The 72089-nt window shown below is 47.4% G+C and overlaps 2 protein-coding genes across 2 annotated transcripts; one reads left to right on the forward strand and one right to left on the reverse strand.

Annotated features, from left to right (window-relative positions):
- Positions 1–2921: 2921 nt before the first annotated feature.
- On the forward strand, positions 2922–21559 carry LOC144889286 (uncharacterized). The gene is made up of 3 exons (XM_078769365.1): positions 2922–3701; positions 5001–5105; positions 19552–21559. Exons 1-3 carry the CDS (start codon positions 3518–3520, stop codon positions 21069–21071), a joined length of 1809 nt encoding a protein of 602 aa, XP_078625491.1. The 5' UTR covers positions 2922–3517; the 3' UTR covers positions 21072–21559.
- Positions 21560–49568: 28009 nt separating this feature from the next.
- On the reverse strand, positions 49569–50462 carry LOC144889285 (uncharacterized). The gene is made up of 2 exons (XM_078769364.1): positions 50359–50462; positions 49569–50139 (listed from the first exon to the last, which is right to left on the reverse strand). Exon 2 carries the CDS (start codon positions 50115–50117, stop codon positions 49569–49571), a length of 549 nt encoding a protein of 182 aa, XP_078625490.1. The 5' UTR covers positions 50118–50139; positions 50359–50462.
- Between the last annotated feature and the right edge of the window lie 21627 nt (positions 50463–72089).

Raw genomic sequence — 72089 nt, forward strand, 5'->3', positions numbered from 1 at the left:
GAGATCTCATTGATGGTAACCGTGTTAAAGAAGACTTTGGAATGATGTCGCTTGATCTTGAAAAGGCATTTGACAGTATCGACCATAAGTTTATGCATCATGTGTTACAGGCATGCGGCCTCGGAGCAAACTTTCGTTCCTACATTTCCTTGCTATACACGGATGTATTTAGTTTAATTAAGATTAATAATGTGCTGGCTCCCCCCATCAAGGTTCGGAGAGGGGTCCGGCAAGGGTGCCCAGTCTCTGGTTTATTGTTTGCTCTTTCTTTAGAGCCTCTTCTCAATCTACTGAGAAAGAAGATTTCTGGAATAGCACTCACTCCCATGAGTGCACCGCTAACCCTATGTGCTTATGCGGATGACGTCTGCATCTTTGTAAAAGATAAGGATGATATCGATATCGTTGTTGAGTGCCTGTCAAAGTTTCACGCTGCCTCCTCTTTAAAAATCAATTGGAACAAGAGCAAGACGTTATGGATACCCTCCCTTTATCGCAACCTTCTTCAGCCTGTACCACAGCCGCCCCCATCCCTCCCCGCAGGGTTGCTGTGGGGAAGTGAGGGAATTAAGTACTTGGGCATATTCCTTGGTTCCCCACAGTATGCTCAAAGAAATTGGGACGGGGTAATTGAGCAAGTGGGAGAAAGATTGAACCGATGGAAAAGGGTTTTACCTCACTTGTCCTTCAAGGGCCGTGTGCTAGTGATCAACAACTTAGTTGCCGCAATGTTGTGGCATAGGTTCATCTGCCTGCAACCGCCGGAGGCCCTACTCAAAGCACTCCAGGGCAAACTGGTGGACTTCTTCTGGGGAGGCTACCACTGGCTACGACCCGATGTGATATGTCGCCCCTCGGCTGAGGGTGGCCACAACCTCGTCGACATCAAAGCCCGCCTAATGGCCTTCCGGCTGCGGTCCATTCAACGTCTCCTCTACATGGAACATCTGCCAGGCCGGCTCCCTGCACGCCTTGTACTGCAGCGAGCGGGTAGGCTCGGGTACGGGTTTGAACTCTTTCAAATGAACCTCCAGCATGTCGACATATCGGTTCTCCCTGCTTTTTACCAAAGCCTCTTAAATGCCTGGCAGAGCCTTTCTGTGAGTCGTCAGGCGGACACATATGTAACGAAAATGCTGGCACACGAGCCTTTGTTCTATAACCCTCTCTTTCCCGACATTCCAAAGAGTCGAGATTTTTGCCAACACTTTATAGCAGCTGGTATTGTGAAGGTGCGGCATCTCCGACATGACTCAGGGTATGGTTGGAAATCCGTAAGTGAAATCGCCGACCTGACAGGGATTTGGTCCCATAGGATGATTGCAAAAATTTTGAGGAAAATGATTCAGTTGGGACGGCAACTTGGCCTAACTTGGACTCGAGGTACAGAAGAAGATCCAAATGAGCCGACAGTGCCTAAATTAATTGTTGAACCCATTCAAAACGATTTGCCCCCTGTTAGCGATGGGTCAAAGCTTTTCCAGACAATGGACAGCAAGGGCATCTACAAGATGTGCCTCAAGCTGTTAAATGGGAACCCGTCGCTAAATGGAGTTACCCGATGGAAAGGATTGTTACCCGGAGGACCCCCCTCCGAACCTATCTGGGAAGCCATGTACAGTGAGCCCACATCCAAAAGAACAGGTGATCTCCAGTGGCGTTTGGCCCACTGGATTGTTCCCTCCAACATGTTTATTAGACATTTTTCTCCTGTATCTGTTTGTTGTCCCTTCTGTGCAGTCAATGAAGATTTGTTTCATGCATTCATAGACTGTGTACGATTATTTCCTTTGTTTCATTGGTTGAATTATATTGCACACAAAATGCATATTACTTTTTCTTTGAGAAATTTCATCTTTTGTTTTGCCCCTAAACAAGATCCTGTATCTAAACTGTTTAGTTTCCTAATAGCAACTGCGAAACTTGCTGTTTATTTAACAAGAAAAGATAAACTATCTGGCAAACCGACAGAGCACTGCAATATCATGTTGTCTTTTAATGCATTGGTCTCAGCAAGATTGAAACTTGAGTTTACCTTTTCCAACGTGACCGGAAATCTTCAAAACTTTATTGATACTTGGTGTGTCGGTGGTTTTTGTGGAGTTGAAGAAAACGAATTGAAAATACTGTTATGAGATACTGATTATGTTTCTTATTTGATGATCATTTGGTGGTTCTTCTTTTTGTTGGCAGTATTGATTTGATTGTAAAACACGTATATTGTTACTTTTTTATATTTTTATAATAAAAAGACTCAAAAGTCAAAGTCTCTCCCTCTCTCTCTCCCTCCCTCTCTCTCTCCCCCTCTCTCTCCCCCTCTCTCTCCCCCTCTCTCTCCCCCTCTCTCTCCCCCTCTCTATCTCCCTCTCTATCTCCCCCTCTCTCTCCCTCTCTCTCCCTCTCTCCGAAAGTACCGGCTGGCAACCTTTTCCCCCTCACATTTTGAATTTTGGGATTTGGAGATTCTTCGATTCTTCTTGCCCTTTCCTGTGCAAATATGCTCATTGAATTTCCAAAGAAACTTCACTTTCCTGCAGTGTTCAAACTATCTAATGATAGAAATCGCTCTTCTTTTAAATCTTTAATACAGGTGATTCAGTTCTACTTGCCAGAGTGATGAACATGAACTGAATTCCCATGGATGTGTTCCAGAGGAATGTTGTTGTTCCATCTGATTTTATTAAAAGTGATTTCTTATTTATGACCTGAAAGTTATTGATGTGGGGAAACTGTCTGCATATCAGCATACCTGTGGCATGGATTACATCCGAGCCCAAATACTCCTTCATACACATGCCCTGTGCTCGTGTGTAAGGCCTTCTCACCATTGAATGTCTTCATCCTAAAATTGCTGAACAGGCCCAGATTTAACATAAATATCTAAACTTTTGAATGTTTTATATGTGGCCAAATCGGCATTCACATCAACATCTTATTATAATAGAGCAAACATATGTGTTTATGTATGTCGCTATGTTTATATGCGACGGAAAGGTCTTCTTCTTCTTCAAAAAAAATTACCACCCTCTTAATTAACCCTCTTAATTGCGTTTAGACTGCTGAGACCCCTCAGACCTTTGACGACCCTTTAATGCCCCCAAGACCCTTCAGACCCCCAAAACACCCTGAATACCCAAAACACCTCAAAGACCCAAAATACCCTTAAAGGCCCATTGGATCCAAAACACCATGTAGACCCAAAAGACACCAAAATGGTCAAAGATGTCTACCCCTCGGAAATGACGTGTGGTGAGGAGCGCAGAGTGCACCGAGTCACTCCAGTGTAATACAATTGCAGTATTATCTTAAGACATGCAGTTTCGTTTCATGGCGAGTCAAAGGGTGTGCGCTCGTGTGTGGTGAAAGTTTAAATTACTGTAACTGATTTAAAGAAAAGATAAGGCCTCAAGTACAGAGGTACTTCACATATTGGCACTTTGTCAGATCAAGATACTCAGAGTGGCGTAAACATCAGGAAGAGTGGTATGTTTCCCTCCTCTCTGAAGGTTCACCCACCATGTACGCTCAAGTTGGCTGTGAGAAGGATTCCTGTCATGTGCAGCCGGGATCGGAACAGCAGACTGTGCTCGTGTGTGGAATGAAGGTTGAGGAGCCGGAAGGATTTCCCGTGATTCTGCAGATAAAAATCGAGGATGTGAACTCCTTTGGTCTGGAGGAGGAGCAAAGCGAGCAGCCGAATGGTGAGTCGTGTGATTGACATCACTTCTGATGAGATATGCGTTTGTTTAGTGCGCTATTTTTTGTATACTTGATGGAGGCTCGTGAAAGATTGAGAGCAGAATGGAAGGGAATAAAATGGAAAGAGGAAACAGCAGCAGAGTATAAGTGAGCGTGAGATGAAGGGGAGGGGAGAGAAGGACACATGGGGGTGAATAAGTGGCACAGAAGTTGAAGGAAACACAGGAAGAAGAGCAAGGGCAAAGTGCGGATGATGAAACCAATCAACAAACAAACCAAAATAGGTGAGGTGAGATGGAGTGAGGTGAAAGAGGAAGAGAAAAGATGTGAAAGAGAAAAGATGTGAAAGAGGAAGAGGTGAAAATAGGTGAGAGGTTGGGGGAGATCACAATGACCTGGAAAAAGGGAATGCTCTGCAATGGGGTCACTTTGAGGTGAAAAAGATCATGGTTGGATGGAGGGTGATCTGAGATTGTGATGAACAGCTTTGTTGAAGACTGTGGGATGGTGCAAACATTGATGAATTCAATGCATGTGATAATGGATGGCAGTTTATTATACATGTCGAGATTTGAACTCAGACAAGGTATCTCAAAGACGTGTGTGCATAACTCTGAGGTATCTTGCCAGTCCAGTCCTTCAATACAATTCGTCATCAACACGTGATTTTTCCAAGCCACTCCTGAGCTTTGCTCCACTTTCTCACTCTTTTGATCCTTTCTCTTGTCATATGTTCACTCTCTTTATCTCTCCTTATCATATGTTTCCTATGATATTGACACTCTCCTTATCATATGTTCATATGTCATGGCTTTGGCCTATTCATTCCATTCTCTGCATTTGTCAATATGTTAACCTGCCACACTCTGCCATTTTGTTTTCCATGAGGATTCTTTCGAGACAAAAAAAATAAAAATCAACCAGTCACATGTTGGATCACAATTGTTTGTAATTTGAGAATAAACGCAGTTTAGTGGAGAAAACCTTCTCCATTTTCCCTTTTCTCCATTTTTCTCGCCTTCTCTGTTTTGTTGGTTGTGATGTTGGGTGGTGGTGAAATTCCACTGAAGATGTGGTCAGGTTGGAAGCATCTCAACATCGAGGCAGTTTATACAGAATGTAATGCTTTGATATCATAAATGTTTTATTTTCTGTTCAAGAAAGATTTAACGTAAAAAAAAATTTTTTAGATGATTTCTATTGATTTTAATGCAATATATTTTTATCTATTTTAAGAGTGTGAAAACAGCCATGCATGTGACACGAGACTGCCTGCATTTAATAAATCTTACTTTTTTCAGCATTATTTGTGGAAGTGAAAACTGAGCACGACATTGATGTTCACCTGGACCGACCCGAACCCATTGGTGCCGAAGCTCCTTTCCTCAAGAACCATTCCCATGAAGGTTTCTGTCAATGTCCATACATTTTGATTTGAACAGTTTGATGATGAACTCTGGTGTGAAAGAAAAAAATACACGACGTTATTATTTAATTGCTTTAAGAAACTAGATGGTATTCATGAAATACTTACCCTGCGCAGTCAACTTGTTGTGAGGCAATTGTTCTGTTTTGTTTTTTTCTTTGATCCAATATGGCTGCCAGACCACATGAGCAATGACATCATAAATTTATATTCTCTAATATAATTGTTGCATATATCATGCTCAATAAATTTCAAACTGATCAGACTGATTGTTGCCCCTATCGAATTATGATGTCATAATTACGGCACCAATGACGTCATCGTTATCAATACAATACAACAACAACATGCATTTTAAGGCCATGTTCCCTGCTAGAGCGGGGGTTAGCCTTGCGGTCCCCATGACAATCTTCTCCATTTTGCCCTATTTTCTGCATCTCTCCTTGTTAACCCCCTTGCCCGCATTTCTTCTTCCACCATCTTTAGCCAAGTCTTTCTCGGTCTTCCCCGTCCTCTACTTCCTTCTACATTAACTTCCATCACTCTTCTCAGCCAGTCACTTTCATCCTTCCTCAATACATGACCAAACCATCTCAACCTGTTCCTCTTCACAGCATCAATCACAGGCAATATTCCCATCATCTTTCGCAATTCATCATTTGTCTTCCTCTCTCTCAACGATACTCCGCACATCCATCGAACCATTCGCATTTCCACCCTTTCCAGCCTTCGTTGCTGCTCTACGTTCATTACCCATGTCTCGCTCCCATAAATCATAACACTTCTCACACATGCAGCATACACCTTTCCCTTCAGCTTCAGCGACACTCTCCTCCTCATCAGCACGCCACTCAGTTCCCGAAACTTCTTCCATGCACATCTCACTCGAGCAACCGTTGCCGAGTCTGATCCACCTTCTCCATTCAGCATGTCTCCGAGGTAGCAAAATGTTTTCACACCTTCCAGCTTCACGCCGTCTCCAAGATCCAACTCAACATTTCCTCCATCTGCAGCTCCCTCTGTGCACACCTTACATTTGAATGTAGCTGCCACACTGGTTAATGACCCTCTCAGACCACTACATTTTTGATGAACCCACTCAGCACACATTGTACATTGAATGGAGTTCACTCCGACACCCTTCCTACACACAGCACACGGCCACTTCCCAGTTGTTTCCACCTCACCACATGCTTTACCACTTGCCATCACCTTTGTCTTTCCGATATTCACCTTCAGACCTTTTGTCTCCATACATTCCTTCCACTTGTTCATATTTTCCTTCAGTCCATCCATACTTTCCGCAATCAACACCAGATCATCTGCATACAACAACTCCCACGGTAAACCCTCCTTTACGGTCTGAGCCAGCACCTCCATCACAGCTACAAATAGTAGTGGACTTAGTACCGACCCCTGATGCACTCCCACCTTCACCTCAAACTCACCACTGTTCCCGTCCTTCGTCCTTACAGCTGTGCGTGCTCTTTTGTACATTGCCATCACTACTCTGATCAACCATTCCTCCACTCCTAACTTCCTCAATGCCCATGTCAATACTTTGCGTGGAACCCTATCGAATGCTTTCTCCAGATCAATAAACCCAAAAAACAACTTCTTCCTCTTATCCATGTACTTCTCCTGCAACTGCCTCACAATGAAAAGCGCATCTGTCGTTCCTCTTCCTGGCATAAATCCAAACTGCATTTCGTCGATCTTCACTTTCTTCCTTATCCTCCTCTCCAACACCCTTTCCAATACCTTCATTCCATGCTCCAATAACTTTATCGCTCGGTACGAGCCACACTCCAGAGGGTCACCTTTCCCCTTGTATAGAGGGACGAGGGTACTCAGTTCCCAAACCACTGGAATGCGGCCTTCTTTCACCACCAAATTACAGATCTCTGTCATTCTCTTCACACCCCAACTTCCTGCTGCCTTCAACATATCTCCCACAACTCCTGTCGGCCCTCCCGCTTTTCCACTCTTCATTGCTTTTATCGCTTCCTCAACTTCCTTCTCGGTTATCTTCTCTGCCGGTCCTAAAACTGGGTTACTCTCTATGTTGCCATCCCATTCATTCTCTGTATTCAACAGCATTTCCATATATCTTTTCCATCTTCCTTTAATTCCATCCATCTCCATTCCATCCAATTCCATCCATCTTCCATCTCCATTCCTCTTCCCTCAGATCGGCAGTCTGCAGCCTCCTCACTCTCTGAAGACTTGGACAAAATCACAGACTGGTCAAACAAGTGGAACATGTCTTTCAATCCTGACAAATCTCACACTCTTACTATGTCTCTCCGAAAAGATCGACTGGACAACCCTCCCATCTACTTTCTCAACAATCCTCTCCAAGAAGTTCTGTCGCTGAAGCTTTTGGGTCTCACTATCTGCCATGATCTTTCTTGGGAAAACCACATTTCAAAGCTGGCCTCCAAAGCCAGTCGCCGACTGGGCATCCTCCGTCGTGCGAAGTCCTTCCTCGGCACACCTGAGCTCCTCACCACATACAAGGCTTTCATCCGCAGCTCAATGGAATACTGTTCTCCCCTATGGGCCGGTGCTCCTGCCTCACACCTAGCTCGGCTTCACGCTGTTGAAACCAAAGCTTTCAGAATTATTGGAATCTCCCGCGATGAAGCTATCCCTGAGGGCCTTTCACTCACTCACCGCAGGCAGGTAGGTGGTCTTTCTGTCTTCTACCGACTCCTCCCTGGCCTTGCACCCCCAGCTCTCTCTGTGCTCTGTCCCCCAAATATTCCCACAGGTCGCACAAGATCTGCCTGCAACCCTCTTCTGGTTAAACTGCCAAAATCAAGACTCTCTGCTCAACTTCACTCCTTCATGCCTCTTTTCTCCCGCCTCTGGAACAAACTCCCTCACTCTCTTCAATCCCACTCCTCCCTCCAGGTCTTTAAAACAGCTGTTCACCACCATCTCTTATCTTCCCCCATCCAAAACCGTGATCTTTTCTACCCCAGCCAATTTCACCCCAAATCCACTTTTTTGAAATACCAACTTCTTTCCTGGAAGTCCTTGGTGTCCTTGTGTTTATACTTCTCCCAACCCCCCCCCCCCCCCCCTTCCCACGCCACCTCCCCCCAAGCCCTCTCCTTCCCACACATTCCTGATGTCCCTGCTCTCAAATATTGTGTTTATGTGCTTCCCCTTCTCTCCCCATCTTGTCTACCGCTCCCCTTTTTATATACAGACTTGGCATTTAATATGGAATTTTTTTTGTGGGGGTGAACTTACTTTTCAAGATGTCTTAGAACCAAAAGTTCATTGGAATTATGTTGAAATTATTCTAGATTTTGTTAATGTGACCTTTAAAAGAAACAAAAACCACATTTGACATTTCGAAACAAATAAATTGATCCTTGAAAGTGATGTTAACTGATATCGAACTCAATTCATGGACAGTACTGTGTTAAACTTCTGTACGTTTTCCAGAAGTATTCTTTATTTTGCACATTAGGCAAAAAAAATTTAAACAAAAGTTAAATTACGACTGGGATTACGGACAGTAAAATTACAGTTCAGTTCTTCGTGTAACCCCCACGAGCATTCAAGAGAGCACGTACACGTTGAGGCATGCTGTTCACGAGATTTGCCAAGGTTTGGACAGGAATCGCTTGCCATGCAGTGACAATAGCCTGCTGCAATTCATGCACAGAGGTCGGCTGCTGGTCCAAGTGGTCGATTTGACGCGTTAATTCTGCCCACAAGTTCTCTATCGGATTCATATCCGGGGACATGGCAGGCCACTCCATATGCTCTACACCACGGTCAGCAAGAAAGTGTTGGATCATGCGAACACGATGAGGCCGTGCATTGTCATCTTGGAAGACAAAGTTTCCTCGAAAGGCTGCACGAGCAAATGGAAGCAATGTTTCTTCCAGAATGGCCCTGTACTTGAACTGGTTCAGCTTTCCATTCAGATTTCGTGTCGTGTCTTGAGGCCTTGTACAGTGTACACTCTACAACCTTGAGGCTTTGTTTTTCTCTCAGCGGTCCGTCGTTTGTGATCCAATAACTTTCGTTCTCTGTATTCCCAGTCTTTTCACCCATAGCCTACTTTCTTGTGTAAATCTCAACTCAAAAAAAAAAAAAAAAAAACATTTCCTTCTCTGTTCTCATTCGTTTATTCATTCTTATTCGTTCGTTCGTTCTTCGACCACGTGTTTCTCCCCCATTTCCCCAGATAATTTTCACAGTTATTAACCTTCAATGTTTACACTTTCCCCTCAAGTTATGTATTCCGTCATATTTTATAACACCTTTTTCTTCTTCTTCTTTAAAAGGCTGCTTTCGACTTGCTCACCAAATCAATTCATCCCCAAAAAAATATCCATCTCCTATAGTGCCTTTTTTCTACATTCCCTAAACTCTCCTGCACTCCATCCTCCATCCAGCGTCCTTAAACGTATTTTTAACTCGAAGGTCACAAGAAACTCATTTTGCAATAAATGTTCGTTTCCCATAAATCGTACACTTTCTAAAATCCAATCTCACCCCTCCCCTCCAAATCTTCCCCATAACCCCTCCCCTCCAAATCTTCCCCATCACCCCTCCCCTCCAAATCTTCCCCATCACCCATCCCTTTCAAATCTCCCCCCTTGCCCCCTCCCTCCTAAACTACCCCCTCACCCCTCCCCGCCAAGACGCCCCCTCGCCCCTCCCCTCCTAGACTCCTGCCTCACCCCTCCCCTCCAAATCTCCCCCATATCCCATCCCTTTACTTTCAAATCCCTCCCCTTGTCCCTTCCCTCCCAAACTCCCCCCTCACCCCTCCCCTTCAAATCTCCCCACCCTCATTGCTTCTCAATTTCCCCCCTCTCACTCCCCCTCCTCAAAGCGTCCTCCCCGCTTCTTCCCCCTTCCAACTCTCACCTCCATCTCCCCCAACCTTCTGCCTCGCTCTTCCCCCTCCTCAAATAACACCTCATTGTGCCTCACCCAATCACCATCAAACCTTTTGTCCGCCCCATCCTTCCCTTTCTCCGAGCTATTCTGAAATCTCTGACACACCTTCAACAGCTCTCCCTACCTCTTCCACCTCTTCCACATCTTACCCTATCCCTCCTTCCCCCTGTTCTGTATCTGATGCTCCCCCTTCATCTTCATTAATGGTATGGACCTCAAACATCCGGGGCCTTCGTTCAAACTTAACTGATCTCTCCATACAGGTTGCTTCTGTCAAACCAGACGTGATCTGCTTAACAGAAACTTTCCTCCTTTATGATGTCTCTGATTCCTTAGTATCTCTCCCGGGCTACTCCCTCCTCCGGTATGATAGACCTGAGCCTCGTCCTGGAGGCGGGGTTGCTATCTTTATCAAAAACTCTCTTCCTCACTCGCCCTGCACTGCACTCTCTCCACCTCACCCCCAGGAATACCTCTGGCTACGGCTTCCCCTTCGCTCCCACCTCTTGTTCATGTGTGTGTTGTACCGTCCACCAAACAGTGATGACTCCATTTCCATCTCGCTGTCTGATAATATGGACCAACTTCTATCTACTCATCCCAACTCTCTCTTCCTCATATGTGGTGATTTCAACTGTCATCATGCCAGTTGGCTGGGTGTGGGACGTGGGTACCTCTCTCACCAGCCATGGCTCCTCAGCAAAGACTTCTGCGACTCACTGGGACTGACACAATCTGTCAATTTCCCGACCCGGATCTCAGTCAACGGAACATCTTCTCTTCTGGACTTGGTTATGACTAACTTCCCTGAAAATGTCTGCTGCTCTTCTTCTGCTCCAATCGGATCATCTGATCATGTCCTTGTTAAAGTGGACATCTCTCTGACCATCCTCAGGGAGCCTGCTCAGCGTCGACGAGTCTGGCATTTCACTCAGGCCAACTGGCATGGTCTTCAAGCAGCCATCAATCATCTGGACTGGTCTCCCATCTCTACCACCTCTGACATCAACTCATCCTGGGAATTCTTCCAAAGTAAATTGCTCTCTCTCATGCACAGATTTATCCCATCTCGTCTTCAGTTGTCATACCCTTCCTCCCGTCCATGGTACACGGAATCTTGTGGTGAGGCTGTTGCCCAGAAACAACTTGCCTTCGTCTCCTGGAAAGCAAATCCAACGGAAGGAAATCTCATTTCCTTTCACAAAGCCCGAAACAAGTGTGTGTCCACCCTCAGGAGAGCCAGGAAACAATATCTCTCCGTTCTCAAGACCGAACTCTCTTATCTGTCTCCCTCTTCCAAATCCTGGTGGCGTCTGGTCAAATCCGTTTCTGGTGTTTGTTCCCCCTCCATCCCCTCCCTTACCTCAAACGGCTACACAGCTGACTCCGCACGTGAAAAAGCTGAATGCCTCAACTCTGTGTTTGCCTCTAAATCTTGTGCCCCAAACCCATCCCTCTCTGTACCCACCATACCCAGTCGTACCCTGCTGCTCCTGGACTCCGTGTCCTTTCCTCCTGACAAGGTGGAAAAGTTCTGTCAACCCTCGACTCTGATTCTGCAACTGGACCCGACGGCATCAGCCCACGGGTCCTAAAATCCTGCTCTGCTGCTCTATCTCACCCTCTCTCTGTTCTCTTCACCCTCTCTTTTGCTCAAGGTCAACTGCCATCTGCTTGGAAATCAGCCAACATCACCGCTTTGCACAAAAAAGGTGCAAAAACAGATCCTAGCAACTGCAGACCAATCAGCCTTCTCCCAATTATCAGCAAAGTCATGGAATCCATCATTGCTTCGGATATGAAATCTTTCCTCTTCTCCAATGGCTTGATCTCTGATCATCAATTTGGTTTCAGACCAGGTCACTCTACTCTGGACATGCTGCTTCTGCTGTCTCAACAATGGATGGAGGTCCTCAATGCCAAACAGGAAATTAGAGCTGTCTCCCTCGACATATCACGTGCCTTCGACACGGTCTGGCACCCCGCTCTGCTCACCAAACTCTCCTCCTTTGGTATCCATGGAAATCTCCACGCATGGCTGGCGGACTTCCTCTCTAGTCGTCGTCAACGTGTGGCCCTGAATGGGTTTCTCTCATCTCCTCCTCCTGTTCAGGCTGGAGTTACCCAAGGCAGTGTTCTGGGCCCCGTGCTTTTTCTGGTCTTCATCAATGATCTCTCTGACTCTCTTGAAAATCCTCTCTATCTCTTTGCTGATGACTCCACTCTCTGCCGCTCCGTGCCTCTTCCCTCAGATCGGCAGTCTGCAGCCTCCTCACTCTCTGAAGACTTGGAGAAAATCACAGAATGGTCAAACAAGTGGAACATGTCTTTCAATCCTGACAAATCTCACACTCTTACTATGTCTCTCCGAAAAGATCGACTGGACAACCCTCCCATCTACTTTCTCAACAATCCTCTCCAAGAAGTTCTGTCGCTCAAGCTTTTGGGTCTCACTATCTGCCATGATCTTTCTTGGGAAAACCACATTTCCAAGCTGGCCTCCAAAGCCAGTCGGCATCCTCCGTCGTGCGAAGTCCTTCCTCGGCACACCTGAGCTCCTCACCACATACAAGGCTTTCATCCGCAGCTCAATGGAATACTGTTCTCCCCTATGGGCCGGTGCTCCTGCCTCACACCTAGCTCGGCTTCACGCTGTTGAAACCAAAGCTTTCAGAATTATTGGAATCTCCCGCGATGAAGCTATCTCTGAGGGCCTTTCACTCACTCACCGCAGGCAGGTAGGTGGTCTTTCTGTCTTCTACCGACTCCTCTCCGGCCTTGCACCCCCAGCTCTCTCTGTGCTCTGTCCCCCAAATATTCCTACAGGTCGCACAAGATCTGCCAGCAACCCTCTGATGGTTAAACTGCCGACATCTCGGCTCTCTGCTCACCTTCACTCTTTCATTCCTCTTTTCTCCCGCCTCTGGAACAAACTCCCTCACTCCCTTCAATCCCACTCCTCCCTCCAGGTCTTTAAAACAGCTGTTCACCACCATCTCTTATCTTCCCCCATCCAAAACCTTGATCTTTTCTACCCCCGCTAATTCACCCCAGATCCACCTTGTTTGAAATTCCAACTTCTTTCCTGGAAGTCCTGGCAGTGTCCATATGTTTTATACCTCTCCCACCGCCCCCTTCCCATGCCCCCCCCCCCCCCAAAGCCCTCGCCCTCTCTCAGATCTCTCCATGTCTCCATGTCTCTCGGTCCCTGCTCTCAAATGTTGTGTTTGTGTCCTTCCCCCTCTCTCCCCATCTTGTCTACCGCTCCCGATGTTGTATGTTTTATGTGTCGGTTTGTCTTTCTGTGTGATTAATGTTCGCTCTTTCACGAGCCTCGATCTTGTATAAAAAAAAAAAGAAAAAAGAAAAAAGAACAACCAGGTCAGCTTTGCCCCCTGCATGAAAAGCAGCCCAAACGGTCACCCCACCACCTCCAGCTTGAACTTTTGGCACTATACAATCTTTGTTGTAGGCTTCATGCACTTGTCTGTGCACTCGGACGCGGCCATCTTGACGATAGACCAGAAATCTAGACTCGTCACTGAAGATCACGTGATTCCAGTGTCCTGGCTGCCATTGACGGTGCTCTCTGGCCCACTGCAATCGGCGCTGGCCGTGTTGTCTGGTCAGGCGTGGCTTTCTCAGGGGACGCCTGGCACGATAGCCTGCTTGAACCAGTCGTTGGTTGACTAGCCTTCTGGATACAGGCACATTTGTCAGTTGCTGCCACTCAGCCCTAAGCCGATTAGCTGACTTGGTACAGCCATTGCGGACTAACCGGTGCAGCTGGCGATCATCCCTCCTTGTGGTTCTGCGGGGACGTCCTGGCCTCAGTATTGGAGTAGGGACACCCCGCTGAGCATTTCGTTTCAGGATCTTTGATACCTGACCTTGAGTGATGCCATACTGTCGAGCAATAGCACGCTGTTTCATGCCGTAATTTCGTAAAGCCACCACTCAATGACAAACAGCATTGTCGAGTTGACGGACCATCTCCAGAGGAAGCGGCAATAACTTTTGGAGACGTGCAGCAGTTGTTTTCCATTAATACAGAACGCAACAACCCTTGTATACCCGACTGTGAGGCCAATCATCAAATGCACCTGTCCGTACATTTTGCCATGCCACCTGTGATATAATCCTGTTGTTGACTTCTTGCTGCGACAGACAATCAGTGACATGGTTCTTTTAACAAAGAAATCACCAAAGTGTAAAAGAAACTCACCAGATTGATATACTGTGTTAAGAAAGTAAACCCAAGTCAAGAAAAAAAAATATTCCATATTAAATGCCAAGTCTGTACTTTGTTTGTTTGTCTGTTTGATTTGTTTGTGTGATAAATGTTAGCTCTTTCACGAGCCTCGATTATGTATCCAAAAAAAAATTAAAAATCAGTTGCCAACAGGACATGTCAGGGCGAATCGAGCCGTCTGAAATGGTATATCCCAAGAGATTTATAGTTTTAGCAGAGAACGTGCATTTGTCAGCATTGAGTGAGTTTGTACTTGCGAGCTACTTCCATGAATCGTTTCAAGCTATTGTTGTGCTCGTTCTGTGTTCGTCCACATACTGTGACCTTATCCACGTAAACAAAGGTGTCTGAGATTCTCTTGAGATGCTATCTCATTGATGGCTCGTTGGTAGCACACGACTCCGTTTGTTACCTTTAAGGACATACGATGAAACTGATAGTCGCTGACCAGACTCAAATGCCGTGTACAGCTTATCAGACTCTCGGATCGAAATTTGATGACAGGCACTGCGCAAATCCAATGCACTGAATACTTGATATTTAGCCACTTCTGCCATCTCGTCCATACGTGGCAATGGGTACGCGTCTCGTTGCGTAAAACGATTAATACTTTGGGAATAGTTTATCACCATCCGTTTCATGTGATTAGCACTGGTCGTCACCAATACCTGGGCCCGCCATGGCGATTTGCTCAGTTCAATGATACCTTCAGTGAGAAGTTTCCTGGTCTCCATCGCAACAAACTTCGCATGCTCCTGGGTAAGTCATCTTGACTTCACAGCGATCGGTTTACAATCCTCAGTTAAGTTGGCAAACGGCGATGGTGGATCGACTACTACCTCTGCCATACTACGGACTGAGAAGGTAGGGTTAGTACCCCCAAAATGCACATTTAAATCAGCATGCCTTCGCAAAAAATCATGATCCAAGTGTAGATCAGCACATAAGTCTCTCAGAACCATCGTTTTCATGTTCTGGTACTCCGTCTCATTCGTTCCTCGTTCCACAACACAATATCGCCTTATCTCTTGATGTAACGATGATGCCATACACACTTTTTCCTGTGGGGAGGATCGGCCAAGCATGGCGCTTCACCAACACAGCATTCACGAAGCTGTCCGAACTCCCCGTGTCGATCAGCGCATCGGCGACCTCCCCATTCACCGTGATCTTGACCACCGCTTTAGCGAGACTGCAAGGCGAAATAGCGGAGAGGGTAATGGCTTCCAATTGCATACCAGCAGAAATGGGTCCGACCGTTTTGACAGCTCGACACACCTTGGCATAATGTCCTTTCTTGCCACAATTATTACATATGGCATTGCATGCTGGACACTGGATATGCAGATGTCTCCGATATCCGCAGAAATAACATTTGGTCGGAGCTGATCTGGTCATCATTAACTTGGGAGTTGACTCCTCTGCCGACGATGGCTCACCATCGACCATTCCTTCCGATTTCTGGAGTGGGGGTCATGTGGCGGAGACTGTTGATCGGAGTATCCTGAGATTGAGTGAGTGTCTGCATCTCCGCTCGTCGACCCTCTGACGTCGAAGCATTCACAGGTCTGTAAGATCGCCCGTACGCGTCTGAGCGAGTTGCAAGGTACGAGCTTGTTCATGCGCATCATGAAGATTCACCAAGTCATTCTACAATAGCCGTTGTCGTATATGAGGCGATTGCAGACCAGTGAGAAAAGCATCACGCATGAAATCATCTTGAAGTTCCTGCAACGTACCAATCTTAAAGTTGCAATCTCCACTCAGGTGTCTCAAAGCTTGCACAAATTGCTCTAAAGTCTCTCCCGGTTCTTGTCGGTGGGGGGCGGGGGGGGGGAGTAAATGGCGAGCGTAGATCGTTCCACGAGGCTTGACGTACAAAGTCTTTCGAGCCTCGCAAGCGTTGGTATGGCTTGCGCAATGGGGGAAATATCGATAGACTGACGTTGACACAGGGTTAATGAGCACGTCGAGCTTGTCTGCCTCCGTAACTTCATTGGACTCATAAGCCCTAAGGTATCGTCTGAAGACACAAATCCAGCGAGTCTGCTCTTCACCGGCATTCACAGTGTTCGGATCCACGTCGAATGAATGATGGAAAATCCTTTTTGGTCAATATCAGGCTTTATTAAACTTGAATCAAGCAGGATCTAAGAAACGAATACAAATACAACAAGAGTATATTAATGCGAACAGATTATGTATTTTAAGCGAGGCCACTGTTGCCCTTGCTCTGGTTGTGCACTGTACCTTTGTGCTCAAAATGTTTCACTATACGTTGAATGGTACAATTTGTGGGTCCATCACGTGTTCTGAGGTCGTATTCCCAGCAGAACCGGCAGGCAGAACGGGTGTCTACATATGATTTCGTCTGGTGCCACAGAGCCATCACTTTTGTCTTCTGCTCCACTGTCAATGGCATCGTTGAGTTACGGAGCTAAAAATCCCAGGGAACAAATACCACAATAATACCACCAAACCCCGAAAAGGAAAACGGTATCGGTCAAAAAAAACAAAGAAATGGCAGGAAGTCAAAGTTGTATCAATCCTTTTGAAACACCCTGCACATATGTCCATATATACATAATACATACGTACATGTCGAAAGATTTGCAGCTCAGGATTCATATTGTGAAGGATGTGTTTCTTTACGAGCACAGCTGTCAAAGCCAAAAGACCACGTGAACAAATGTGACAGAAAGAATGTCATCTACAATATACAATGTGAAGATTGTGAAGCCAATTATGTGGGCCAAACATCCAAACGCTTAACCACAAGGCTAACTGAACTCCAACGTGCTGCAAAACAATAAGACAGGTTGTCATTGGTTGCGACACACATACACACATGCACACCAACACACATTCTCATGGGATTGGACCACGATCCTTGGCACAGGATATTTGAGAGTGAACTGCGAGATTATCGAATGACGAAGCTTGGGTTGTGGTCTGCCGGTTACGATAGTTTCCACGCACCTCGTCCCACTCTGGGGGTGTGGCCTTGTTCCTTAGTCGGTTGGTGGGGCGGGGTTTACTTGTCGATCGTAATGTCTGGACACTGTCGGCGATTGTTGTTGTTGTTATTGGTTAAATATGTGCGTTTATATGGCCGGCATCTTATAATTGTAAAAACAAAAGGAAAAACCACCGAGGGTAATCACATACTGGGAGAGAACTAATCTTATATCCAACTGAGTCAACACAACGCCTCCCTCCCGTGTGTTGACACGTAAACGATCTTAATCTCAGTTTTCCCTCCTTGATACATTGAGATGTCTCCGACCCGTACATGGTCCATACTATGACTATGCAATCCTATTTCCACTATGGTATTATATCCCCTTCCCCCACAAACGTAACAATATGTACATGTTTGTGTACGTTTGTCAGAATTATATCACGAGTATTGAGCAATATCAGATTTTTGTAAACCGCACCTTTCCTATGCCATCTCCAGGCATTGCAAATCGTCATTGCCGGGCACCAAAGGGAGCTCGGCAGTGACGCACACTGAAAGGGAGTACTCAGTTTTCACTCTGGTTGTTTGTTTTCTTGCTTTCTTCCTTTCTTGTTTGTTTGTTTGTTTGTCCGGGCGATATCTCAGCCATCCTTTGAGCTAGGAAGCTCCTATTTTGGCACAATAGTGAGCAAATCCTTTGTCAAAAACTGTATTTTTTGTTTTTTGATGAATCAATTAATTGAGGAGTTATTTAATTATTAGCGATTAATTAAGTACTTATCTAATTAATCAAATTTCCTTTCTCTTCTGACCATTAACTCAGGCACCTTTTGAGTTCGGAAGCTGATATTTGGACATGCCAATGACTAGGTGATTTGGCTGCAAAGGCTATTTTTGATTTATTAATTAATCAATTAATCAATTCATCGATAAATTATTTAATTATTCGATTAATGACTAAAAAATTTTTTGTTTTTTTAGTCACACATTATGATGAAATGGTGGTGGTTTATGTGTTCTATGACCGAATTGATTAATGATTTAATTTTTTAACGATTATTATTTGTTTATTCCCATTATTAATCATTTATTTATTTTCTTTCTCATTTGGCCAATATCTCAGGCACCTTTTGAGCTCGGAAGCTAATATTTGGACATGAGTGACCAAGTGATGTGGCTATCAAGGATATTTTTGATTTATTGATTTATCAATTAATCGATTAATTATTTAATTATTCGATTAATTACTAAAAAATATATATACATTTCAGTTACAGATTCTGATGAAATGGTGGTGGTTTATGTGTTCTGTGACCGAATTGATTAATAATTTAATTTTTTCATGATTATTATTTATTTATTTTCATTATTAATCATTTATTTATTTTCTTTCTCATTTGGCCAATATCTCAGGCACCTTTTGAGCTAGGAAGCTAATATTTGGACATGACAGTGACCAAGTGATCTGGCTATCAAGGATATTTTTGATTTATTGATTAATCATTTAATCGATTAATTATTTATTGATTAATCGATTAATTAATTATTGATTAATCAATTAATTATTTAATTTTATATTAATGAGTTATTTAATTAAATTTCTAAAAGATCCATCTTCGGATGAAGCAGTAGTGGTTTCGTTATGCTCTTAGCCAATTGATTAAGAAAATATTTTGTGATAATCTTTTATTGATTTTAATTGTACACGCACCTTTCCTATGCCATCTCCAGGCATTGCAAATCGTCATTGCCGGGCACCGAAAGGGGCTCGGCAGTGATGCACACTGAAAGCGAGTACTCAGTTTTCACTCTGGTTGTTTGTTTGTTTTCTTTCTTGTTTTCTTGGTTGTCCTGACGATATCTCAGCCATCCTTTGAGCCAGGAAGCTGAAATTTCGGCACAATAGTGAGCAAATACTTTGTCAAAAACGGCATTTTTTGTTTTTTGATTAATCAATTAATTGAAGAGTTATTTAATTATTAGCGATTAATTAAGTACTTATTTAATTAATCTAATTTCCTTTCTCTTCTGACCATTAACTCGGGCACCTTTTGAATTAGGAAGCTGATATTTGGACATGCCAATGACCAGGTGATTTGGCTGCAAAGGCTATTTTTGATTTATTAATTCAGTTGCTTATTAATTCAGCCTGAGGCGCCCCGGCAATGCCGCGCTGTAGGATATTTAATTATTTGCCGTGGGGGCGGTGTACTTTGAATGTATCTGTACATGTTTTTTTTTTGTTTTTTTTTTACATGTCACGTGATGTTGTATTTCCAGGTGGATCCATTGAATCTGCAAGGGAGACTGCACCTACTTCTATGAAGAGTGTAGACCCAGGCCCACAGGACTCGCCAACTGAAGCAAACAAGACTTTTTACAAACACAACAAAACGAAAAATGAATTGTTTGCACGTAAAAATGTTCACCAGGTTCACAAAGGAGACAATGATGAATGCCCATACAAATGCATAAGTTGTGGAAAATCTTTTAAACATTCATGCACCCTTATAAGGCACATGAAAATTCACAATGGTGAACGCCCATACAAATGCACAAGTTGTGGAAAAGCTTTTAATCAGTCACACAGCTTGAAAATACACATGACAATTCACAATGATGAACGCCCATACAAATGCACGAGTTGTGGAAAATCTTTTAATCTGTCATCCACCCTTAAAAGACACATGAGAATTCACAATGATGAACGCCCATACAAATGCACAAGTTGTGGAAAATCTTTCAAACATTCATCCCATCTTAAAAGGCACATGATAATTCACAATGGGGAACGCCCACACAAATGCACAAGTTGTGGAAAATCTTTTAATCGGTCATCCAACCTTAAAAAACACATGATGATTCACAATGGTGAACGCCCACACAAATGCACAAGTTGTGGAAAATCTTTTAATCGGTCATCCAACCTTAAAAAACACATGATAATTCACAATGGGGAACGCCCACACAAATGCACAAGTTGTGGAAAATCTTTTAATCTGTCATCCAACCTTAAAAAACACATGATTCACAATGGGGAACGCCCACACAAATGCACAAGTTGTGGAAAATCTTTTAAACATTCATCCACCCTTATAAGGCACATGAAAATTCACAATGGTGAACGCCCATACAAATGCACAAGTTGTAGAAAATCTTTTAAACATTCATCCCACCTTAAAAGGCACATGAAAATTCACAATGGTGAACGCCCATACAAATGCACAAGTTGTGGAAAATCTTTTAATCGATCATCCAGCCTTAAATCACACATGCAAATTCACAATGATGAACGCCCATACAAATGCACAAGTTGTGGAAAATCTTTTAAACATTCATGCACCCTTATAAGGCACATGAAAATTCACAATGGTGAACGCCCATACAAATGCACAATTTGTGGAAAATCTTTTAATCAATCATCCAGCCTTAAATCACACATGATAATTCACAGTGATGAACGCCCATACGAATGCACAAGTTGTGGAAAATCTTTTAATCGTTCATCCCACCTGAAATCACACATGCAAATTCACAATGATGAACGTCCATACGAATGCACAAGTTGTGGAAAATCTTTTAATCAATCATCCCACCTTAAAAGGCACGTGATAATTCACAATGGTGAACGCCCATACGAATGCACAAGTTGTGGAAAATCTTTTAAACATTCATCCACCCTTAAACAACACATGAGAATTCACAATGGTGAACGCCCATACAAATGCACAAGTTGTGGAAAATCTTTTAATCGATCATCCACCCTTAAATCACACATGAGAATTCACAACAGAGAATGACCGTACAAATGCACAGTTTGTAAAGAATCTTTCAATCGGTCATGCCACCTGAGAAAACATGTGGAAATCACAATGGAGAACAATGAGATTACCAACAAAGAGAATGTTAATGCAAATGCAAAATTTATGTAAAATCCTTCATCAAATCATGTGAGCTCATGATACACTTTTTATTTTACCTTTTTATACGTAGCCAAGTCTCGTGGAAGAGATTGAGGCCGACTAGAGATTGAGGCCGACATACCAACAATGGGTGTGGGGAGGAATGAGATGCAGGTGGGAAAGATGGATAAGAAGGGAGATAAATTTTGAATCGGGAATAGGACTGGGACCCGAACACCATTTGCAAAAAGTCTTTCATTCAATCATCCTGCTTTAAAACACACGAGCACCTTACCTGGAGGATGTTTGTGTCACCTGCTTACATTGACACACACACACACACCTGTGGCCAATGACGTTTTTACTGAATAAACTAACACATGCAATTCTGACAACTTCTCAACTGCCCCCTCCCCACTGAAAGTCTTCCCCCCACAAAGACTTACCCTCCTCCTTCCAACTCTGTCCCTTTTTTGCTTTTTCTTCCCCCAACACCAGGTCCTCACTACCAGCCCTAACGCATCAATCCCCTCCCCCACTTCAAGCCTTCGACCCCCTCCCCACCACAACTCCACAATCCTCCCTTCCAAATCTGTCCAATCTTTACTCTCTCTCCGTCCCTTCTTCCCTCTCCCGCTCATAAAAACAAAATGGGCATTCCCACACCGAAACAGCGGAATTTTTAACACGTTCCGCTCCTCCGTCATGCTCACTGACCACAAAAATCCATCCCAGTCGCCTGTCCAACTCACAATTTTGAGAGAAAATAGCTGAAAATAATAGCAAGGACCTGTGTAACCTCTGTGGTAAAAACTCTGCTTGAGAGAATGCCGCATAGTTGTTTGGGCAGTGTATAAACAACAGAACACTGCCTGAATCACTGAGGGCTATCTTCACAATGCCCTTGTGAACCATGTTCTGTTCTGTGATAGTTGCATTATTTAATTCGTTTTAAATTGAATTATTTTGTGCACACATATCTTTACAATGGTATTCAAGCTTTTTTCCCAAAAAGATTCACATACTCATTTCAATTTATGAACTAGAACGGCACTCTTCTCCATGATGACGTCGACTGATATGCCTCCGCCCACATTATTACATCATTATAATCCTTGTATCATGTTTGATTTAAATTCATTCAGCTGTGCCCAAGTCAGCACATTTTTACCTGAGATGACCGTTGGCCTTTGACCTCGGGCCCCCCAAAACCTTATCAGTTGATCTTTACATCATCACACATCTGTACCCAGTTTGAATTAGATCCCTTTTGCCATTCTCAAATTATAGACCTATTACAGACTTTGACCTTTAACCTTTGACCCCTTCAACCCAAAATCTAATCGGTTAATCTTTCCATCAAAATACATACCTGTACCAAGTTTGAATTATCAATTCAGCCATTCTCGTGTTATAGCCTTATTACAGACTTTGACCTCTTGACCCCAACTTCTAATCATTTAATCTTTACATCATGAAGCACACCTGTACCAAGTTTGAATTGGATCACTTCAGCCGTTCTCAAGTTTTTGACCTATTGCAGATTTGACATTTGACCCCAAAATCGAATAAGGTAATCTTTCCAACATTATATAAACCTGTACCAAGTTTGAATTAGATCACTTCAGCTGTTCTCAAGTTATAGACCTATTCCAGATTTGACCTTTGACCCCAAAATCGAAACACTTAATCTTTACAATATTATACATACCTGTACGAACTTTGAATTGGATCACTTCAGCCATCCTCATGTCATAGACCCATTACAGATTTGATCTTTTTTCACAAAAATCTAATAGGTTTATCATCATTATACATGCCTGACGTACTAAGTTTGAATTGGATCACTTCAGCCGTTTTCAAGATATAGACATATTACAGACTTTGACCTTTGACCTCTTGACCCCGAAATCTAATCTGTTCATCTTTACCTCATTATACATACTTGTGCCAGGTTTGACTAAGATCCCTTTCGCTGTTCTCAAGTTATCGCGGCAACGAAAACCTATCACGGACGGGCGGACAGCCGGATGGACAACCTGAAAACATAATGCCTCCGGCGACTTTGTCAACACACACACATACTTGAATACACACGGACATACATACACACACACATACGGACATACATACATACACACACACACACCGAGGGATGCCGCGGCGATCAACGAAGGGGGCGAGGCTATCATCTCTGACGAAACAATGAGCAGTCCCTGTGGTGGCAACCGGAGAAGAAAGAAAGTGGCGGACATAAAGCATGGAACGAATAGCCGAGGGTCTACCAGAAGGTCTCACGTGGGTGAACGGAGACCATGAGGAATGGAAGCATCGAAGCTGTCTCGTCAGAGGGAAATCACTGCACAGGGCTAAAGGTCAGAGAAGCATGCATGGCTCGTAACAACAGGCTATGCGGCCACGAGCAAAGTGGCGAGGATAATGTATCAGACTGGATTATAAATGGTCCAAGCAGCGGCACCCAGAGCAGAAAGAAAGCGAGCGTGAGTGGGAAAATCGTGGCGGACATAATGCATGGTGGAACAACTGAGGGAGCTACCAGGTCTCCTGGTGCAACGAAAGCCCCGTTCATGATGCTCGATGGGGCGAGTGTGTTGGAGAGTATTTTAAAAAAACAACTCCAAACAAAAGGTCAGGCCCCCAACAGAGAAAGCTCTATGATGTCTGTGTGGGCACACCATGCAGTCATGGTGTGTCCTGTTAAGATAGACGGCTGAACCTTCCCAAAAAGAGGCAGAGTCCTGCATCAAAGCACAAAAGCTACAATGGTGCTGCCTGTATCACAGGAAATATCTAAGCAGTACAGTAATGACAAAAATAATGAAAGCTGGAATGCTGAGAGGAGGGGGAACATGGAACATCCTTCTTCGCAGAAGGTGCTCTGCATCTGAAGTGAAGGGGATGGGCAGTGAGAAGACCTGTTTATGGCGATAAAACCATAAACCAACTTCTATCTACCCATCCCAACTCTCTTCCTCATATGTGGTGATTTCAACTCTCACCATGCCAGTTGGCTGGGGGTGGGTACCTCTCTCACCAGCCATGGCTCTTCAGCAAAGGACTTCTGTGACTCACTGGGACTGACACAATCTGTCAATTTCCCAACCCGGATCTCGGTCAACGGAGCATCTTCTCTTCTGGACTTGGTTATGACTAACTTCCCTGAAAATGTCTGCTGCTCTTCTTCTGCTCCAATCGGCTCTTCTGATCATGTGCTTGTTCAAGTGGACATCTCTCTGACCATTCTCAGAGAGCCTCCTCACTGTTGACGAGTCTGGCATTTCACTCAGGCCAACTGGCACGGTCTTCAAGCAGCCATCAATCATCTGGACTGGTCTCCCATCTCTACTGCCTCTGACATCAACTCATCCTGGGAATTCTTCCGAAGTAAATTGCTCTCTCTCATGCACAGATTTATCCCATCTCGTCTTCAGTTGTCATACCCTTCCTCCTGTCCATGGTACACGGAATCTTGTGGTGAGGCTATTGCCCAGAAACAACTTGCTTTCATCTCCTGGAAAGCAAATCCAACGGAAGGAAATCTCATTTCCTTTCACAAAGCCCGAAACAAGTGTGTGTCCACCCTCAGGAGAGCCAGGAAACAATATCTCTCCGTTCTCAGGACCGAACTCTCTTATCTGTCTCCCTCTTCCAAATCCTGGTGGCGTCTGGTCAAATCTGTTTCTGGTGTTTGTTCCCCCTCCATCCCCTCCCTCACCTCAAATGGCCACACGGCTGACTCCGCACATGAAAAAGCTGAATGCCTCAACTCTGTGTTTGCCTCTAAATCTTGTGTCCCAAACCCATCCCTCTCCGTACCCAGTCGTATCCAGCTGCTCCTGGACTCTGTGTCCTTTCCTCCTGACAAGGTGGAAAAGTTTCTGTCAACCCTCGACTCTGATTCTGCAACTGGACCTGACGGCATCAGCCCACGGGTCCTAAAATCTTGTTCTTCCGCTCTTTCACTCCCTCTCTCTGTTCTCTTCACCCTCTCTTTTGCTCAAGGTCATCTTCCATCTGCTTGGAAATCTGCCAACATCACCGCTTTGCACAAAAAAGGTGCAAAAACAGATCCCAGCAACTACATACCAATCAGCCTTCTCCCAATTATCAGCAAAGTCATGGAATCCATCATTGCTTCAGATATGAAATCTTTCCTCTTCTCCAATGGCTTGATCTCTGATCATCAATTTGGTTTCAGACCTGGACACTCCACTCTGGACATGCTGCTTCTGCTTTCTCAACAATGGATGGAGGTCCTCAATGCCAAATAGGAAATTTGAGTAGTCTCCCTTGACATATCACGTGCCTTCGATATGGTCTGGCACCCCGCTCTGCTCACCAAACTCTCCTCTTTTGGTATCCATGGAAATCTCCACGCACAGCTGGCGGACTTCCTCTCTGGTCGTAGTCAACGTGTGGCCCTGAATGGGTTTCTCTCATCTCCTCCATGTTCAGGCTGGAGTTCCCCAAGGCAGTGTTCTGGGCCCTGTGCTTTTTCTGGTCTTCATCAATGATCTCTCTGACTCTCTTGAAAATCCTCTCTATCTCTTTGCTGACGACTCTACTCTCTGTCGCTCCATTCTTCATCCCTCAGATAGGCAGTCTGCAGCCTCCTCACTCTCTGCAGACCTTGACAAAATCACAGACTGGGCAAACAAGTGGAACATGTCTTTCAATCCTGACAAATCTCACACTCTCACGATGTCTCTCCGAAAAGACCGACTGGACTACCCTTCCATCCACTTTCTGAATAATCCTCTCCAAGAAGTTCTGTCACTCACGCTTTTGGGTCTCACTATCTGCCATGATCTTTCCTGGGAAAACCACATTTCAAATCTGGCCTCCATAGCCAGTCGCCGACTGGGCATCCTCCGTCGTGCGAAGTCCTTCCTTGGCACACCTGAGCTCCTCACCACATACAAGGCTTTCATCCGCAGCTCAATGGAATACTGCTCTCCCCTCTGGGCTGGTGCTCCTGCCTCACACCTAGCTCGCCTTCACGCGGTTGAAACCAAAGCATTCAGAATCATTGGAATCTCCCGCGATGAAGCTAACTCCAAGGGCCTCTCACTCACTCACCAGAGGCAGGTTGGTGGTCTTTCCGTCTTCTACTGACTCCTCTGGCCTTGCCCCCGCCAGCTCTCTCTGGGCTCTGTCCCGCAAATATTCCTACAGGTCGCACAAGATCTGCCTGCAACCCTCTTATGGTTAAACTGCCAAAATCAAGACTCTCTGCTCACCTTCACTCCTTCATTCCTCTTTTCTCCCACCTCTGGAACAAACTCCCTCACTCTCTTCACTCCCACTCCACCCTCCAAGTCTTTAAAACAGCTGTTCACCACCATCTCTTATCTTCCCCCATCCAAAACCTTGATCTTTTCTACCCCTGCTAATTTCACCCCAATTCCACTTTTTTGAAATACCAACTTCTGTCCAGGAAGTCCTTGGTGTCCTTGTGTTTTATACTTCTCCCTCCCCTCCCCCATCCCTTCCCATGCCTCCTCCCCCCGGGCCCTCTCCCTTCCACACATCTCCCTGCTCTCGGATGTTGTGTTTGTGTGCTTCCCCTTCTCTCCCCATCTTGTCTTCCGCTCCCACTCTTTGGGTATTTTCTTTGTCTGGTTGATTTGTTTGTGAAGTAAATGTTAGCTTTTTCCCGAGCCTCGATTCAGGATACAAAAAAAAAAAACAGACAGATACAAATGATAATGGGCAGAAGGATACCGAGCCACAGAGAGAAGGAGGCAGAGGAGATGGCTAATAAGATAGAGGAGGTGTGATTGATACCACCTGAAGAAAGACCACGCCTAATTTCACGGCATAATAGTAAACCCACAAAAGCACTAATCACCAGAACAAACAAATCTTTAAAAAGAATAACACCAAAATCAGTCACCCAAAGAAATGAACAATGAATTTTACAGCAGCACTATTCATTCAGGAAAAAGTAACAACGCAACACCACAAGAACAGAACAGGTTCCACAAATAAAAACCAAGCACCACCATGGAAGCAACGACTTGAGAAACGCAGGGAGATGCTCAGAAAGGAGACAAGATAAATACAGCAGTTTCAAAGAGGATATCAAAGCCCAAAACTAAAGAGGAGAATCCAGAAAAGAATATACAAATATAAAATTGAAGACAAAGTCCTCGAGTTCATGGTTGCTGAAAATAAACTGCAAACCTAAATGATAGCAAGGAAAAGAAAAAGCCTCCAGCGAGGCTAACATGAGGAGAAAACAAGGCTGGATGTTTGAAAACAACCTGAAAAGATTCCACCGTGAACGAGGGAAACGGGTGCAGAATGTGTCATCCCCTCCTGAAATAGATGAACTGGAACAATTCAGGAACGGAATTTATGAAGATCAAAAATAACAACTAGGAGGGGCAATCGATCTGAAACCTGGAGGAGAAAAGGCAACATCTTGAGAAAATGCCCCCAGTAATAATTGATGCAGAAAATGGTGATGCACAACAACTGGCAAAATGGCAACTGTTGTGGAAATCAATTCAAGTCACAACTTTAGTCCATCTGTTGGTTTAATTCCATTAAGACCTTCGACATCATTCTGCAAATACAGGGATGCAATAGAAATAAGGTTTGGTTTCACATAGGTCAATCCACAATATCATTCAATGAAAGCAAGCGTGATATTCCATGCGGTACGTACCGTTAACGAGTCTACTAGTCAATGTAACATGTCACAGGAGAAGACGCCTAGAGCAGCGGCCGTTTCGGGTCTCATAACCGCGCCCCACTAGCGGTGTCAGCGAGCATCACCTGGGTTCAGCATTAATACGATTTCACTACAGCAACCCTCAAAAGCCCTGCCCCAGATGGGATCCCAAACTTCTGGTTGAAGCAATTTGATGTTCCCTACGTCCACTACGCTCCAGCATTCAATTAACTTATCCAAGGGGATCAGGAAATGGGCAAATGGCTCACAGAAGGTAACACCTTCCTCATTCTAAAATCTGAGGAGACACAAATACCCCACAAATACCGGTCAATAACCTGTCTACCAACACCATGCAAACTTTTAACAGGAATCATCACAGAAACAATGTACCACCATCTAACACAACAAGGAGGCCTAGAAACAGAATGGATGCAAGAGAGGATGTTACGGTACAAGAGACCACCTATTACTAAACGCAGCCATAATCAAAAATTGCAGCACGAGAAGAAACAATTGTCCACAGCATGGATGGACTGTAAAAAAGCTTTTGACAGTATCCCACATTTATGGATGATAAAATGCATGCAAATGCACAAGATAAATCCCAAATAATCAAGCCGTTTGAGAAAGCCATGGATCCATGGAAGATGACACTATACCTTCAGCACTCAGCAGGAAAGATTGAAATACCAAGAGTAAAGATACGACGCAGTATCTTCCAGGAGACGGCCTTCTCCTCTCCTGTTTTGCCTGGTCCTGGACCCACTAAGTAACCTCATGAATGAGCAAGGACAGGAATACACCATAACATCCAATAAAAGAACATCCAGAGAAACAAGAAAGGTGATGCATCTGCTATATATGGATGATTTAAAGCTCTTTCCACTGAACAACAAAAAATTGGCAGAACAACTGAAATTTGTGAAACGGTTCTCCGACTACATCCAAATGAAATTTGGCCTCGATAAGTGTGCGAAGTGCACATTCGCACAACAAAAACGGACACCAAAAAATCGACCTAAATACGACAATACAAGATTTCGACAACAAAGCTGGGGAATAGTAAACTGGCCAAATGCGGATATCAAAAAACTACATATCAAAACAAGGAAACTCCTCACTATCCACAAAATGTTCTACAAAAATCAGTGTTCCCAAACATGTACCTGCCAAGGAAAGGACGTGGTGGGGTGATGGAACTCAATCAAGTGCACAGTGCGACGACTATAGGATTAGCAGAGTATGTGAAAAGCTCAACAGACTACTGAATACAATTTGTGCATAACCATGAACACAAGAAGCCAGAAAAGGTATCTCTCACTCACCTTGCAAAAGACTTCCACAAACAGGTGCAATTGGAAGATGTCACACACCAAACTGAAATGGCAATGAATACAGCCCCAATGATTGCAAAAAATACAAGATGAAATATCAGCAGATACACGACATGACCAAAAGTATGCGGACACCCCTTCTGGATTCGGCTATTTCAGCTACTCACATTGCTGACAGGTATATATTATAATCAAGCACACAACAATGCAATCTCCATAGACAAACATTGGCAGTAGAATGGGCCGTACTGAAGAGCTCAGTGACGTTCAACGTGGCACCGTCATAGGATGCCACCTTTCCAACAATTCAGTTCGTCAAATTTCTGCCCTGCTCGAGCTGCCATGGTCAACTGTAAGTGCTGTTATTGTGACGTGGAAACATCTTGGAGCAACAACAACTCAGCCGTGAAGTGGTAGGCCACACAAGTTCACAGAACGGGACCATCGAGTGCTGAAGCACGAAGTGGAAAGATCGTCTATCCCTGGTTGCAACACACTACCGAGTTCCAAACTGCCTCTGGAAGCAACGTCAGCACAACAACTGTTCGTCGGGAGCTTTATGAAATGGGCTTCCACGGCCGAGCAGCCATGCACAAGCCCAATATCACCATGAGCAATGCCAAGCATCGGCTGGAGTGGGGAAAGCTCACCATCATTGCACTGGAGTAGTGGATACACATTTGCTGTCCTGATGAGTCACGCTTCACCATCTTGCAGTCAGACGTACGAATCTGGGATTGACAGATGCCAGGAGAACGCTACCTGCCCGAATGCATCGTGCCAACTGTAAAGTTTGGTGGAGGAGGAATAATGGTCTGGGGCTGTTCTTCATGGTTCGGGCTGGGCCCCTCAGTTCAAGTGAAGGGAACTCTTAACGCCACAGCACACAATGACATTCTCAACGATTGTGTGCTTCCAATTTTTGTGGCAAAAGTTTGTGGAAGTCCTTTTCCTGCTTCAGCATGGCGATGCCCCCTTGCACAAAGCGAGGTCCATACAGAAATGATTTGTCGAGATCGATGTGGAAGAACTTGAGTGGCCTGCACAGAGCCCTGACCTCAACCCCATCGAAACCTTTGGGATGAATTGGAATGCGGACCAAGCGTAATCTCCCAACATCAGTGCCCAACCTCACTCATGCTCTTGTGGCTGAATGGAAGCAAATCCCCGCAGCAATGTTCCAACATCTCATGGAAAGCCTTCCCAGAAGAGTGGAGGCTGTTATAGCAGCAAAGGGGGGGACCAACTCCATATTAATGCCCATGATTTTGGAATGAGATGTGTGATGTTCGGGTGTCCACATACTTTGGTCATGTTGTGTATATAGTGACAACTGGGAGAAAGACAAAAGAGCAGGGAAATATAAAAAAGAGTTGGACATATTGGGGATAGACAGAGAAGGATCACTGGAATGGCTCGGAAGAGGCCAACTCAACTGGGAATGTGAACGAATCATTTATTAATGCCCAAGACCAAGGACACTACACCAATGGATTTAAAAATATGGCAGGACTGAGTAAATCGGACAAGCTTAGGTTCTGCAAGGAAGAAAAATAAAGCACGAACCACCTCCTATCGGGATGTAAAAAAAAAAACTTGTGAGAGATTCTGTACATCCAAAGGTATGACAAGGTGTGTAGTGTAATCCACTGGCACATCTGCAGAAATTTCAATATCCCAGTTCCACAAAACTTGGAAACATGAACCAAAAGCAATCGTTGAAAACAAGGATATAATGCTCACATATGACCTGATGATTAATCAAGCGTGAACATAGAAAACAAAGCATTGCGACTGGACATAGAACTCAGGAACAAAAAGGAAAGGACCGTATAGCTGATTGAGATATCAGTACCCAGCGATTTTGGCCTAAATAATGCAGAAATCAAGAAAATAACCAAATACAAAGACCTCAAGAATGAAGTGAAAAGATCCTGGAAGCTGAACAGCGCTAACATTGTACCAGTGATCATTTGGGCAACGGGAATGATAAAGAAGAACCTTGCAGAGATCTTTAAAAACATCCCTGGACCATTACCACAAACAAACTACAGTAGGAGGCTGCAAGGGGCTCAGTGACGATGCTAAAAAGATCCCTTGGAACTAAACTCAGAACAACGCAACTTCACAACTTGGCTTGGAGGACTCAGTTCCTCCTTCTAATACCCAATTTATGGAGACAATAACCAACGACACACACATACAGCCTGTTATTATTAAGCAATGTATATTTTCGGTCGGTCTGTGGGTAAAAACAAGTTTAGTGTAAACCCGATGAGTTTTGAACAACTTACGGCTTTTAAGGACAACGTGGGGATTGATGGGTTCGAATGTTAGATGATCTCAAGTGTTCTTTAGGACTTTGCTTGTTCATTCTCACTCTGATTCGATTTCGGTTTTGGTGGTCGCTGGAGTGGATGAACACTGGATTCCAACAAATTTGGTAGAAATCCGATAAATTTTGATTAATTTATAAACTAAGAATTTAATGTGGGAAATGATGACCATTACAACGTTAACTACAACCCTCTCTTCCACTCTCCCCTCCTCCATCCTTTACTCCCTCTCTCCTCCCCTTCCCATTCCTCACTCAACCTTCCCTTCCACTCCCCTTCCCCTTCCTCAACCACCTGGTCGCCCACCTTCAACTCCCCTCCTTTTCTCCCTACTCCTTCTTCTCCCCTTCCTTCCCTCCCATCGCCCTCCCCTTCTCTCCCTTCTCCCCTTCCTTTCTCTTCCCCTGCTGCCCTTCCAATAATTCCGTCCCACAATACATGGCGGCAAAACAACTGCGAAGCCACGTGTTATGATTTTGACTTTTGATTTGTACGAAACTGTTCCTGATCCGGAAGTAAACACAATCGTGGGTTTGGCAGGAACAGTTGGTTTGATATCTCGATGCAATCATGATTTTGAGTTTCCACCCGAACGACGCCGCTTGTATCCATACTGAGGTGGGTGGGAGGTTTCATATATTCCTCAATACAATAATTGTGATTTTGATTTTCGATCCACACAAAGTTTTTCATATCCGCCCTTTCTCGCTGACAGATTCGTCTGCATTGGTTGTCACATGAGAATGACATTTATATCAGTTTACCCTCACTAGTTTTTTTGTTTTTTTTAAATATTGAAGTCTCCAGTCATGGACTATAAGCCCTCATCGAGGCCAGGCCTGAAATAAAATAGCTGCATTGATAGAAAAGTGAAGAAATAGAATAGTCTAAGTTTTTGAAGAAAGAAAAAATGCTTTTTGCAAAGGGGGAAGCTTATGTTTGGAATTTACATGGGAATAATCCACACAATGGCCACACAATAATCATGTGATGCAGTGGCTTGTCGAGTATTCCGTGGTCTCACTAATAGGAGAGGTCCACAAACAGTACGTTCTTGGGAGCAGAAACCGAAGTAATATCTGCAGAAGAGAGAAATTGAGCCAACTTTGCAGTGTAATTCGAGCTGGTTGAGTTTTGAGGTCAGATTGGGAGAGTTGATAAGTCGGATTACTTTGGATTCAATTCTGTCCAGTCAGTATGTGGAGCTAGCACCTCCCCAGATGTGAGAGCAGCTCTATATAAGGACGAATCAATCCTTCATATAGTTGAAGCAACTACTGACAGGAGAAGAATTTTAGACATCTGAACAGGACTCCTAGTTTATTCGAGGCAGACCTAGCTATTTGTGTAATGTGTGGATTCCAGGATAAATTTGATGTTAGGGTAATACTTAATAGGTGTATTGTGTCACATGGTGTAATTGTGGAGTTTTTAAAGGAGATTGGAGAGTTGAGAGGAGTTTCAGAGAGAGGGAGAGAGAAAGAGTGAAGAGTGTTTAACATTGTATTTTGTTATACTAGTGAGATACTTGTTTTACGCACAGTTGGGAGGCCGGAAGCAAACAGGCAATGCAGATACGGTGAATGCTAAAGCATGAAACCAATAAATTCCACATTCCTGTGGCACCCTCAGTTGCATGTCAGACATGGACAGCAAGTTCGTGAAGGACTTCCATGAAAAATGTACCCGTTCGCAAACAAACGGGTACGTTCACATACATAAAGATCGATCGTGGGTCCATGGCGAATCTGCATATGGCGATCTGCGAATTCACGTTTAGAAGGTCGAAACCATCACGGCATGTCGTCATTTATTTGAACTCGATATCTCTTTTTTTTCATTCCAAACAACATAACTCCAATCACAAATTCATCACAAACATTTTTTTAACAACATTGTTAATGTTTCCTTCATTGTAAAAACTAACAATTCAACAGTTAAAAGGATTTTGAGCCGATAGGTGTTACGGCCTTGGCAAGATTGATGGAGACAGCGATCTGTTGGTGTATTGATAGGGATATTTTCCTCTAGTAGTATGTAATAGATGAACCAAAAATTCAATGTCCATAACCTTTGTCAGAAGATGAATCACCAATTTTAAATTCCCGAGGAGGACAACACTTTCTGTCCACAAGGAAATACACTGCAAGAAACAATAAACTTTATCAATCCATAGAAGAGCACATTACAATTCACAAATTACATTGCAAGATTCACAGAAGGTCCCAAGTGAAATCCTGGTACAGTAGAGATGCACAAAGAAATGTCATACCAAACAAACACCAGCATGCATAGAATACAGTTAACATACAGTGTAAACATACAGAATCGACCAGCCAAGTAAAACATCCTAAATACAGCATTACAAACCCAGTGAAAATCCTAAAGTACAACAACCCAACATCTTACAATTCCAGTGCTAATCCTGCTATTTGGACATCAGTTCTGATTCTTATACAATTTCAAGTGGGAGGAGCAAGTGGAGGGGGGAGGAGAGCAGTAGGATTGGTTGGGCAAAGTTTGGATGGGAGGGAGCAAGGATCGGGGGATACAATGTGATTGGCCGAGTGAAATATTGAGATGAGAGTACTCCCCGCTGAGAGCAGATCTGCATTTTCAAATTCTTTAATGAGAAGAATGTGTTGGTCCAGACTCTTCGGCACCAAGACTCTATCAATCATAACGTTGTGTTAACGTTATTATAACTTTGCAGCAACGTTTTATAACGCCATTGCAGGGACATTAACTTTATGGTTTAATAGTTAGAAAATATAAAAACAAGCATACAATAAGAAAGTCCTTATTTAATCAAAAGGTCACTCAGTAGCTATGACAATCACATCCTTTTTCAATCTGCAAACTCATCTTTTCCCTCATAAGTAAGAGGTATGAACCTATATCAGAGAGCCAGAGAGAGCTAGCCTACATGTATTTTTTTATAGGATTTTATATTGTTATGGTTTTTAGAACCTTCACTAGTAAATTTTAATAAATGTTTCCCTTATAAATGCTCCCCTGTAAATATCCCCATCAATTGGCTTGTTAAAGATCGCACCCGAGTTAGTCCATATACAACACTTAGCAAACCATAGGACCTCTCCATAGTTATCTCATTATTATGTGTTTCAGTTGAGGATCTGTTCCCAATCGTTGAATCTGCGTTGCATTAATCAAATAAGATGGGCCCCAGTACTTCGTTTGCCAGCAGCGTACGCCACCGTTGCACTGGGCTGTTTACTGGCACCACGCCACCATAAGTTTGAAGCCGAGGAAGAAGGGGGCGGAGCCGCAAGCACAAGGTGTGGCACGTCGACTCGCCATCGGAGGTGGAGTCAGCAAGCCCTTACCGACCAACCAGCGCCGCGGTGAGCCAACCGGTAGGCATGTCATCAGAGCCGGCGGCTTGATTCCAACACGAACAATAAAAGCGGCTGAGAGGTACTGCTGAAGAGAGACGAGTGAGAAGGTACAGATGAGAAGAGAAGGAGCTGGAGTGCGCTACGAACTGGCATCTCCCCCCATCTTGTTCAAGAGAGAGAGCGCATTGGCACAAGCCATTTTGTTACATACGGAGTATCCCAGTCCCACCGCTATATGCAACGTCTGCTCGCGGTCAAAGATACGCGCTCGCTGCCTGCCAGGGTTTTCCCGCCACGACGCGAGTCGACTCCTGGAGCCGGACCTCGACGCCTACCGTCTGCCTGGGCCTTCTCATTCCTTCCAGTCATTCCTGCCTGCTATTTCCCTTTCGTGTAAGTCTGTTTGTCTGTCCTGGGCATTGATAATATAAGACTGTTTAAGGCTGCCCTGTATATCTTCTTCTTCTTCTTCTTCTGTATATTACTTTCGTTTCTTCTTTGGTTTTGGTTTTGTACATTAATTAATAAATGTCTGTTATTTCTTACCCTTTTGGTTTCATTCTCCCCCGATCGCTTTAGTCCCTTCTTCCAATTGAGTACCTGTGGCACGATTTGGCCAACTGCTTTATAATTCGGGTTAGTCTTTTGTTAACGGCCTGTCGTGGCTCGCTTCGCTCGGCGTGTCCATTACAGCCGCGGCTCGGGCGGGGCTCATTTCCTCGCTTACCGGAAGGCGCTGGTAATTAGGTCATAGGAATAATTAGCCTACGACCCTATTCAGCGCTGACCGGAAGTGGCGAGATAGTTCCAGGACTCGGACGGCCAGCTTAAAAGACGAGGGGATTTAAACCCCCCTCAGTAAGGGGAGTGCCGAAACCGAGATCCGTAACAATATTTTCGACTAACCTTTATCAAATACGAATGAGCTATTTTGATTCAGTGTTTAATTATCGTTCTTTTGAAAGATTTTACTGAGAACGCTGACAATTCCCAGAGATAGCTACCCGGACGGAGTAAACCTACATGCAATTGTATGAATTACAGGTATATTATTTCTGAACCGTTGTTCAGTTTAGTTTTGTTTTAAAACTCAATACTGCACCCACTTTTTATCGTTCTATACACAATTTTCTCAAAACCTAGTTGTAACATTAAGTTGAGGATGGATACATGAATTACCATCCCCCAGAAGTCACGTAGGCAAAAGTGGGAGGGGACACACCTTACAAATATTTACATCTAGTTTATTAAAACAATGGTAGTTTTCAGACCTCATACTGAGACGATTTGTCATAACGAACACTTGTTTACCAAGCGCCTTGGCAAGCAAGCATCAATAGTAATTAGTTTTCACCAAACAATGGACAGTTCTGAATACTAATTTACTCCTCTCAGACATTGCGATGCCAGCTGTCAGCCATACCAAGAAAAAACAATAACTTTACTTATGAAACTCATGGAACTTCAATGAGACATACTAAATCCAACATTACATTATTTCAAAAGAACATCCCACATGTAATCATATTACCCTCAGTCATAAATGATTTTGTCATGACAATATGTGGTCTACCATTGCCTCCACTAAGTATTTTTACTTTTCTCGAGCAACGAATCTGGTCAGTGTCGGAGATAACTTGCCAACTGTAGGAAATCCCAGATTCTGCATGGAAACCACCAAAAAACCTTGCACACTAGGAAAGCAGGTTGTGGCTCATCGAAATTACTTGCTTCATAAATTTTACACTTCCACAGTATGCACCGCCCAAATAGCTATGTGGAAATCTCCCATGTAGAGTTTCAACCCACGTCGTTTGAACTTTGGCAGAGTTCATTATTTACTTTTAATGATCTTCATATACGAATCGAAAAGAAGATAATTGGTTTTGGGTCATCCTTTCCGCATTACTTGTGGGATTGTGAGATGGAGAGACGATCTTGATGGTGGAGAGGGGGTTGGCATTCTCTCAAGCAGGGATTCAACCCATGTCCTTATAAAAGGTCTTTGTCTGAGGTCACCGAGTCCGATCGGTGCAGCTGTGCAGCGATCGGTGCAGCCGTTTTTGCGGTACCTTTGAATGGACTGACATTTGACTGACATTTGAAGACAGACGGATGGACATTTGGTGAATTATAGTGAGATTCATGCTATAGTATTAATTTGTCCATCCCTTGAACAGCAGGAGATGGGGTTTTGTTTGTGTGTGTGTGTGTGTGTGTCTGTGTGTCTGTGTGTGTCTGTGTGTGTCTGTGAATGAAAGAGAGGGATAGAATTGTGAGGAACAGAAATGAAAAAACGAGATGTGTGTGATGATTGACATTTCTTTTGGTGAGGCTTCTCCCGCTGATTTGTCATTATCTTTTGGTGGAAAAGCCACTTTACTGTTTCTCATATATTTATATGTTTCTTCTATGTTGATGTGATTTTAATGTGTTTGTTAAACTACATATATATGATATTTATGTGTTTGTTCAACAACATTTCAAAGCATGAAAATGATGAAATTATACAAAATGAAAGGTGACGCAGGGCAGCCCCCAGAGGAACTAGCCTCCCTGGGGACTAACTCTCCTCAGAGGATTTGTGTTCCTCGACAAGGTAATGCTGTAGTTAACTCGGATATCTGTAGGAGGTGGCCATTCTGGGTTAGCCAATGGGGAACACTTGTCCGAAGTCAAAGTGCGTAAATGTGGGATTTGCAATTGCAAAACTTGTCTTGTATTTACCACAAACAATATAATTAATTGTACAGTAACGGCTAGATGTTACAAGTTAAAAGAAACTAAAGAATTAATTACATGTAAAACATCAAATATAGTTTACCTATTGACCTGTAGCAAGTGTGCGATGCAATATGTTGGTGAAACAAAGCAGAGATGTAATGTGAGAATGAATGCACATAGGAGCGGCATGAAAAACCCAGATCGAACGACTGGTTGTCCACTACTTACCCATCATTTTACTTCTGGATATTGTGAAAATGCGAGCTTCAGTGTTCAGGTTGTGGAAAAGATAAGCGGAAATGGCCGTAAAAAGAATGGGATGGAAGATAAAACAATCACACAATTACGTAAGCGTAGAGAACTTTTCTGGATTAAGGAATTAAGAACTGCTTACCCTTATGGATTAAATGAAAGAATTAATGACACATAGGGGAAGGTGGGGCAAAATGGCACACTTAAGCTTTCTTTGAAATTTTATCCAAAATGATGCAGTATCTATCTATAATTCCAGTAATCTCTGTATGTGTGTTTGTTTGTTTGTTTGTTTGTCTGTGACCGCTGTTTCTCGACAACCACGGGTCCGATATACTTTAAACTTGCCAGGTATATTGCTGGGGACCCGAGGATGTGCCTTTTCAAGGTTTCATATTAATCGGACAATTACTTACCGAGCTATGTCCAAAAAACGATTCAACCAATCAGAGAGCAGCGAGCTAACGCGTGTGCCGAACGTGGCGAACACACTCTGCCTCGGACGGCACATTTGAGAGCGTATTCATTTATTTCACGTTGGCAAACTATGTTGCCGCTATGTTGGCGTTAAACTGTTTTAAAACTAATTAAAACCATTTCATGTAAATAGAGGGGGGGGGGGGATTGTCACTGTACTCGCAAGCCGTTCGCCGTTCGCTTTGGCGTTGCGAATGGACCAAAACATTTCATGAACCAAACCATTTCATGTAAAGCGTTCGCCATTCGCTTTGGCGTTGCGAATGGACCAAAACATTTCATGGACCAAACCATTTCATGTAAATAGAGGGGGGGGGATTGTCACCGTACTCGCACCCACGTACCAATACGTCACCAATACGTACGCAGCCAATCACAGAACACGTTGTTGCGTAGCCTATTAATGCTTTTCCTTTTCATTTTTTAAATTGAATTGCTTGATTCCTTGCGATTAAATTGCAAAAAGCCAAAATACGTTGGCGCTAATTGAATTAACACTAAATGGCGAATAATCGTAACTGCGACATGCGAACTTCCGGACAGTGAGGACTTCACTTCCGGCCTTACGAAAGTGCCGACTTACTGTCTCGATTGTATCTTCCCACTGTCTTATTGTTAGATTATACTTACTGTACTGTAGATTATACTTACCGTCTATATACTTACTGTCTATCTTATAGATAGATTGTAGATAACGACAATGCCCCAATCGAGTCGTCGTTTACGAGAACGAAGGAACGAAGCTGCACGGCGTGCACGCGCAATGGAATCTGACGAAGAACGAGCTGCTCGCCTGACACGCGACGTTACGCGCGTGACAAGTCGTCGTGCAGCTGAAACGGATGAAGAACGGACTGCTCGCTTGGCAGACAACACTCGACGCATAACAAGTCGTCGTGCAGAAGAAACGGATGAGGAACGGACTGCTCGCTTGGCAGACAACACTCGACGCATAACAAGTCGTCGTGCAGAAGAAACGGATGAGGAACGGACTGCTCGCTTGGCAGACAACACTCGACGCATAACAAGTCGTCGTGCAGAAGAAACGGATGAGGAACAGACTGCTCGCTTGGCAGACAACACTCGACGCATAACAAGTCGTCGTGCAGAAGCAACGGATGAAGAACGGACTGCTCGCTTGGCAGACAACACTCGACGCATAACAAGTCGTCGTGCAGAAGCAACGGATGAAGAACGGACTGCTCGCTTGGCAGACAACACTGGACGCGAGGCAAGGCGTCGTGCAGAAGAAACGGATGAAGAACGGACTGCTCGCTTGGCAGACAACACTCGACGCATAACAAGTCGTCGTGCAGAAGAAATCCCTCACCAGCGAGAAGACCGGCAAGTAAGGGATGCCCTGCGCCATCAGGATGTACACCGTGTGAGACTAGAGCAGGCTCACCATGACAATCGCAACCTTGCTCGATACGATGATACCGATTTCTTCCGAGAGGTACTTCATGGTGAGTACAGGCACGCGCTGAGCAGGACCTCAATATTTCAATGCACTAAATGCTCGCATTGTGCTGCTTTGGTGTGGAATGAGGAGAGAAGAGGATTTTGCTGCAACCACGGCAAGGTCGATCTTATGCATGATCCTACGAATCCAAAACCCGGTTCAATTCCATCACAACCTCCAGATGCTATTAAAAACCTTTTCCTTAACCAGGCCTTTGTGCAGCACGCGAAACAGTACAACAACGCGCTGGCAATGGCAAGTATCGGTGTCCGAGAGATACGTATGCCTGGCTTCAATCCTGGAGTGCGCATACAAGGTAAGGTTTACCATTACATTGGTGCTCCTCTTGCCGATCTGGGTTGTACCCCACGCTTTGCTCAGATCTACTTTCACGATCCAGCCCATGAGCTGGATTATCGTCGTGCCCACACCTCGAACAGTGGCCTGAATGAACAGTTTTTGCTAAGAGCACAACAGGCCATTCATGAGTGCAACCCATACGTCCAGCAATTCAAATCTGCCATTGAGTATGTGGTTCATAATGATAGCGCCAATGAACTGAATATTGTGTTAACAGGTCGCACGCGGCGCCGAGACCTTCATCATGGTACCGTCAACCTTCCCTCACCAGACAGCGATGTGGCTGTCATTGCTCCAGGGGCAATGACAACAGAGCAGTTTGGAAGGCTGGCAGTCGCTGTTCACCTCAGAGGAGGAGGTTTACAGACAATAGATGCCATGCATCCAGCGTATGACCCACTATCATACATACTTCTGCTACCCTGCGGCTCTCAGGGGTACCACACTGAGTTGGCAGGGACAACGCCAACAACTTTCTACCGCTACCATCTACAAGTACGTGATCCTACTCATCACTTCAATCTACTGCTTCGTGGTGGAAAGTTGACACAGCAGTACGTATGCGACATGATGGCAAAAATTGAGTCACACCGTCTCCATTGGATTCGCTGCAACCAGAAGTCAATTAAGGCAGAAAAGTATAAGATCATCGTTGATGCGTTGAACAGTGATGCTGAGGTGCTACCTGGACGCCTCACCATTCTGCCACCGTCAATTTATGGGTCACCACGTTGGTATGCCAAAGAGTTTCAGGATGCAATGGCTTTAGTCCGAGTCAAGGGAAAACCAGACTTTTTCCTAACATTCACCTGCAACCCAAAGTGGCCAGAAATTAAAGAATCGGTTTTTGAGGGTCAGCCACCCAATGCAAGACCTGATATCATCGCCCGGGTGTTTCATATGAAGGTGGAAGCACTCCTCGCTGACATCCTCAAGCATGACATCTTGGGGCATGTGGACGCTTACGTGATGGTGAAGGAAACGCAAAAGCGTCACCTTCCCCATATACACATGCTCCTGACCGTGGTACCTCGCGACAAGCCCAGAACACCAGCAGATGTCGATCGCGTGGTCTCTGCTGAGATTCCTGACAGACTCACAAATCCGGAACTACACCGTATCGTGACATCACACATGATTCACGGCCCATGTGGGGAATGGAACATCTTGAGCCCTTGCATGGCAGACCGGAAGTGCACAAAGGACTATCCCAAAGCCCTACGACAAACGACAAGCTTCTCTGATGACTCCTATCCCCTGTACAGAAGACGGGCAGAAGCAGCACCTGGTGATCCCATCATGAAGACAATACGAGGCGGTGCTAACGTATTAGTTAACAATGCATGGGTTGTGCCTTACAATCCATATATTGTCCTCAGGTACGATGCTCACATCAACCTTGAGATCGTCTGTGCTGTCACCTGTGTCAAGTACCTGTACAAATACCTTGAAAAGGGCCCGGACCAGTGCCTGGTCAGACTGGAGCCTCATGAGAGGATGCGAGAGGCATTACGACATGATGAAGTGGCACGCTACGAACTAGGGCGTTACATCACCGCATCTGAGGGATACTGGCGCATATACGATTTCCCCATTCAACGCAAGTACCCACCAGTCGAGATGCTGGCACTCCATCTACAGGATGAGCAGGTCATCACGTTCAATGACGAAGGTGCCGTACAGAACGTGGCAGAGTCAGGACCCCCTGCAACAACCCTCACCGCCTTTTTCGAAGCCATGAATCTCCATCCACACATGCGTCATGTTCTATATCCAGATGTATTCCAACACTTCACCTACTTGAGGAAAAGGTTTCAATTGCGGAAGAGAAGGCTGAGTTTCCAGGATAACCGTAAGGCTGATACGGTTGGGCGGCTCCCCATTATTCCCGTCAACTCACATACTGCCGAGTTGTACTATCTCCGCATGCTACTGTACCGCGTGCCTGGCCCCACATGCTTTCAGGATCTCCGTCGTGTTGGTGGTAGGGTCATGGAGACCTATCTGGCAGCCTGCATTGCATATGGCATCGTTGACAATGACCAGGAGGTGGATTCTGTTATGGAAGAGGCTGCAAATATTGCATTTGGCCCTGCAGTCCGCGAAGTATTTGCCAACATGCTCATTTTCGTTCTCAGAGGCAACCACGTGCAGTTCTGGGAAAGGCACAAGTATGTGCTGTGCGAGGACTTCATGCGTGCAGCAGGTGTGAATGAACCAAATGGACGCATTGTGAGTGCAGTGCTACTAGAGCTGAGGAACAAAGTTGAGTGCCACGGCTTTTCGCTCAGTAAGACCTTTGGCCTTCCTGAGCCTGAACCAGTTCATTTCCAGTCTCGCATTCCGCGCGTCATCGAGCACGAAACAGTGCACAATATAGGAGAACTTGAGGCTCACATCGCTCAAACAGAGTGCCTTCTTAATGACGAGCAGCGCGTTGTTGTCGATAAAGTGTTGCGGAGTGTGGAACACGGACATGGCTGCATGCTTGCAGTTGATGCAAGTGGTGGGACTGGGAAAACATTCACATTGTCTCATATACTCAACAAAGTGCGAGCAATGGGCAAAGTGGCTCTTGCAACTGCTGCAAGTGGTATTGCAGCTACGCTGCTGCCTAAAGGGGCCACCTTCCATAGTAGGACCAAGTGTCCTCTCATTCTCACTGATGAGTCCACTTGCAACATCAGTGAAAATGACACCACTGCAGCACTCATACGCATGACTAATCTAATGGTGGTGGATGAGGTTTCAATGATGGATCGTCGAGCATTGGAGGCAGCAGATCGAACATTCCAGTGGCTTCGGGGCTCAGAGGAACCATTTGGCGGCATTACAATGCTTTTCAGTGGTGACTGGAGGCAGATCCTTACTGTTGTGCCACACGGTAGCCGTATTGACATAGTTGGAAGGTGCTTCAAGAGCTCATACCTGTGGAGAAAAGTGCAGATACTTCGTCTCAGAGTAAACATGAGGATCATGCAGGGTGCTGGAGAACAACAGGACGAATCTGCTTTTGCAAAATTCCTGCTGGATCTGGGTGAAGGGAAGATTCCTGTCCATCCAGCAGAGGGTGAATTTGCTATTGAGCTCAGGGAACCGCTCATTCTTCCAGGTGAAAAACTTCAGGATATTGTCACTTGGGTGTACGAAGACTTGCATAACAACATTAGCAACCCCAAGTGGCTATGCGAGCGTGTTATACTATGTCCGACCAATTCCGAAGTCGATCAGGTAAATGCCTACATGACGACCATATTTCCAGGGGAGGAACATGTTTGCTGTAGCGTCGATACAGCGGAATCTGAGGGTGATCATTTGTATCCGCCTGAGTTCCTGAACACCCTCTGTCCATCTGGTATGCCGCCACATCGAATCTCTCTCAAGGTGGGTATGGTAATCATGCTGCTGCGAAACTTCGACCAGCAAAGCGGGCACTGCAATGGCTCAAGGTACATCATACTTCAGATCCTTCCAAATCTGTTGGTTGCACAATCTGTGATGGGTGTCAATTCTGGACGCACATTGCTCATTCCACGCATAACCTTGAGTCCATCTGACAACATGTTCCCGTTCACTCTGCGGCGTCGGCAGTTTCCGGTACGACCCTGCTTTGCCATGACTGTGAATAAATCCCAAGGACAGTCGCTACACCATGTTGGGATCTTCTGCACACGAGACTTCTTCAGCCATGGTCAGTTCTACGTGGCGGCCAGTAGGGTTGGCAGATCCAGCAGCCTCCGCATTCTTGCCCTGGACGAGGAAACAAAGAAGAAGCGCCGTTTCCTCAGCAACGTTGTTTATGAAGAGGTGCTAACGACATAAAGGTGTGTACAATGTACATGTAGACAATTTTTATTATTATTTATTTATTGAAGAACAATTGTTTCGAAAAGCATTCATCAAAAAAAATGCACAACTTTTCTTGGCAGTCGTACACCATGTTAGGATCTCCTGGAGAAGTGCCGTTTCCTCAGCAATGTTGTTTATGAAGAGCTGCTAACGACATACAGGTGTGTACATGTGGACAATTCTTATTATTTATTTTTTGATTGAAGAAACATTGTTTCGAAAAGAATTCATCAAAATAAGTGCACAACTTCTTTTGCCAGTCGCTACACCATGTTGGGATCTTCTGCCCAAGACACTTCTTCAGCCATTGTCAGTTCTACGTGGCGGCCTGTAGGGTTGGCAGATCCAGCAGCCTCCGCATTCTTGCCCAGGACGAGGAAACAAAGAAGAAGCGCCGTTTCCTCTGCAATGCTGTTTATGAAGAGGTGCTAACGACATAAAGGTGTGTACAATGTACATGTAGACAATTTTTATTATTATTTATTTATTATTTATTTATTGAAGAAAAATTGTTTCGAAACGAATTCATCAAAAAAAGTTCACAACTTCTTTTGGCAGTCGTACACCATGTTAGGATCTCCTGGAGAAGTGCCGTTTCCTCAGCAATGTTGTTTATGAAGAGCTGCTAACGACATACAGGTGTGTACATGTGGACAATTCTTATTATTTATTTATTGATTGAAGAAAAATTGTTTCGAAAAGAATTCATCAAAATAAGTGCACAACTTCTTTTGCCAGTCGCTACACCATGTTGGGATCTTCTGCCCAAGAGACTTCTTCAGCCATTGTCAGTTCTACGTGGCGGCCTGTAGGGTTGGCAGATCCAGCAGCCTCCGCATTCTTGCCCAGGACGAGGAAACAAAGAAGAAGCGCCGTTTCCTCTGCAATGTTGTTTATGAAGAGGTGCTAACGACATAAAGGTGTGTACAATGTACATGTAGACAATTTTTATTATTCGTTGTTTGGGAGGGAGATGGGAGGGTGATGGGGCAGGGTGATGGGGCAGGGTGATGGGGCAGGGTGATGGGAGGGTGATGGGAGGGTGATGGCAGGGTGATGGGAGGGTGATGGCAGAGGGTGATGGCAGAGGGTGATGGCAGAGGGTGATGGCAGAGGGTGATGGCAGAGGGTGATGGCAGGGTGATGGGAGGGTGATGGCAGGGTGATGGGAGGGTGATGGCAGAGGGTGATGGCAGAGGGTGATGGCAGAGGGTGATGGCAGGGTGATGGCAGGGTGATGGCAGAGGGTGATGGCAGAGGGTGGTGGGAGGGTGATGGGAGGGTGATGGGAGGGTGATGGGGCAGGGTGATGGGGCAGGGTGATGGGAGGGTGATGGGGCAGGGTGATGGGGCAGGGTGATGGCAGAGGGTGATGGCAGGGTGATGGCAGGGTGATGGCAGAGGGTGATGGCAGAGGGTGATGGGAGGGTGATGGGAGGGTGATGGGGCAGGGTGATGGGGCAGGGTGATGGGAGGGTGATGGGAGGGTGATGGGGCAGGGTGATGGGAGGGTGATGGGAGGGTGATGGGGCAGGGTGATGGGGCAGGGTGATGGGAGGGTGATGGCAGAGGGTGGTGGGAGGGTGATGGGAGGGTGATGGGAGGGTGATGGGGCAGGGTGATGGGGCAGGGTGATGGGAGGGTGATGGGAGGGTGATGGCAGAGGGTGATGGCAGAGGGTGATGGCAGAGGGTGATGGCAGAGGGTGATGGCAGAGGGTGATGGCAGAGGGTGATGGCAGAGGGTGATGGCAGAGGGTGATGGGAGGGTGATGGCAGAGGGTGATGGCAGAGGGTGATGGCAGGGAATTAACATTAACGAATAAAATTTGTAATGTAATAATTTGTAATAATTTGTAGTAATATAATAATAATAACGAATTCTGCTCTGTTTCAATTCTGTTTCAATTTGTTGATATGCTTTGCAAACCTTTTTTTTTTTTAACTATTTTAAAACTAAAACAATTCGAACATGGAATACATACTGACACTGCACTTTCAGGTCTCCTACAAATCCTACCCTGTCGCCTCACCGTGGCGTAGGAGTGGCAATGGTCAATGGCATCGAATGTCATGGCTAGCAAAGACAGGGAGGTAAACTTGATTTAAATTTGGAAAAAAAATTTTTTATTTCTTTTTGCCAAGGAACGGGCACCCACGTACGGGCACGTCCTAGTATCTGAAATCAGACAGTGTCTTTACAATCATTATTCCATTATAAATACACAAATTACTTGGTATTAGAATCAAATCAACCATTCACTGGTGAGAACCAAAGACCAAAAATGTGCTAAGTGGGCCATTTTGTACACCACGTTGGGCAAAATGGCCCCCACATATGGGGCAATATGGTCACCCCATTGAAAAACATAATAATTACCCTCAGAGTCACCAATCAAAACACTTTGAACCTGAAATAATATTTATTGTGAAAAATTACAGACTACAAAGTGAGATTATGCACATAATTAGGCACAAAAGTCACAGATGAAATTCACATCTTCTTCATCCACACCTGCACAACCATCATGGGCCCAAAGACGACAGACTGTGCACTTTATCCATCCTTCTCCTATCACACTATAACTTTCCCGGCAGAATAAGCACATTGTTCCATCATCATCCTCAGACTCGCTAGATTCTTCTGGTGCCGTAAATATAGCCCGTTTACCCTTCACTATCTTCTTTTTTGGCTTTTCTGCAACTTTCTTTTGCTTCTGAAGTTTTTTTTCAGCTCTCTGCTTTGCCTTCTCTGCCTTCTGTGCTTCCTGTCTTTTCTTTTCTTCAGCTGCATCAGCAAGTCGTTTCTTGTATGGGCTTGATGTTAAATGCTCTGACATTGACCTTTTTGATTGACGTGTTGTAGGCCTACCCTTAGCAGGAGTAGCCTTAGGTGGGGGACTGATTTGAAAGGGTGAAATGAACTCCCTACTGGTGCTTGCAACAGCAGGTCTTGGAACAGCAGCATGTCTTTGAGTGTTACCAATGGGTCTCACAGCATTTTCGGGGCCTCTCACAGCATTACCATTAGGTGCAGGACCATCAACAGGTCTGGTACCCCACGGGCCATTTTACCCCAGGGAAATGGACCGTTTTGCCCCATGAACGACCTCCATGAAAACCTGACATCATTGGAAACCACATGTACTGGGCAGAATGTTTCAAAGGTCAATTTTAGTGACTGACTTATACTCTAAAAGCATGCAGTAACACTAGGAAATATGAGTCACTCTGTCACCACAAACACAATTTTCTCACATACCTACCGATAGATCCTAGTAGGTGTCAAAATGTTGGATGGTTCAGCTCGAGTTCAAGACTGGATAGGGATGGCCACCATGTTGTTACTTTCTGCTAATCCACAAAGGAATGTTTTAACATGAACAGCCACAAGATGGCAGCAGCTGCTGGTGGAATATACCAAGGGGTCCATATGACCCAAGGGGTCCATTTTGTACCACTTTCCCCTATACACAGCAAAATGGACAAAACATAATCGCTTCTGTTTTTAACACCTTACCACGAGACTCTCAGAGACACAGAGTACATAACTATGGACGTAAATGTCCAATTATAGACACACCACCACAAATTGTAAATGAATGGTTAGATCTTAACAAATCCAATATCTGCACATTACTTAACAGCAGCAGAATTAAGATCAATACCGAATAAAAACAACAACTGAAAGAAGTTTGGCAAATCGTGAACAAATTAATGGAAGAGGACGATCAAGAGGAACTCCCAATCCAACACATGGAAGCAATTCTGGACATGATTGATCATAAAATGTACAAAGAGAAACCTAAAAAAGTGAATCGCAGAAAAGACAATGATATCATCAAAATTGTGTTCGATAACAAAGGGGTGGAAATGTTAAATATCGAGAAAATACTTCAACATAAGGAAGTGTGAAGTAAACTTCCAGAAACAATACAACAGAGAGAGCAACCAAGAGTTGTGTACACTTTAGGAAATTCAATTCGGGGAAAGATCTTCAACTCCAAGGACACTGTACAATCTATAGACTTAGAGGAATGGTTAAATAACACACATCATTTTAATTGTGAACATTCCGCATTCAAAGATCCACATCATAAACACGTCATCACAGGTGATCTCAGAATAGTGAAAGATAAAAGATTACGTGCATTACTTACAAAAGGACCAAATTATAGAGAAAATATAAGAATAAACTGGAATAAAGCAATGGAACTTACAATGATGGGACTGGGTGAATGGATGAGAGAACAAATTGATAAACAAGTACCAAACACACAAATGGCTTTGTGGTTGGAGGAGGTAGAGAAACATGTGAAAAGGAGAGTTGTTGATTTGAAAAGAAAAGTTCGAATCAATAATCCGAAGGCAATTTTAAACAATCCAGAGGCACGTGATTGCTTAAGGCAGCTTCAAACACAATATGTTATTGTTCCAATTGACAAAGCAAATAATAATATTGCATTTGTATGTAAAACATTCTACATTCAAACACTTTTGGAAGAATTGGGCCGAGACACGGGAATTTCAAAGACCTAAAAAATAAGTAACGATAACAAAACAGACTTCTTTTTTGTACAACACCATACAAATCACTCAACGGTGAGAAGACTGTTAGTTCCGGATAAACACCATAAATTACCATTCATTTACTGGATCCCAAAAATGCACAAACTCCCTTGTAAGATGAGGTTCATTATCGCAAGTAGAGAATGTAGTTTGAAACCTTTGTCGGGCAGTATTACAGCGCCAATGAAACTAATCTATAAATGCTTAAAAAACTACCATGAAAAAGTGAAGTTTTATTCTGGTATGAAGAAATTCTGGATCATTGACAATTCCAAACCGGTAATCGACAGTATCCAGAACATTAACGACAAGGATAAGGCAAAATGTCTTTCAACTTTTGATTTTTCCACATTGTGCACAAACATTCCACATGACGAGCTGGTAACCGCATTGGACAGAGCAATAGATAAAGCATTTGCAGGGGGTAATAAAGTATACATTAATGTGTATCAAAATAGAGCACACTGGTCTGTCAAGGATAATTATCCTTTTTACTTTTTTACATTTACTTAAAGGTGGGCGCGATTCGGAAAATTTTAAGTCCGCTTACCGCTTATCCGCTCCGCCAGCCCGTATAGTCCGATTCGCTTATCCGCTTCAGCGGCCGAAAATCTTAGTCCGCTTACCGGTTATCCGCTTATCCGCCTCGATTCGATTTTTTTAAAACGCTTCAACGTTTTTAAAGCGATTTTTGACGTTTCTAAAGGGAATTTAATGCTTTTTAAGCCTAAATAGCCATTTCTAACTACTACAAAGACAAACAAAGCTTTTAAGATCAAAAATATACATTTTTATTTAAATAAAATTTATTCAAAATTTATTGAAATAAAGTTTTCCACTCGACTCGACTCTACTCTACAGTTAATTTAAATATAATTTTAATATATGCAAGTTACATTAAAGAAAAATCAATTTGCCCATCTTTTCTTTGACAAGAGAGTCTACTAGTCAACAGACTAGCAGTCTGTTGACTAGTCCTCGTCTTCCTCCTCCACCTCGTGGGCCTTCTTGAGGATTTGGAGGTTGCCCTTCATGAAGACGAGGGCCTCGAAGTTCGGTGCAGCCAGGGCCGACCTCTTAGGCCTGAGGATGTCCGACCCGTAGCTGAACACGCGCTCGACCGAGGCAGAGCTCGGGAGCGGCGTGTTATGCCTGAGAAATAGAGTTACCCAAGCATCACGGAACTCGAGCGGGAAGAGATTGGGCGAGAGCCCCGGGTTCCCCCTCAGCGGCTTCCTCGACCAGTTGTTGACCTCTTCCCTGATCTTCTCCTCGAGGTTCTCCTCCTGCTGCCCCTCCTCCATGGCGAACAGGTAGTCCGTACTGCTCGAGCCGGGCTGGGGTCCCTGCTGGGGGGCAGGGTCCAGGTGCTCGTCAGGCAGGACGAGGGCGAGCAGGTCCCTGATGAGCTTGTCCCTCACCAGGTCGCAGATGGCGTCGTTGTTCTGCCTCCTGCAGATGGCCCTGACCGTGGCGAGCTTGTGCTGGGGGTGCAGCGCCGTGGCCATCAAAAGGTCCATGTCCACGAAGAGGTGGCTGAACCTGAAGTAAAAGAAAAGTTATAAAACAAATGTCAAATAATTTCAGATTTGTAAATTGAAAAATTAAATGTCATTCAACTGATTTTAATTCATTTCAAATGAATCATTAGACCGGCAAGGATTTTTTAATCATTTAATAATAATATAATATAAGAAGAAAGAAGCACTTATTAATTTTCAACTCGTTACGATAAAATATAATAATAATATAAGAACTAACCTGCCGTCACGTTGATCTCAGCCGACTCGATTGAGTCCAGCGACATCCTGCTCTCGCTGCGCGCGAGCTGAGGGGTCAGGGCGCAGATCTCCTGACTGTCCTCCACGTCCTCCATCATGTTGACCGCCGGGTTGTGGATGTCGCTGTGCTGGGACTGCTGGTTTGCGTCGCTCGTGTGCCTGTCCCTGGCACTGCCGCTGGGCTGGAGAGTCAGAAATCTCTCCATCTTGACGTTATTGCCGCTCTAGCGTCCAATAAAATATTCAGTTTTCACTTATTATTCACTTAAATAAATATTCACAATTCTAGAGTAACGGCTCAAGCTAACAGCTGATTTGGCGAATCACGATGCGCTTTAATTTTTCGGTAGGCCGCTTACACTTATCCGCTTCGGTTTCCGGGGGTTGTTCCGATTCGCTTATCCGCTTCGAAAACGTTAGTCCGCTGCAGCGGATAAGCGGACTTTCGAAGCGGGCCGCCCACCTTTGCATTTACTAGTATTTAGTTTAACTTTTACTAGTTAAAAAGCTAGTTTACTTTTTGAAAAACTGCATGAATATTGATTATAATCAATATTCATGCAGTTTTTCAAACAGTAAACTCAAAGAAATTATTCGATTTCTGCTAAACAACAGTTTCTTTACATTTGGCAACAAGATACTCCAGCAGACAGTGGGCATACCCATGGGTTCAGATCCCAAGATACTCCAGCAGACAGTGGGCATACCCATGGGTTCAGATCCCAAGATACTCCAGCAGACAGTGGGCATACCCATGGGTTCAGATCCGGCCCCTTTCTTTGCAAATTTGTTTCTGCACATGTACGAGTTTGATTGGGTCCAGAACATGTGCAGGAATAAATTAACAACTGCATGAAGATGCGGAAACATCTTCAGGTTCATTGATGATTTGTTGGCAATTAATGATGGATTTATATTTGAACAGCTTCATGATGATATTTATCTAAAAGAACTTGAATTTAAAAAGGAAACCAAACGTCCACTTCAGTTTCCTTTTTAGAATTACAAATTAATATCCATAATAATAAATTTCACACCAAATTATTTGATAAACGAGATGCATTTCCATTCCACATTGTCCGAATGCCTTTCTGAGACAGCAACATTCCGGAAAAGCTATTTTATGGTACGGTTGCAGGTGAAATAATTAGGACTGTGAGTGCAACCACACACAGCTCTGAACTGGTCAATAAATTACAACAACTCGTCAGACGTATGCCAGCACAGGGGGCTTCAGTTGGTAAATTAAAACAAGTTTTCTTTAATATCACAAAAAGGCACCAAATCGAATTCGTAAAATACAATACGAATATTAAAAATATTATTCATGAGATATTTATGTAAATACAGTGCAATATAATAATTAAATATACAACAAATCAATGTTGCAAGGAATCAGTGGTTGCTAGGATACGGCTGCATGCAAAAAACCGTTATAAATAACAGTTTGAACATTCGAAGTGTACAATATAATATTATATTACAGTACAATATAATACAAGTACAGTACATTATAATATTATTCATGAAATCTTTATGTAAATGCAGTACAATATAAAAACTAAATATACTACAAATCAATGTTGCTCGGAATCAGTGGTTGCTAGGATACAGCAGCATGCCAAAAACCGTTATAAATGACAGTTTGAACATTCAAAGTGTAGTTTGATCGAGAGGGAGGTGGTGTGGTCATGCTGGTTGGTCGATTCATGGATTTAAGGGTAAGATGTGAATGATTTAATGATATCATATTATAGAGTGTGTAAGGAAAGTTATAAATATATGATAATGAAGCACGCGGTGCTACGCACGTGACTTGCTATCAAGGAAGAAGCGGACAACGCGGTAAGTTTAATGTTCTTTATTCAAAGAGGTCACTGTATCACTGGCACGCTCCGGGCTGTGCGCCCGGTGTATATCCTGAGGCCACGTCTACCCCTCAGGCGTGGCCGCCGCCTACTTGGTGCATGGAATGATGTCACCACGCCAGTGGGCTTTCGTGTCCGCCACACGCGCCCCCCCAGAATTCCCGCGCACCTGGAGGGCCAGTTTGTGGGGCAAACGGATGACCCGGCAGAAGCGCCCTCTGGCGACCGGCGGCATCCGGGGTGCAGGGATGCCAGGTGGGATGCCCCCGGCTGTACCCGGGATGGGTGCCGGACCAGGGGGGCAGCGTGCCTGCGGTGCTGGGCAGTGCCGGGGGTCCGCCCGCAGGGGGGCGGCCCCGACGCGGGGGCCGAGCCACCGGCGGTGGGTGGTCCACGTCGAGGTGGGCCGGCTTGAGGCGGTCTATGGAGACCCGGTCAGGAGTGCCGCCGATGTCCAGGGTGAAATGTTTCACCCCGGTCTCCAGCACGCGGAAAGGCCCGTCGTATGGGGGCCGCAGTGGTGTCCGGTGGGCGTCGTGCCGGACGAAGACGTACTCCGCGGTGCGAAGCGTGTAGGAGGGTGCCCGTGGTGCGCCGTCGGCACCGGGGGGGGGCAGTCTCCTGCAGCGCAGAACGCACCTGCGCCGCGGACCAAGGTGCCGTGGGGCCGGGGAGGAACTCGCCCGGCACCCGCAGCGGTTGTCCAAAGACCACCTCCGCCGCGGATGCGCGCAGGTCCTCCTTGGGCGCCATCCGGAGGCCCAGCAGGACCCAGGGGAGCCTGTCGACCCAGCTGCCGTCGCGGAGGGTGGCCCGAAGCGCGGCCTTCAACGAGCAGTGGAATCGCTCACACAGGCCGTTGGCCTGGGGGTGATAGGCCGTGGTTCGGTGCAGCTGGACCCCGAGCCCCCGCGGCCCAGAGCTCCGAGGTGAACTGGGGGCCGCGGTCGGACGAGATGTCCGAGGGGGCACCGAACCGGGCGACCCAGGTGGCGTTGAACGCCTGCGCGACGTCTGCCGCCGTCGTCGCCGCCAAAGGCACGGCCTCTGGCCACCGGGTGGTGCGGTCCACCATGGTAAGGACATGGGTGAAACCCCGCGAGGGGGGCAGAGGTCCCACTAGGTCCACGTGCACGTGGTCGAACCTACGTGCCGGCACCGTAAATGGGGCCAATGGGGCCTGGGTATGCCGGTGCACCTTCGCGCGCTGGCACGCGAGGCACGTCCTGGTCCAGCCGCGGACGGCGTTCCGGAGGCCATGCCAGACAAACTTGTCGGCGACCAACCTTTGGGAGGCCTTCGTGCCCAGGTGGGACAGGCCGTGGATGGCGTCAAAAGCCTGGCGCTACCAGCCTGCGGGCACGATGGGGCGAGGCCGCCCGAGGGAGACGTCGCAAACGAGGGCACCTCGGTGACGCGGAGGCCCGTGATGGCGGTCCGCAAGGCCTGGACCCCGGGATCGGCGGCCTGGTCTGCCGCCATCCGGGCATAGTCGATGCCATGGTGGACTGCATGGGCGACGGCCCGGGAAAGGCAGTCGGCCACCGGGTTGTCCTTTCCCGCGACGTATCGGATGTCCATCGTGTACTCGGACACGGCCGCGAGGTGACGCTGTTGCCGGGCCGACCACGGCTTGGCGACCTTGCCCATCGCGAAAACCAGCGGCTTGTGGTCGACGAAGGCCGTGAACGCACGGCCCTCGAGCAGATGGCAGAAGTGCCTGACCGCCAGGTGAAGCCCGAGCAACTCGCGGTCGAAGGTACTGTAACGGCGTTCGGGCGGGCGAAGCTGCCGGCTGAAGAACGCCAGCGGTTGCCAAGCACCGCGCACCCATTGCTCGTGCACCGCGCCCACCGCGTAGTCCGAGGCGTCGGTGGTGAGGGCGATCGGTGCATCGGGCGCCGGGTGCGCGAGAATGCTGGCGTTGGCCAAGGCGAGCTTCGCGCCCGACAACGCCGCGTCCATCTGCTCGGTCCAGATAACGTCACCTTTGCCCGGCTTCCCTCGAAGGGCCTCGTGTAAGGGGCGCAGGAGCTGGGCGATGCGGGGCAGGAAACGATGGTAAAAGTTTACCATGCCCAGGAACTCCTGGAGCCCCTTGATCGTGCGGGGGCGTGGAAACCCCTTCACCGCCTCCACCTTGGCCGGTAGGGGGACGGCCCCGTGCCTGGTGACACGGTGCCCCAAAAAGTCGATTTCAGCGACACCGAACCGGCACTTGGTGGGGTTCACGATCAGGCCGTGCTGGCCCAGATGTTCGAAGAGCGTGTGGAGGTGACGAAGGTGCTCTTCGCGGGACGCGCTGGCGACGAGGATGTCGTCCAGGTAGACGTACAAGAAATCCAAGCCGCGCAAGATGCTGTCCATGAGGCTCTGGAATGCCTGAGCCGCATTTTTCAAACCGAAGGGCATCTGAATAAATTCGAAAAGCCCGAATGGCGTGATGACAGCCGTCTTCGGGATGTCCTCCGGCCTGACAGGGACCTGATGGTAGCCGCGTACAAGGTCCACCTTTGAAAAGAAGGACATCCCCGCCAACCGGGCGGAGAAGTCCTGGATGTGGGGGACGGGGTAGTGGTCTGGGGTGGTGGCGTCGTTGAGGCGCCGGTAGTCCCCGCACGGTCGCCATCCCCCGCTGGGTTTGGGCACGATGTGGAGCGGGGATGCCCACGCGCTCTCGGAGCGCCGCCCGATGCCGAGCCGCTCCAGCGTAGCGAACTCCGCTTTAGCTACGGCGAGCTTCGTCGGCTCGAGGCGGCGTGCCCAGGCGTAGACCGGTGGCCCGGCGTTGGGGATGTGATGTTCCACCCCGTGCCTGATGGTCCCCGCCGAGAAGGTGGGCCTCGTGAGGGCCGGGAAACCCGCGAGGAGGCGGGCGAATTCGTCCGCTGCCGGAAGCGTACAGATGAACCTGGCCGGAACGGAACCGCTCAGCAAGCCGCTCGGCGAGCCGCTCGGTGAGCCGCTCTGTGAGCTGCTCAACGAGGCGGGCAGCGCACATGCGAGCGAGCTGAACGTCTCAGCCTAGACAAGCCTTCTGCGCTTTACATCCACCAGTAATCCATTAGCACATAAGAAGTCCGCACCGAGCAGTGCCATGGGCACGTCGGCCGTAACGAATGACCAACGGAAAACCTGCCCTCCGAACCGCAGAGAAAGACAGCGTTTTCCGTACGTGCGTATGGACGTACCATTGGCCGCAAGCAGTGCGGGACCTCAGCCCGCCGTGTGCTTGTCGGACGTACCGCAGGAACGACACTCACCTGCGCTCCCGTATCGCACAGGTCACGGCGCCCGGACAAGGTGTCCGTTATGTGCAGAAGGCTGTTGGAATTGCCGACGCTCACCGTTGCCACAGAGCGCGGGCTCGCCCATTTCCCGACCTGCCGAATGAGCACGGCGGGCGACACTGCCGAGCCTCGTGGCCGAACTTGGCGTGGAAGAAACACCAGGCGGGCAGCTGCGGCGTCGGAGGCCGCGGTTTTCTTCGCGGCGGTGGTGGTGGGCGGGGCGTGATGGCGGACACAAGGTGCGGTGCATCGGGGAAAGCTTCGGGAGCCTCGGGAGCGGCAACCGCGCCAAGACTCGCCTGCGTGTCCAAAGCTGCGTAGTATTTGTCGGCCTCGGCAGCGAGCGCACAGGGTTCCGTTAACGCGGAACCAGCCAAAGCGAGGCGGACTCGTGCTGGCAGCTGGCGTCGAAACAACGCCCGGAATAGAGCGTTCAGGGTTTCGTCGCCCATGAGCGCCAGCATGTGGTCCATACGGACCGACGGTCGCGTGTCCACGATCTCGGGGAGGTCCAAAAGGCAATCGGCCTGTGCGTCCACCGTAAGGCCGAACGTGGCGAGGAGGAGACGCTTGACCGCCTCGTACTTGCCGTCGGCAGGTGGATCCCTTTGGACCGATACGACGCAGGTGGCCGTGCCGGGCCCGAGGGCGGCGACTACGTGGCAGTACATGGTCTCGTCCACCGTGATGCCTCGAAGTCGGAACTGGGCTTCCGCCTGCAGGAACCAAACTTCGGCTTGTGATTTCCAGAATTCGGGGAGCTTGATGGAGACTGCGTTGGTAGGCATTGTTGCGGCGGTTTCGGGTAGTCAGCGACGGCTGACTCGAATGTCGGAGGTCACCAATAAAGCACGCGGTGCTATGCGCGTGACTTGCTATCAAGGAAGAAGCGGACAACGCGGTAAGTTTAATGTTCCTTATTCAAAGAGGTCACTGTAGCACTGGCGCGCTCCGGGCTGCGCGCCCGGTGTATATCCTGAGGCCACGCCTACCCCTCGGGCGTGGCCGCCGCCCACTTGGTGCGTGGAATGATGTCACCACGCCAGTGGGCTTTCGTGTCCACCACAATAATACATTAAATCCTATTGCGAGTAAAGTTGGAATAAGTGATGTTGCATTTATGGGTTGACTGACTGCCTGGACGCAACTGAGGTTGTGGATCTACTGATTTACCATCAATTGATGTGGATCCATGATCGAGGTTGTGGATCCGCCGTTTGGAGAGGTCCTGGGCTGAAAGGATTGAAACCTCGAGGAAGAACGGTGCCCAGCTGATGATCCATGCAGTCGGGAAACTAGTCAATTGCTTACGGGTTAAGGTTCTTGCTTTAGGTGGAGAAACTATGTTTGAGGTTTAAAATTTAAATAAAGTTGAATATGGGATGTTGTGAAATTAACATCATTTACAACAATCCTTTAAATTATTTAAGTTTCGGAACAACCGATAGTGTACAATTAATTAATTAAGTGTGTGTGTGTGTGTGTGTGTGTGTGTGTGTGTGTGTGTGTGTGTGTGTGTGTGTGTGTGTGTGTGTGTGTGTGTGTGTGTGTGTGTGTGTTTGTGTTTGTGAATGAAAGAGAAGGATAGAATTGTGAGGAACAGACATGAAAAAACGAGGTGTGTGTGTGTGTGTGTGTGTGTGTGTGTGTGTGTGTGTGTGTGTGTGTGTGTGTGTGTGTGTGTGTGTGTGTTTGTGAATGAAAGAGAAGGATAGAATTGTGAGGAACAGACATGAAAAAACGAGGTGTGTGTGTGTGTGTGTGTGTGTGTGTGTGTGTGTGTGTGTGTGTGTGTGTGTGTGTGTGTGTGTGTGTGTGTGTCGTCCAAGCCGTAACTTTTTTACCATTTGAGTTTTGTCATCAAATTTTCAAAAATTCTTTGTTATGAGAACATGGAGAAAGTAAATAATAATTTGGTCAAAAGGTCAAAGGTCAGGGTCACATAAAATTGTCATTTTTCATCCAATTGACCTGAAAATTTAAGAATTTGCATATTGAGTCACAGAATTGGTTCACCAATCAAAAACTAGAAGCTGATTTTTTTTTTTCAATCAAAAGGTCAAGGCTGAATAAAATAATTGATTTTCATTTTGTATTTTATTTTGTAAACTGTTTTCACTATTATGATCTTATGGAAGAAGAAGACGTCTTCATACAAACAGACGCAGACATGATTTGCATTTTCAGAAGCTTTCTAGATTGTGATTGGAAATTTTTTGGTTGGAATGAAAATATGAAGAGGGGGATTCACATTGTTTGGGGCCTCTAATGTATCAGCTAGTCGAAAGGGGGCATGGTCCATACAGCGTGGACGAGTGTGCACTGTACGGGGCCATGGTGCAGAATAAAGATGTTGACCGTTACTGGAGAGACGCTGTAGTCCTGGTGTCCTTTTTTGTCTGAGCACTTAACATTTGACGATGAGGAAACTCTGGATACTTATGGGAAATTGGGGGAATTCAACCCCAGGCAGTCATGGGATGCTCAGTTGGAACGTTTGACTTTTTACAGTGAAGTTGAAGGAACTGCGCTCCAACGCGAGTCGAAAGAATTGACGCGACCAAAGACGGAATTCGTCCGAGTTGCTTTATTGAAACAAAACAGCTCAGGTATTCTGACAAGCCCGTTTTTCGGGCAACAATATATATACACATTTATGTCGGGAAGTTTGCCCGGCAAAAGCTATACCGGGCATGCCCGGGTATCAAGGGCGAGCCTTGGAAAGGCGAGTCTGGACCTGCCCGGGCGTGTTTGGCTGCGGCCTGGCAAGTCGAGGCTGGGCGTGCCCGGGCGCTCTGGGCGAGCACTGGAAAGGCGACAGCGGGCATGCCCGGACGCTCTGGGCGAGCCCTGGAAAGGCGATAGCGGGCATGCCCGGACGCTCTGGGCGAGCCCTGGAAAGGCGATAGCGGGCATGCCCGGACGCTCTGGGCGAGCCCTGGAAAGGCGAGAGCGGGCATGCCCGGGAGGTTCGGGCGTGCCCAGGAACAGTGAGTCCGGGCATGCCCGGGAGAGGCGCGTCTGGCCGTGTTCTGGCCGGTGCAAGGCGATTATGTACATCCAGCGGTAACCGCTACACACGCCCCTCCAGAATCGACCTGCACCGGCAGGGTCAATTTAAGGGGGGTCCGGATGACCCGGCCGAAGCGACCCCTGGAGGGTCGTGGGGAGGGGTCTGACGTGGTGGTGGGTGGTCGAGCGGGGGGAACTGTGGACGGGGGGCGGCCTCGCCGCGGAGGAAGGGCCAACCGTGGTGGTCGGTCGACGTCCATGTGCGCCGGTTTGAGGCGGTCCACAGAAATCCGGTCCGGCCGGCCGCCGAAGTCGACGATGAAAGACTTGTCGCCCCGTCGCAGGACCCGGAAGGGCCCGTCGTACGGCGGCCGGAGTGGCCCCCTGTGCGTGTCATGACGCACAAAGACGTACTCCGCTGTGCGAAGCGCCGGGGGGACGTAGGACTGGGGGCCACCGTGGCGGGACGTCGGCACGGGGGCAAATCGTCGGGCGGCCTCCTGGAGGTCCGAGCGCTGGCGAGCGGCGGACCAGGGACTGGTAGCGTCAGGCACGAATTCGCCTGGGACGCGGAGTGGCTGGCCGTAGACGAGCTCGGCGGCGGACGCCTGGAGGTCTTCCTTGGGGGCCGTGCGAAGGCCCAAAAGGACCCACGGCAGCCGGTCGGCCCAACCGTCGTCCTGAAGGCCGGCCATGAGTGCGGCCTTCATGGAGCAGTGAAACCGCTCGCACAACCCATTGGCTTGGGGGTGGTAGGCCGTGGTGCGGTGCAGCATGACCCCCAACGAACGGGCGACCGCGCCCCAAAGCTCAGACGTGAACTGTGGGCCGCGGTCGGATGAGATGTCCGCTGGTGCGCCGAAGCGCGCGACCCAGGTGGCGATGAATGCCTGCGCCACGTCGGCGGTGGTGGTGGAGGTGAGGGGCACGGCCTCCGGCCACCTGGTGGTCCTGTCCACCATGGTGAGCAGGTGGGTGAACCCCCGCGAGGGGGGCAGGGGACCCACCAGGTCCACGTGGACGTGGTCGAAACGCCGTTCAGGCACGGCGAAAGGTGCCAGCAGGGCCTGGGTGTGGCGGTGGACCTTGGCTCGCTGGCAGGCCGTGCAGGCGTTGGCCCAGTCGCGGATGTTTCGTCGAAGGCCGTGCCAGACGAAACGCGCCGACACCAGCTTCTGAGAAGCTTTCCGGCCCGGGTGAGAAAGGCCGTGGATGGAGGCGAAGATGCGGCGCTGCCAGGAAACGGGCACGATGGGGCGAGGCTGGCCCTGGGAGACGTCGCAGAGCAGGACGGTGCCCGCGAAGGGGATGTCGGCCAGGCGGAGGCCCGTGTCCGCCACGCGGAGTGCCTGCACCGAGGCGTCGGTGGTCTGGTCGGCCGCCATGAGCGTGAAGTCCACGCCGAGGTGGACCGCGTTCGCGCTGGCCCGCGAAAGGCAGTCGGCCACGGCGTTGTCTTTGCCGGCGACGTGCTGGATGTCCGTGGTGAACTCCGACACGGCGGAGAGGTGGCGCTGCTGGCGGGCCGACCACGGCTCCGTGACCTTAGCCATTGCGTAGACCAATGGCTTGTGGTCGACGAAAGCCGTGAACGGGCGGCCCTCCAGGAGGTGTCGGAAATGGCGAACGGCCAGGAATAGCCCGAGCAGCTCGCGGTCGAACGTGCTGTAGTTTAACTTGTTCGGCCGGAGTTGCCGCCTGAAAAAAGCGAGTGGCTGCCAAACCCCGTTCACCCATTGCTCATGGACGGCGCCCACCGCGTAGTTGGAGGCGTCCGTAGTGAGGGCGATGGGCGCGTTGAGCACCGGGTGAGCCAGCAGCGTTGCGTCGGCGAGGGCCCGTTTGGCACTGGCGAAGGCCGCGTCCATGGCCGCGGACCAAACAATGTCATGCTTGGCCGGCTTGCCCCGGAGGGCCTCGTAAAGGGGCCGCATGAGCTGAGCAGCGCGGGGCACGAATCGGTGATAAAAATTCACCATGCCGAGGAACTCTTGGAGGGCCTTGATGGAACGGGGACGCGGGAACGTGGTGATGGCCTCGACCTTGGTCGGCAGCGGCACGGCCCCGGTCTTGGTGATGCGGTGGCCCAAAAAGTCAACGGTCGTCGCGCCGAAGTGGCATTTGACCGGGTTGACAATTAAGCCGTGCTCGCTGAGGCGACCGAACAGTGTTCGGAGGTGGAGGAGGTGCTCGGCGCGGGACGTGCTGGCGACGAGGATGTCGTCCAGATAGACGAAAAGAAACGGCAGGTCGCGCAGCACGCCGTCCATCAAGCGCTGGAACGCCTGGGCCGCGTTCTTGAGGCCAAACGGCATCCGCAAAAATTCGAACAGGCCGAACGGCGTGATGACGGCCGTCTTCGGGACGTCGGCCACCCGGACAGGTACCTGGTGGTAGCCCCGTATCAGGTCAATTTTCGAAAAGATGGCCCGTCCCGCCAAACGGGCGGAAAAGTCCTGAATATGCGGGATCGGGTACCTGTCGGGGGTGGTAGCGTCATTGAGACGGCGGTAGTCGCCACACGGGCGCCATCCACCCCCCGGCTTTGGCACGATGTGCAGTGGCGAGGCCCACGCGCTATCGGAGCGCCGCACGATGCCGAGGTGCTCCAACGCGTCGAATTCGGCCTTTGGCACGGCGAGCTTGGCTGGGTCGAGGCGGCGGGCCCTGGCGTAGACCGGCGGGCCCGTAGTGGGTATGTGGTGCTCGATCCCGTGCCGTACCGCGACGGCCGAAAACGTCGGCCGCGTGAGGGCCGGGAATTCCACGAGCAGGCGAGCGAACTCGTTCGTTGCCGGGAGGGCGCACGCCAGTTCGGTCGGCGCGGAGCTGCTCATTGTGCACGCCAGGGAGCTGAAGGTCTCGGCGTGGACAAGGCGACGTCGTTTGATGTCCACCAGCAGCCCGTGCGCGCAGAGGAAGTCGGCGCCCAGCAAAGCCACGGGGACGCTGGCGGTAACAAAAGTCCATTGAAAGCGCTGGCTGCCGAAGCAGAGGGTGACGACGCGTGGGCCGAAAGTGCGTATGGCCGAGCCATTAGCAGCGACCAAAGAGGGGCCGCAAACTGCGTCCAGCCTGTCCTGCTCGGAGGCAGGTATGACGCTCAGTTGGGCGCCGGTGTCGCACAGGAAACGCCGTCCAGACGCTTTGTCCCGAATAAACAGCAAGTTGCCCGAGTGGCCGGCGCTCATGGCTGGGAATGAACGCCGGCCCGGCCGTTTCCCGACCTGCCGAAAGTGCACGGGGGCCGGCACGTCCGAGCCTTGTGTCCGAACCTGGTGTGGTAATAACACCACGCCCGGTCAGGTGGAGGCCCCGGCCGTCGTGTCGGAAGCGGGTGGTGCGGCGTGGCGGCCGCCAGTTGCACCGGCAGTTCGGCCTCCAACTGCGCAGGGCGCTCGGGCGTCGCCTCGGACAGCGGCGGGCTCCAGGTAACCGCGCCGATGTGCTGGCCCGCCGAGGAGATCTTATCGGCTTCCCTGGCGAGGGCGCGGGAATCCGTGATCAACGTGCCAGCCAGGGCGAGGCGTACCGGGTTAGGCAGCTGACGGAGGAACAGCTCCCGGAACAGGAATGCCGGAGAGTGCTCGCCGAGCAACGAGAGCATATAGTCCATGCGCTCGGACGGGCGCGTGTCGCCGAGCTCGGGCAGGTCAAGCAGGCGCCGTGCGCGTGCTGCCGGTGACAGGGCGAAAGCGCCGAGGAGGAGCGTCTTCAGCGCGTCGTATTTGTCAGCAGCCGGCGGGTGCTGGAGGAGGCTCAAAGCGCGGGCCGCGGTGGTGGAACCGAGCGCCGCCACAACATGGTGGAAGCGGGTGTCGTCCGCGGTGATGCCTCGCAGGGCGAACTGGGAGTCCGCCTGGGCGAACCAAACAGCCGCGTGAGTCTCCCAGAAGGTAGGCAGTTTAAGCGTCACTGCCGTATCCATGTCGGTAGGTCACCAATGAAGGAACTGTGCTCCAAGGCGAGTCGAAAGAATTGACGCGACCAAAGACGGAATTCGTCCGAGTTGCTTTATTGAAACAAAACAGCTCAGGTATTCTGACAAGCCCGTTTTTCGGGCAACAATATATATACACATTTATGTCGGGAAGTTTGCCCGGCAAAAGCTATACCGGGCATGCCCGGGTATCAAGGGCGAGCCTTGGAAAGGCGAGTCTGGACCTGCCCGGGCGTGTTTGGCTGCGGCCTGGCAAGTCGAGGCTGGGCGTGCCCAGGCGCTCTGGGCGAGCACTGGAAAGGCGATAGCGGGCATGCCCGGACGCTCTGGGCGAGCCCTGGAAAGGCGATAGCGGGCATGCCCGGACGCTCTGGGCGAGCCCTGGAAAGGCGATAGCGGGCATGCCCGGACGCTCTGGGCGAGCCCTGGAAAGGCGAGAGCGGGCATGCCCGGGAAAGACGAGACCGGGCATGCCCGGGAGGTTCGGGCGTGCCCGGGAACAGTGAGTCCGGGCATGCCCGGGAGAGGCGCGTCTGGCCGTGTTCTGGCCGGTGCAAGGCGATTATGTACATCCAGCGGTAACCGCTACAAAGTGAACCTAGGTAGGTAAAGTATTCGCAGTGATCCGGTCACTGTGTGCACCCAGGAAACCATGAGGAGTGCATTTTGAAGACGTCGTGAAAATTGGTCGATGAGCATTTTTCACCGAAGCCTCGTAAAACCATTGGACGTTTCAAGTTGAGCGGTTGCTTGTAAAGGCTGGAGCAATCCATCATTTCGTTCCTTGCAGAACGACGAGAGGCAAACAAACGAGTGAGTACGGGTGATGCTTGATGAGTTCATACCGGACCAGTTCATATTGGGGTGAGCAATGAAAAAGACTTCAGACGACGTTGTTGGAAACTTATGGACCTGCATTGAAGATGGCGGTTGAAAAACCATTCGCACATGAGTCAGGTCGGCGTGGAGCTGCTGTGATTCGCAAAGGTTCTGGGGTGAAACAATTGCCGTGTACTCCAGATGTTGACGTTTACACCATCGAAGACCTTTAGCTTTTGGAGATGTGGTGGAAAACATTCTTCGAACAATTGACAATAAAAAACTGAATCTTGTCTTCGTTGCAGTAAAATGGGTCATATCGCGAGATGTGGTGGGAAGAAGGGAGACTATCATCGTCGGGGAGTGACTCAACTCAAGTCTGGAGTCCATTTTATGGATTCATCAACGGAGGGCCCGCACCAGAATCGCAGACATCCAGATATGGGGATGACTCCTCGGTGGAATACGGGACCGTGGAGTATGATGCCCTGCATCACACATTCAATTCTGCAGATTTTACGTGCACAGTTGACATGGAAGGGACCAAGGTTGACATGGAGTTTCGAGTTAGATGTGGCAGCGGAGCATCTTGCTCTGTTTCCCTCCGCCACCAAAGGTGGGTGGAGGTTGTTTTCACTCCTGTCTGTGTTTGTGAACAAGATATCTTAAAAAGTTGTTCACGGATTCAGGGGGAGAGGGGAAAAGAGGGGGGGATGGGGAGGGGGGGAGGGGGAGAGGGGAGAAGAGGGGGGGATGGGGAGGGGGAGAGGGGAGAAGAGGGGGGGATGGGGATGGGGAGGGGAGGGGAGGAGAGGAGAGAAGAGAGGGGGAGGGGGAGGGATGGGAGGAGGAGAGGAGGGGGGAGGGGGAGGGATGGGAGGGGGAGAGGAGTGGGGGGAGGGAGAGGGCGGAGGGGGAGGGGGAGGGGGAGGGGTGGGGTAGGGGGAGGGGGTGGGGAAGGGGAGGGGGGTGGGGAAGGGGTAGGGCAGAAAGGAAGGGTAGGGGGAAGGGAGGAGCATGGGGGGCAAGGGGAGGGGGAGGGGATGGGGAATGGGTGGGGCAGAAAGGAAGGGGTAGGGGGAAAGGGAGGGGCATGGGGGAAAGGGAGGGGGAGAGGGGGTGGGGAAGGGGTATGGCAGAAAGGAAGGGGTAGGGGGGCAAGGGAGGAGCATGGGGGAGAGGGGGGTGGGGAATGGGTATGGCAGAAAGGAAGGGGTAGGGGGGAAAGGGAGGAGTGAGGGGGAGGGGAGGGGGAAGGGGTAGGGCGGAAAGGAAGGGGTAGGGGGAAAGGGAGGGGCATGGGGGAAAGGGAGGGGGAGAGGGGGGTGCGGAAGGGGTATGGCAGAAAGGAAGGGGTAGGGGGGCAAGGGAGGAGCATGGGGAGAGGGGGGGGTGGGGAAGGGGTAGGGCAGAAAGGAAGGGGTAGGGGGGGAAGGGAGGAGTGAGGGGGAGGGGAGGGGGGAAGGGGTAGGGTGGAAAGGAAGGGGTAGGGGGAAAGGGAGGGGCATGGGGGAAAGGGAGGGGGAGGGGAAGGGAGGGGAGGGGGAGGGGGGAAGGGGAAGGGGGAGAGGGTAGGGTGGAGGGGAAGGGAGGGGGAAGGGTAGGGGGAGGGGAGGGGGGGAGCGGGAGGAGGGAAGGGGAGGGGAGGGATATAGATGGTTACTGGCCATTGATCACATCCACAAATGATGTAATCCACACAATTTATGTACTTTACATAACGTTAATAGGAATACATGGCCGTGTAGATGGGAAATACAGTTTGTTTGAAATAAATCACAAATATCAGATGAAAGTGAAAAAAGACCTATGTGGTGTGAATGGCAATGTTCCTCGCTGAAATGTGAAAAAACTGAATTACGTGCGAATGCATAACTGTGAGTTATGGCGGCAAAGTTGGAACATCACGTGATCGCTCTGAGTGAATCAGTGCGCTGCTCTGCGACCAGCTGAGATTCCGTGTATAATGTGGCTCGCTGAAATGCGCTGAGGTAAATATGAATAAAAAATTCGATATATTTTCACTTTTACGTTTTGGCTAACTCGCTCGCGAACCTGACGAAGATCCTGAGCAAGGATCGCTACGTTATGCTGACGCTACGTTAACTACGCTATGTTACGCTACGTTCGCTACATTATGGCTAAAAATATGGATCTAAAGATGAAAGAAAAAAGAACCGATGTGGTGTGAATGGCAATGTTCCTCGCTGAAATGTGAAAAAACTGAATTACGTGCGAAGGCATAACTGTAAGATTATGGCGGCAAAGTTGGAACATCACGTGATCGCTCTGAGCGAAGCAGCGCGCTGCTCTGCCATTCCGGTCATAATATTCCTCGCTGAAATGCGCTGAGGTAAAAATATGGTTAAAAAATATATTGAAATACATTTTTAGGTCGACCATGTTCGTACCAGGCTCAATGGCCATGTTTGTGCCAAATATCAAGTTCGTGAGCCTCTCCGTTTAGGAGTCTATCGGTAACATTACACACACACACACACACAAACTGTGTTTTATATATACTAGGGCATTGCCCGTACGTGGGTGCCCGTTCCTTGCCAAAAAAAAAAAAAAAACGCTACCCGTACGCTCTACCCCGCCCGTACGCCCGTAAACAAAAAATAACAACGCTCTTCGCTTCCGCCCTTCGCTCTGACTGAATTGGGAGAAATAATGCGCATAAGAAATCGAATTACGTACCATAATGGCGGTCAGCTCGTAACGCGCACACTGTCCGGAAGTTCGCATATCGCATATCTATCTATCTATCTATTAATGCCCATTTATTCAATTATCGCCAACGTATTTTGGCTTTTTGCAATTTAATCGCAAGGAAAAGTAGAAAGAGAAGAGGGAAAAAAAGAAAAGCCTTGCCTTGCTGCAAACAGCTGCTGCAAACAACAACAACATGGAAGGCTGCACTGTCCGGAAGTTGGCATATCGCAGTTACGATTATTTTAGTGTTAATGGCCAATTATTCAATTAGCGCCAACGTATTTTGGCTGTTTGCAATTTAATCGCAAGGAAAAGTAGAAAGAGAAGAGGGAAAAAAAAGAAAAGCCTTGCATTAACGCATTAACGCTTGCATTGCATTAACGGTTCGGCACACGTGATAGCTCGCTGCTCTCTGATTGGTTGAAGCGTTTTTTGGACATAGCTCGGTAGGTACTTGTCCGATTAATTACAAACCTTGAAAAGGCACATCCTCGGGTCCCCAGCAATATACCTGGCAAGTTTCAAGTATATCGGACCCGTGGTTGTCGAGAAACAGCGGTCACAGACAAACACACAGACACACAGACAGACACACAGAGATTGCTGGAATTATAGATAGATATAGATATCATGAAACATTTACATTTTGTAGTCCATTGTATCTATCTATAATTCCAGTAATCTCTGTGTGTCTGTGTGTCTGTGTGTTTGTCTGTGACCGCTGTTTCTCGACAACCACGGGTCCGATATACTTGAAACTTGCCAGGTATATTGCTGGGGACCCGAGGATGTGCCTTTTCAAGGTTTTAAATTAATCGGAGAAGTACTTACCGAGCTATGTCCAAAAAACGCTTCAACCAATCAGAGAGCAGCGAGCTATCACATGTGCCGAACGTGGCGATCAGACTCTGCCTCGGACGGCACATTTGACAGCGTATTCATTTATTTCACGTTGGAAAACTATGTTGCCGTTAAACTATGTTTTAAAACGAATTCAAACTGCGATTAAATTAAAACGATTCATCGTAACTGCGATTTGCGAACTTCCGGACAGTGAAGACTTCACTTCCAGCAGCCAATCACAGAACGCTTTGTTGCGTAGGCGTGGCCGATGTGAGACGAGCGGAGCTGAGCGCGTTACGAGCTGACCGCCATTACGGTACGTAATTCGATTTCTTATGCGCATTATTTCTCCCAATTCAGTCAGAGCGAAGGGCGGAAGCGAAGAGCGTTGTTTTTTTTGTTTACGGGCGTACGGGCGGGGTAGAGCGTACGGGTAGCGTTTTTTTTTTTTTTGGGCAAGGAACGGGCACCCACGTACGGGCAATGCCCTAGTAATTTAAATAAACATAAATGCAAATTTCGCATGTGGAAAAAGTAAGTCCACCCTTGGCTCTAATAGGTGGTATTGCCCCCTTTGGCAGAAACGACCTCAAGTAGGCGTTTCTTATAACTGTCTACGAGTCTCTGACATCGACTGGGAGAAATTTTTGCCCATTCCTCCATGCAGAATTCTTTCAGCTGTGCGAAGTTTGAGGGGTTTCTTGCATACACAGCTCATTTCAAATCGCCCCACAACATCTCGATGGGATTTATATCTGGGCTTTGACTTGGCCATTCCAGAACCCTCCATTTCTTTCTTTTCAGCCATTCCTTGGTGGATTTACTGGTATGTTTAGGGTTATTGTCATGTTGCAAGGTCCACCTTCGGTTGAGCTTCAACTTTCTGACAGATGGCCTCACATTATCCTCAAGCACCCTCTGGTACAATGAAGAATTCATAGTGGATTCTATGACGGTGAGCTGCCCAGGCCCTGATGCAGCAAAGCTGCCCCAAACCATAATATTTCCAGCACCATGCTTTACAGTTGATATCAGGTTCTTGTGGTCAAATGCTGTCTTTGGTTTTTGCCAAACATGTCTTCTGGTACTGTGGCCAAATAGCTCTACCTTTGACTCATCTGTCCAGAGCACATTGTTCCAGAAGTGCTGGTCTTTGCCTAGGTGGTCATTGGCAAACTTTAGTCTTGCCCTGATGTTCTTTCTGGACAGCAAAGGTTTCCTCCTGGCACACCTCCCACGTAGATCAAATTTGTGCAGCCTCTTTCTAATGGTAGACTCGTGCACTTTGACATCAACAGTGGCAAGAGCTACCTGTAGGTCCCGTGAAGACATTCTGGGGTTCTTAGAGACTTCTTTCAGCATCTTGCGGTCTGCGCTCAGGCTGAACTTTCTGGGGCGGCCTGGCCTGAACAAGTTGGCAGTTGTTTGGAATCTTCTCCACTTGTAGATGATCTTCCAGACAGTTGAATGATTGATTTCAAATTGTTTGGAGATCTTTTTAATTCCCATCCCAGACTCGTAGGCATCTATAACCTTCTTTCTGAAGGCCTCAGAGAGCTCTTTTGATCTAGGCATGGTGACGCCGCACACTTCAACAACAAAGAGCAAACCAAACTAAATGTCTGAGGTTTAAATAAGACAGGTTCCTCCAAGATCCTCTCTGACCATGTCCTAATCATTTGCACCTGAGCTGGTGCACCTGATTCTAATTTTAGGTATTTGAAGTAGTGATAAATGTAGGGTGTACTTAATTTTTCCACATGCGAAATTTGCATTTATGTGTATTTAAATTATACAATGGACTACAAAATGTAAATGTTTCATGATATTTGTTATATTATATCACCTTTATCTATCAATATTGTTGAAATGAAGACCAAATCGCTGTTTGTTGAAATATGTTGAAAAAGTCAAAACTTTACATTTGGTGTTCTTACTTTTTCACGTGACTGTATATTACAGACTCGAGGGCGTACATTCCACGTGACCCCGTGCCGACAAGGAAGACCGGCAGCCATGTTTTTGGGGGGCAACATTTGTTGACAACGTACACGTACATGTACATGACCTAGTTGTGTCGCGAATATTTTCTAGTCGCAAGATGCCGAAAAATTGTGCCTGCTGCAGGTGCACAAATCGTAGCAACCAGAAGAGGGATGTCACTTTTCACAGGTGAGTACTCTGTGTTTTTCTTTTTAAAAGTAGAAATTTTGGTCGGAATTTGGTCAGATTCATTGAGAGTGGCAGACAGGCATACAACAAGAAGCAGGGCTGTATGGCTCTCTTTTATGTCATGGGTCTTATTGTTGTCGCCACGACAATAAGACCCATGGTAAAAGAGAGACACACAGCCCTGCTTGTCGGGCCAGACAGGCACAGGCATGACAGGTGGCGTTGATGTCTCTTTGCAACTCTTTCAATCTTTGGAACAAAGACCTTTCCATTCATGCCCTTGTGGCCAAGCATGACACTCGGCCTTGCACTAAAAATGAACTATGGACGAAAAATGGCTTGATCTCTGATCATCAATTTGGTTTCAGACCAGGTCACTCTACTCTGGACATGCTGCTTCTGCTGTCTCAACAATGGATGGAGGTCCTCAATGCCAAACAGGAAATTAGAGCTGTCTCCCTCGACATATCACGTGCCTTCGACACGGTCTGGCACCCCGCTCTGCTCACCAAACTCTCCTCCTTTGGTATCCATGGAAATCTCCACGCATGGCTGGCGGACTTCCTCTCTAGTCGTCGTCAACGTGTGGCCCTGAATGGGTTTCTCTAATCTCCTCTTCCTGTTCAGGCTGGAGTTCCCCAAGGCAGTGTTCTGGGCCCCGTGCTTTTTCTGGTCTTCATCAATGATCTCTCTGACTCTCTCGAAAATCCTCTCTATCTCTTTGCTGATGACTCCACTCTCTGCCGCTCCATTCCTCTTCCCTCAGATCGGCAGTCTGCTGCCTCCTCACTCTCTGAAGACCTGGACAAAATCACAGACTGGTCAAACAAGTGGAACATGTCTTTCAATCCTGACAAATCTCACACTCTTACTATGTCTCTCCGAAAAGATCGACTGGACAACCCTCCCATCTACTTTCTCAACAATCCTCTCCAAGAAGTTCTGTCGCTCAAGATTTTGGGTCTCACTATCTGCCATGATCTTTCTTGGGAAAACCACATTTCCAAGCTGGCCTCCAAAGCCAGTCGCCGATTGGGCATCCTCCGTCGTGCGAAGTCCTTCCTCGGCACACCTGAGCTCCTCACCACATACAAGGCTTTCATCCGCAGCTCAATGGAATACTGTTCTCCCCTATGGGCCGGTGCTCCTGCCTCACACCTAGCTCGGCTTCACGCTGTTGAAACCAAAGCTTTCAGAATTATTGGAATCTCCCGCGATGAAGCTATCTCTGAGGGCCTTTCACTCACTCACCGCAGGCAGGTAGGTGGTCTTTCTGTCTTCTACCGACTCCTCTCCGGCCTTGCACCCCCAGCTCTCTCTGTGCTCTGTCCCCCAAATATTCCTACAGGTCGCACAAGATCTGCCAGCAACCCTCTGATGGTTAAACTGCTGAAATCTCGGCTCTCTGCTCACCTTCACTCTTTCATTCCTCTTTTCTCCCGCCTCTGGAACAAACTCCCTCACTCCCTTCAATCCCACTCCTCCCTCCAGGTCTTTAAAACAGCTGTTCACCACCATCTCTTATCTTCCCCCATCCAAAACCTTGATCTTTTCTACCCCCGCTAATTCACCCCAGATCCACCTTGTTTGAAATTCCAACTTCTTTCCTGGAAGTCCTGGCAGTGTCCATATGTTTTATACCTCTCCCACCGCCCCCTTCCCACGCCCCCCCCCCCCAAGCCCTCGCCCTCTCTCAGATCTCTCGATGTCTCCATGTCTCTCGGTCCCTGCTCTCAAATGTTGTGTTTGTGTCCTTCCCCCTCTCTCACCATCTTGTCTACCGCTCCCTATGTTATATGTTTTATGTGTCGGTTTGTCTTTCTGTGTGATTAATGTTCGCTCTTTCACGAGCCTCGACCTTGTATACAAAAAACAACAAAAAAACAAAAAAAAAAAAAAGAACTAAAAATGAACTAATAAAAATGATGGACCCAGACCATCTCGGTGGACGCATCTGGGTGGACCCAAAAATGATGGACCCATCTCGGACCCAGACCATCTCGGACCCAGACCATCTCGGACCCAGACCATCTTGGACCCAGACCATCTCGGACCCAGACTCTCCCAGGTCATCTTGGACCCAGACCATCTCAGACCCAGACTGACCCAGACCATCTCAGACCCAGACCGGCTCAGACCCAGACTGACCCAGACCATCTCGGACCCAGACCATCTCAGACCCAGACCATCTCAGACCCAGACTGACCCAGACCATCTCGGACCCAGACCATCTCGGACCCAGACCATCTCGGGTCCAGACCATCTCGGGTCCAGACCAACTCAGACCCAGACCATCTCAGACCCAGACCATCTCAGACCCAGACCATCTCAGACCCAGACCATCTCAGACCCAGACCATCTCAGACCCAGACCATCTCAGACCCAGACTGACCCAGACCATCTTGGACCCAGACCATCTCGGGTCCAGACCAACTCAGACCCAAGTACCAACTTGGACCCAAGAGTTTTTTTTCAGTGTGACATCTTAATTCTTATCATGAAGTATCATTCTTTTAGTCTTTTTTTTCTTTCTAAATCCAAGTGGGACAAAAGTACTAATTATGAAAAAAAAATTTTTTTCAGTGAAAATGGAAAAGTAAAAGTAAATACATGTCGGCCTCAATAGTAAAATTAATTTTTTTTGGTCAGGGTTAACAATTCACTCTTAATTTTTTCTCACTTCAATTTTCGTAATTTTATAGATAAACAAATCTGACGGAAAAATTCTCCAGAATATAAATTTTTGCATTTTGTCCACATTTTTGTTTTAATTTTGGTAGGACTTTTCAATTGTTTAAATTTAGTGAGGACCTAAATGACCTCTCCCCCCCCCCCCCCCAATAAAGAAATAAATAAATAAATAATAAGCCCCGAATAATAAATAATTTGTACGTCTATTCTTCACGATAAAGCAACGCAAAAGTTGTTGCACTCTTTCATTTCAACATTTTATAATTTGTAAAAAAAACATTCAAATTTGGGTCCAAGTTGACATTAGTTGGGTCCGAGATGGTTTGGATCCAGCTTCACCTGCTTCGAACAGAAATGATGA

The sequence above is a fragment of the Myxine glutinosa genome, unplaced genomic scaffold (genome assembly GCF_964187855.1).
Source record: "Myxine glutinosa unplaced genomic scaffold, kmMyxGlut1.1 SCAFFOLD_2258, whole genome shotgun sequence".
NCBI lineage: Eukaryota > Metazoa > Chordata > Myxini > Myxiniformes > Myxinidae > Myxine > Myxine glutinosa.

What these genes read in the sequence shown, in the direction of transcription:
- LOC144889286 (XM_078769365.1), top strand. Translation starts at nt 3,518, where the DNA reads ATGTACGCTCAAGTTGGCTGTGAGAAGGATTCCTGTCATGTGCAGCCG. An exon ending in GCAAAGCGAGCAGCCGAATG is followed by an intron (nt 3,702 to 5,000) that starts GTGAGTCGTGTG and finishes TACTTTTTTCAG; the next exon opens with CATTATTTGTGGAAGTGAAA. An exon ending in CAAGAACCATTCCCATGAAG is followed by an intron (nt 5,106 to 19,551) that starts GTTTCTGTCAAT and finishes TTGTATTTCCAG; the next exon opens with GTGGATCCATTGAATCTGCA.
- LOC144889285 (XM_078769364.1), bottom strand. Translation starts at nt 50,117, where the DNA reads ATGGACCTTTTGATGGCCACGGCGCTGCACCCCCAGCACAAGCTCGCC.